Source organism: Varanus komodoensis, unplaced genomic scaffold (genome assembly GCF_004798865.1).
Source record: "Varanus komodoensis strain SLA01 unplaced genomic scaffold, ASM479886v1 scaffold1, whole genome shotgun sequence".
NCBI lineage: Eukaryota > Metazoa > Chordata > Lepidosauria > Squamata > Varanidae > Varanus > Varanus komodoensis.
The window spans coordinates 43450047-43522135 of NW_025335268.1; positions in this window are offsets into that span (position 1 = coordinate 43450047).

The window sequence follows — 72089 nt, forward strand, 5'->3', positions numbered from 1 at the left end:
AAAATGCTATGGCTTCCAGGGCTAATCCTGAGACAATTCGGTGGCCATGTAAGTTCAGTAGTTCCCAGTAGTCTCCCAGCACAGATTCTGCTGGGGAAGAAGGGCTCTGGTGGAGAGGGTGCTCTGGGATTTGACCCACACACAGCGCAATACTGGTGCTTGCTGCACAATGCAGCAGCTTGATGCAAGGCAGAGGCAGCTCCAATTGGAGGAATCATTTGGTAAGGAAGGGCTAACCCCAGGCAACTCATGGTTCAAACAGTGAACCATGTGGCTGTGCAGGGCTACTCTGTGACATCAGAGCATGGGAGGGCAAGGATCATGAGCTCTGTAAAACAACAAACAGGGATGAAGGAGCAGAGAGTGAGAGCAAGAGAGTGAGATTAGCTCTTCTGGTGTCTGTATTTGTATGGACTAGCAGGCATGAGGATATGAGCGAGCAAGCCGTGTGTGAATTTAAAGGTGGGGAGGGGGGATCGTTTCTAAAGGTTACGTGTGAGCCTGCATCTGTGCATGAGACACAGTGTGAGTGTGTAGCAGCCAGCCTGCCAGGGTTCTGTCAGATCTAAAAGTTAGGCAATGACACCCACTTTCGCTTTGGTTTTGGTTTGTGTTTTGTTTTGACCATGGGCTTACTCCCAGGCAAGTGCACAGAGAACTGTGCCCTTGATTTCTTCTCTGGTTCCTCCCAATTTCAATTCTCAGTTGTGGTTGTTCAGGCATTGCTCTCTCCTCCTTTAGAATAGTGCTGCGGGTGTGAACAGGAATGGATTTTGGATGCTCAGGCCTGTGGATATGCCTGGTGTCTCAGAAGCATGGTGAGGGGGTCATGTGTAGTAATGTTCATTGAAAGATGTACATTTTTAGAAGTTTGGAATCTGGTGATCATATTCAGCAGTATGTTAGATACTTTCCTGCATAGCTCTGGGGATATCATCAGCCTTATGTCTCCTTTGGCACTGATTTCCAAAGGAAATATTTTATACAGCTTTGAGGAGCATCATCATCATCATTTTGTCTGGCTGTGTGGATTCTCCCCACTGTTTTGCAGGCATGGGTTTAAAGATGCTTGATTTTTTGTGCAATGGAAATATGAATGCAAAAGAATAGTTATGCAAATCCCTCTTTCTTTGCATACATACTCATATTTTTCATGCACATTATTTTCCCCTTTCTGTCTTCTGGATTGATAGCTGCTGGAGATTCAAAAGACTATTCCACCACTCAAACTTATCTTTGTTTGTTCCAAACATTTGATTTGCTTAATATTAGCTTATTATTTTCAAATGCAAAAGCAAAATCAAGGCACACTGAACAGGATTGTGATACAGGGGTAGACAGCTGGTCTGATGTGCATGTTACTTTTTATTATTTTGAGTCAAATATATTAGGTTCCAATTAAGTGCCATTTGGTAGATTATAATTGACAAATGTCTATGAAATTCCAGAATATAGTGCATTGAACCTATTTCTACATCTTAGTAAGTGAGAATGACAGGATTTTTTTTGGCTCTAGCCTCTTGCTGGAAAGTTATGGAGCTGCTGGTTCTGTTTACTTAAGTGTTTCTGAATGCTCTGATGGAGACAAGAATTCTAGCAGTCTTGCCAATTTTTTTTTTTTTTTGCTTCACATTGCTAATTTTTCTAAACACTGCTGAGTCTGAACAACAGCAAATATATCAACTAAACTGAAGTTTGTTTTCACAAACTGTGGCTGTGATGTGCAAACCATTCACAACTAAAACAATCCCACCAATGTCAGGGAAATTGTCTTAGAAAATGTGAGCTGTTGGACATATTGATTAGCTTATACAGAAAATATTTAGAGATGATAAATCCTCTGTTTCTTAGCTCAGCACTTTTATATTCACTCTGTGCATATAACTGGGATTTCATGAAGGGTCTGGGTTTTTTTATTCTTATTATTACATTACGTTTGTGTCCCATCTCTTTTCCTTTGCAAAAAGAAAAAGTGGCTTACAAGAAGCCCTTTCCATTTTATCCTCACAACAACAACCCTGTAAGACAGGCTAATCTCTCAGACTATGAGTGGCCCCAAGTCATCCAGTGAGCTGCAAGGCTGAGAGAGGACTACAACCCACATATCAGTCTAACCACTATGCCACACTGGCTCATTATGGGCAGATACCATGCCACCACCACTTCAACAAGTAGCCAATATGTTGTTGTTCAACATGGACATCCAGCTTATGATGGACCTTTATGAACAAGCCAGACGTAGGAACAATCTGGATGCATCTTATCTGCAAGAAGTCATAATAAAATGGGAAAACTACTATCATTGTGATTTTTGTCCACCATGCTTACATATTTGGAACAAAATCTGTAAAACTGACCTTTGTGTCTAGCCTTAAAAACCTGGATTGCTGAAAGCTGACTTCTCTGCTCCCTTCTACTCACAGCAACCCCTCCAGTAATCCCCAATGGGCGGGGGGGGGGCGGGTTCGTCAGAGGATATTAGTGAATAGTTCATTCACACTATCCCCCTGATTCTGGGGGATCATCCACATGCACCATAGTTGTCTCCATTCATGAGGGTCCCCCAACTTCTGTCTAACATTTGTGGAAGTGGAGGGATGTGGAAGGGCTGTCATTGGCAGAGGGACAGAGAATTCTGCTTCCTCCAGACCAGCTGAGCACACCTCGGTCTGAATGCAAGCCATGGCATCTCCAGTTACAGCCCATCTTTAGCTGCACTGTTCATCAAATTTACAAAGTGGATTGTAAACAATATGACAGAAGTTTGTGTACTAAACAAAAAGTTTAGGTCCTCTTTACTGATATAGGCTTGCTGAACCTGTGCAGGTCAGAGACAATACAACTGAATCTCTTAATCTCAGCATTTGTACAAAACTCAGTGTATAGGTTTCAATTCTTATCATAAATAGCAACAAATGTAACTGGTATGGGACAATGCAGGTGAAGGCCTAGGCAGTTTCCATAAATTTCTGTGGAACTAGCACAAAATAAATTGGCTGTATTCTGAAACAAAAGGTAGAACAAAATGTACCACTGTTGTTAACTCCTTCTATCTGTGCCCCTACTTGCTTTCTTCCATATTATTGAATGGGTCCAGTTTCACCCTTAGTTTGATACAGCAAAGCCTGTGGCCAGTGAAGCTCTCAGAGTTAGGGCCCACTCTGCCTGCACGAGGGTATTCATGTTAGAACTCCTGGGCAGATCTCCTGCCTAGGAATGTACCCCTAGTGTCCCCTGAGAGAGGAATCTGCCCACTCCATTCCCCTGAAGAAGCTGTACCAGAGGGCAGGTAAGGGCAGGTGTCTGGCTTCAGACTTTATAGACTACAGAGCTATGTACCAAACAAGAAAGACAGTCTCAACTGGCCAAAATTGCAGAATTCAACTACATGGAAATATTTAAATTAATTAACATTAATTAATGTGTTTTACATACAAATAGCTCCAAGGTGCACACCTCTATGTTCTTCTTAGTATGCATACCAAGTTTCAGGTTTCCAAGATTCATGGTCTTGGAGCTGTGGCACAGACTGATGAATACACAGGCGGACAGACAGGCAAACCTCTTCTTTTATCTTACAGATCAGTCAAACTTCCCCATTGACTCATACATGACCAAGCAAAGGAGTTCCAGTTAGTGAACTGCTGGAGAGGCACAAAAACAGAATATAATTTATATCAACATTCTCAGTGTGCGTTTCAAAAGCGAGGACATCAAAAGTCAATCCTACCATTAGGCTGAGTTCAGCTCAAGCAGATGCTTGGGTACATTAAAGGACAGCAAATTGTCAAGCATTTCATCTATTATTATGTTTGACCACGCTTGTGGGGCCTCGTTTGGATTTTCTGCCTCTTGAGCCATCTCTGACGGAATAACAGGTCAAAAAGAAAATGTTTCCAGTTACCGAGCATTCTCATTTCTACTCCTGTGAAGATACAAATAAAGCTATCTGCTTTCTCATTTCATTTGAACATTTTTACATATTTTTATATTTAAACTCAGTTCATTAGGTAAACAGCAGTGTGGAATAAATATGATTTAAGATCCATGCCTTTTTTTGTCCCCAATTAACACCAGCTGTTCCAAATGTAAATCCATCTACTATACTTGTAAAGTTGTGGATGCTTCAGTTGGTTGGATTTTGAAAAACACAACCTTCATGCTCTCAATACTTAAATTTATTTTATTTTTAATTTGCCCAGTTACTGATGTTGTCTGGCTGGATCACAAATAGTTAAAAGACTGCCACACCTTTTATATCTCCTAGGGTTCTACAAATACAAGGGCTTCCAAGGGGAGCAGGGTTAACTACATACAGTTTTTCAACCTTAAATGATTCATTTTATACATAACATTATGGGATATTTAGCTCACTTCAAGCCTTTGTTACAAAATTGGAGCCTATCTACTTGTTCCATACAAACCTAGCAATTAGTCTGAATTAGAGTTGAAAGCTGTCTTTGCACAGAAAGGGTACAGGCACTTCTTCAAACAGAAATGCTGGGATTCACACATATTTTTGTTCCTTTCCCAGCCTTAAGGAAAGACCCATATTAGGAAGTCTTGTTTGACCATAAGGATTTATGCATTACTTTTTAAGGCTGCAAATGGCTCACACAGACTTTAAACCTCTCCCAGTTCAGAAGTATGGAAGATAACAAGTGACCAAGTGACATGGAAAATGGAATTGGATAGGAGGAGAAAATGTCCCCATGGTTGTTAGTGCAGGCAGGACTAGAAAGCATGCACAGTGCTGCCTATGGCCACAATCCAGAGAACTGCATGATGAGCATGGAACACGCAGCAGGTTTTGGAGCTGTGTTTTTTCTAATTGCGGTCTACCATGCATGACAAATTGCTTTTTAAGTTCAGGAGAGTTTCCAAAGCACTCTATGGAAGAGGTTGTGTGAGCCTCCTGGGCTCAATTTGCATTAGTGCAAAACAGAGTATTCTCTCCACCACCACCACCAAAATAGAAAATAATTGCGTTTATGACAAGCCAGTCCTAATAGAGTTGATCCCCATTCCATTCCCTAATGAACCCCAAACTGGTATAAGCCCTTTCCCTCTTCTCTCCACAAGTGTCCTTGACCCCTGCCAGGTGAAAAGGTAGTAGGCAGAGGGCTGGGAATACCATGGATGGGAAAAAGGAGAAGTCTTGAGGGATGAGAGTGTCTAGCATCGATTGAAATCCAGACTAGAGAAAAACACATTTGAGCTAAGAATTCCATATCCCTGCAGTTAGTATTTTTGAGGCCTACCTGGAAGTCTTACAGGTAGGTAAGCCTACCTGTCATATCCACTGCTAAAAATAACAATATTCTTTCCAGACAGTTGGGTTTCTGAGCAGCCCTGGATTGCCACAGTCAAGGTTCATGCATAGCATCTGTACAAGCACTGAAAGAGGGGATAAATCTTCTCCTGGAAACTCCTGCTGCCAGAACTCTAAACTGCTTCTTAAGCTCCACAGACAGAAGTCTAAACAGAATTTGCCTTCATGTGAAAGAGCATGAGTCAACGTTTCTGTCAGCAGACAAGCGTTCCCCCAGTTTATTATGTCAGGAGGTGCATTTGGGATTTTCAGAGTGTCCCTGAGCTCTCTGCCTGCTATCTCCCTAAATTACAAAACAAGTTTCCACACTCTCTTCCTTTTTCCTTACTGCAGCATTACAGAGCCAACTGGGTGCATGCCTAGAGAACAAGGCCTTGCCCGAGAATAACTGTGTATCCCAACTCTTTCTGTAGCATTCTTCACTATTTGGATATGCACTGGGAGTATTACTACTCTTCCTGTCCAAAGCAGTCATGGAATCAGTTGGGTTGCTGGGCCTTATGACAGCTTGCAGCCCCACCCTGCACAGTTGCTTTGGCTTAGTGTGAATATTATCCCTGTGGCTGAATTTACTATTCTTAGAAGATTATTGAGTAGCTTCGTTGCCAGAACTGGATGCTGCTTACCACACTCAAGGGCAAGAAGCAGCAGCACAAGATCAGCCATTTTCCTTGGGCCATAGGATTGATCTAACCACTTGCAGTTTGGTCAGACAAATGCAGATATACTTACCTGAACAATTCAAGAATGCCCATGTTTTCTTGCTTTCCATGATAACCTACCAAAATTAATGCTGGATTAAGAAGGAAAATTGAACCATAAGAAATGGCGTGGCATGATCAACTCACCCACCCCTGCATTCTATCGTCTATTGTTGTTATCACTAAACATTGATTTTTCTCAGAGTAACTGCAAGTCCTATACATTCCTTCGATTTAGTGTTTGGCAGTTCATTGTTCGTTCCCTTTGTGAGTCATTACTTCTATTTCAGAAGACAGCTTCTAAAGGTCATAAATGTGGAACAAGGTGTTTGGTTTTTTGTTTTGTGGAGGGGTTTTTTGTTTGTTGTGTGAGTGTATGTTATAAGCACACAGGCTTATGTATATTCAGTTTGGGAAATCAAAGTTACCATCTCATTTCAGCTCTATCAATAAGACCTCCCTCAAGAGACCCTTGTCTTGCAAATGGAGGTTCTTTGTTGAATATTTTTAATTATTTTTAAAGCCATTCCTCCTCCCATTGTTTCCTTGGCCATTCTCCTGTCTGTCTCCTTCCTCTTTTTTCCAGTGAGTTCTGTCTGGTTCTTTTCAGCCTTTTTCTCCTTTTTGCCATTCCTTTATGGTGCCTCCATCGTCCTGAAAGCTACCAATCCATAAATCATGGTTATAAACCCTGGCAGTGAACATCGATTTGGTTGGAAGCCAAAAATCTGGACAGATAAATTCAGACAGACTGTTATTTTCCCTGATCAGCTCTAAGCAAAAGAGTGCCCAGTGCTAAAGCAATTGCCAAACAATCTCAAATACATTATCAATTCAACCCAAAGCCTCTTTGAGATGTTCAGCTGAAACTGAACCAAGCGTTTATGATTCCCATCATTTTCCATATGCATATTTGAAAAGTCTCAAATGGTGCACATGTCTTCCAGTTTTTGTAGAGCAATGATAAGCTTGATATGCCTTTTATGTATGTTGCATGAATTGCACTTTTAAGAAACAGAGTAGTGTATTGTTAAACATACTATACAACAAATTCAGCAGCATGGTGTTCTATTTCTTTTGTGCAGGATGTTTTGATGAAAGATTTTCTGTGAACACCATCATACCTAATTAAACTTTATATTCCATATCCATCACTCAGTGATGAACACCAATGTGTGAACTTGCCCTATTTCTTCTTGACCTAGTTATTATTATGAGCAGTACCCACTTCTGGCATCCTATATTTTTCATCATGTGGCATTCCACCATTCAGACTGCTTTGAATTCCACATGCCTTGAAATTTCAAGAAAATGTTTTTAATAAATTTCAGATTATTGTTGTTACAGAACAAATAGTTGCCTTTATATAAGGGTTTGAAGACATTTAGTATTGAAGGGCAAGAGTCGTACTCAGACTGGGAAATATTTCATATTTCTTACTTATCAGTCCTGATCTAATATCCCTTCATTTGCTAATTAAGATGCAGTACTTTTACTGGATTTTGTTTTTTGTTTTTTTCCCAAAAAGGCATGGAAGGGTGCTGTGTTTGGCGGAATCTTATCCAGTTTGATCCTGTCGGTTTCTGGGCAGTCTGTGTAAATAAAACAGGCAGCCCTTAAAATCAATATTCCTTTCAGCTCGTGGAATCAAGCTGCTTTGGAAACAAACAGCAGGCACTTACACCTTTGAGACATCAGTGTCATCAGCCAAAGTAACAAAAGGGAATTCAAGATTTTTAAATTAGCCAAAGAAGCATAGAGGCTTAGCGATTACATACTGAAAAGCTTTACCCAGCATGGATGGAGGGCTGTGTGATACACTTAGATGTATCTGTTACTTGATAGCTTTTAGTCCTTGGGAAGGAGTAAGGTTGCCCATTTATTTTCAGCCCCCTTCTTTGCTGTTAATTGGTTTCTTTTATCATTCAGATTTAGAAGCACTATTGGTTCCCAGTAAAAGACTTTGTCTGCTGGAAGAATTAACAAAATAAATCCTTTTTCATCAATGTGTCTTTCAAGAATGTGTGAAATTTCACACCTCCATCCTGATTCCCAGTAGAAGGGGGGGGGTGTTTATGGGAAACGACTGCTACCAATTAATCAATTACTGTGAAACTATTTGACTAGGGAATCATCAGACTAGATAGCTATATATTAACCTGCTAGCTTTTTATTTCTTCTCATTATCATGCTTACGTTATCTGCACTTACAGGTTAATGTGGTTTTCAGTATTTTTAATACGATCAAGCTTTTGCTATTCTTCCCCCACTTACACTCATTTAATCTCACTCTCTCCTGTACCTTCCCTTCCTTCCATGCCTTCCAGGCAGCAACAGACCCTCCTTCTGAGAAATATCACTCCTCCTTAGTTCAGGAGATGTTGATGAGACAGTTGTTAGTCATTACACAAAAGATGCAATATTTGCACCATGCACTGACCATGCGTATGAAACATAATGTGGCCCTTTTAGGATACTTTAACAAATGAGAACAGCCGTAGGGGAGGCAAATAATTCATTAAAAGCAATTATCTTAGTTGGTAGTCAGTATCCAAATAAAATTTCTCATGATGAACCCTTGCATATCATAAGAACTGGATTTGTGCAAACAGATAAACAAAGACCCTAGTTTGAGATGAAATGAAGATACAATTTCCAGAGACATTATCGGTTGAATGGGAGGGTGTTTATTAAGGTCAACTCTTCTTAGTATCTGTTAGCACATTAATGATTTGTTAATATCTATGGTTTTCCTTAAGGCTAACAACTAAGGAAGCCATCTTGTTTTCCACATCACTGGTTTTAACGTGCTATAGCCGATTACCATGGCAACATAAGCTAGTGAGCCTGGTGTGAAGACAACAGTATAGGCCTCATTTCCTAAAAGTATGTTTCTGCTAAACTGGAATCACCAATTAAAATTCTTTCTTTTCCTCTGGGACTTCAGGGATGCAATAGAGTTGTGAAGACTGCCTGATGAGCTGCTGTAGCTAGTATCCCTTATTAATTCTCTATAATGCAGTGCTTTTAAAGGTGGAAGGGAAAGAATTTGTTTCAGGTGAATGTCCAAATGTGAAAGATTTCCTTGATAGATGTTATGCCCTCTGCTGAGATGAACATCTTACATAAGATATCAAACAATGTAACCATTTTACACTGAAACTTCTATGCTATCTAGAACAACTTGTTTGTCATTATTTTCTGACAGTGTATATGAGTCACATTGAGTGTGTAAGCAAGGATTAATTATAGCAGTGTTTAAAATAAACCTTGATACTAGTCTGTGGGATGACTCTTCCAATGTAGCTTTCATTCATCATTCATCCTTTCATAAATGCAGAACGATGACACACTTCCTCTTCTTTCTATTTTAAAATATACAGAGATAAAATTAGATACTTACAATTTGTATTTATCAAATCAGAGCTGCGAAATACTTTACAAATCCCATATTTTGAGAATTGCAATACCTTATTTTACAAATATTATCATCTGCATTTTTCTTCTTTTTTGGTTTACCAAGGACAAGACCTTTTGGCCACTGCCTGTGAAATATCTTGGCTTCAGTCCTGCACTCAGGGAGTATAAATCACAATGAAATAAATTTGATTTATGCAGCTCACAGTTGCATGTGAGATTGCAGCCCTTCACTTTAGTTTCATATTTTCATTTATTCTAGGTTAAGATGCAGGAAATGAACTTAAATGAAGTGTTCACAAGATACCATGTAAGGAAGAAACTGAACAAGTACGGAGCTAAAGAATTCAACTTTTGACAGAAACCCCTTGCTGAAAATAATCAGGCTATATTTTTAGACAACCGTCAAGTTCAAGGCCTTCTCAAAGTGGTTATATATAATAGTGAAGATTGCATAGTAGTGTTAAGTATTAGTCTGGATCATTATTTTCTAGTATATCACCTTGGAAATTGTCAGGTTGAAGATCACTGGATAAATGTACTTAGTAAACAAAGAAGTGAAAAGCCACAGAATCATAGAATAGTAGAGTTGGAAGGGTCCATGTAGGCCATCAGGTCCAACCCCCTGCTGTTGTAGGACACCAAGTTACACCATCCCATTCAGATGACTGTCCAGATGGTTTTTTAATGTCTCCAGTGAGGGAGAGCCCACAGCTTCCCAGGTAAGAGGTTCCATAGCTGCACTGCTCTGACAGTGAGGAAATTCTTCCTGGTGTCTAATCTGAATCTGGTTTCTTTTAACTTGAGTCCATTATTCTGTTTCCTGCACTCTGGAATGAACAAGAAGAGATCTTGTCCTTCTTCTCTGTGACAGCAGATAAGGTAATTGTAGAGTGTTACCATTTCAGCTCTCAGTTTTCTCTTCTTGAGACCGAACATGCCCAGCTCTCTCAGTCTTTCCTCAAAGGGCTATGGTGCCAGTCCCTGCAGACTGTTATTTTTTTGCTGAGTGGAGCCTCTTTCCAATGGTTGTATTCACATACCTAAATGTAAAAGGGGGACCCAAAAACCCCGGAAATTTATTTATTTAAAAAGTGTATTTATTTTTACATGTTCAGACTTCAGTCATCTTCAAAATACTCTGATGCATTACACCTGTCAAGATGTTTTTCCACTGCTCAAAGCAGGTTTTGAACTCACTGATTTTTATGCCTTTTTGTCCTTCTGTTTTTTGTTTCCCCTCTTCCACATTGGCAAAATGTTTCCCTTTGAGGACTTTTTTTCATCTGGCAAAACCCCAAAAAAGTCACATGGGGCAAGATTGGGTGAATAGGGAAGGTGGAGCACAAGAGTCATGCCAATTTTTGATCAAAAAGTGCTGAACAAAATTTCACTGCCACACATTGTTCATGTAAGTCAGCCTTCATGAAATAGGCAGATGTGTTGAAAGAGTCTCCAAAAAAACCACTGAAGCCAAATGCAGCCTCTCACAGCACCCGAGCTGGAGACACAGATGCTGATGGGTCCCTAGAACACTCACCTAGCTAGCGAAGCCTGTACTACAAGGGCCCACCCTCCAAAAGATAATTTCAGGGGCAGGGGGGTTCGGTCTGCACTCATATCTATCCCATTTATTGCAAATGATTGACTAATTATATTTTCACCATTACCAACTGTATAGCGAGCAAATTCAGCAGGACAACAGTGGGGCACTGGGGGATAAAAACTTTATGGGAGCATACATAGCCTATAGACTGCATGTTTACTTCCTGCTCTTAGAGGCACACTCCTGTTCAGGACTCCAGCCAGCCCTATCAAGTGCCCTTCAGCCTTGTCATGGAGGAGACTGCTTGCAGGGAAGAGGGGGAAAAAGACACCTATCTTCTTTCCACCACAGTGCCTTTTTCTTATTTATTCATTAGATTTATACCACACATTTTTCTTATGAACCCAGAGCAGCTTGAACTATTCTCTTCCTCCTGTTCTCAATCTTATCTTCACAACAAGAACCCTGTGAGTGAGGTTGGGCTGAGAGTCTGTGACTGGCCCAAAGTTGCCCAGTTGGCTTCATGGCTGAATGAGACTAGAGCACAGATCTCCTGAGTCTCCTACATCACACTGGTTCATAGTACGAAGGATGCAGAATATGAACATTTTTAACTGTATGATGGAAATGAGTTTCCAAAAACTGGGTGAGGGATTTTAACCTTTTTTTTCTTTTTCTTTTGCTAACTTTTCATGTGCCTTTCAAGGCTCATTGCCTTCACAGGCAATTCACAAGAGTAGGGAAATGTGCCCATTTCCCCCTTTTCTTTCATGTGAAACATAAGAAGACTTAAAAAAAAAACCCTTGTCAAATATCCCATCTATCCCTAATTCCCCCTGCAGGATACTCAGTATACACTCTTGGAGGTCTGTGTGGAACATTTCTTTCTCCCCTTACCCTCCATTTTCTTCTTTCCCTCAACTGACACAAACATTTCGTGTCTCCACTGCTCTCACCTTAAGGGATAGGGGCTAAAGGAATCCTACTAATTTTCCTCTGAGTTTCAACTATTTTCGGCATCACACAAGAAAAGCACATGTTGCAGGAACACTCACATCTGCTCAGTTCATACGTAGCATTCTGTATTTCCAGGAGCAATCCAGTCCCTTCCCTGTCTCCTTTTCCTCTGAGGACCAAACTAGCTGTGATGCTCAACTAGTTCCATGTGCCTTTATGCAGTTATACCTAATGGCTGGGGAAGGATATTTTTGCATGGAAGGCAGGCAGGCAAGGACAAGGGGCTAATCATCCACTGCAGTCTTGGTGGATTCTGGGCTCTGAAGCTGTTCTTCCCTGTGAAAGTATCCAAACTGTGACTGTTTGCCTCACATGGTGGGTAGAAAGGGGGCAGAGAATTCTGCAGTTTCATGGAGAATAAGGCTACCAATGTCTGCATCCAGAATTGGAGGCAGTACACTTTTCAATACCAGTTTCAGGGGAGCACTGTTTGTGGGTTTTCCACGTGCGGCTGGTTGGCCACTGCAATGCTCAGACTTGGTGGACCATTGGTCTGAAGTAAATTTACCACTTGAAGGAAATAGCAACTGGTGAACTAACAATTTTTTGAAGAGCATGGAAGACAGTTAGCCCATCTTCCCATGCTCCATGATCCTGGTGAAAACCACTCCAGCACACCATGGCTAGGAATAGTTCCAAACAGAGACAGACAAAGTGGCATGATTAGCATCATGAATCAATAATGTTTCACCCTTTGGTGCTTAAAATCTAATAAAATAAAATGGTTTGCCTTCCAGGTCAGAACTAGTAGCCACATCAATGCTGCCAGAAAAGATCTTAGAATGTAAAATGATCACACATGCACAATAAACCATCCAGCATGTTCTTCCGTTCTGGCTTTGTCTTTCTCAGGTAACCTATCCTGTTTCCATTTTTAAATAATTGCAAAGCTGTGTACTGAGAAAAGGCTGCAAGAATTTTGCATTATTCAGTATGTCTCTAAAATTCTGCTTCCCTTCAATAAATGGCTAAATTCACTCAAGACCCACCTTGTATTTGTTGTTATTTAGGAATGGATTCAGAAAGAAACATGGTAAGGCATTAAGTGGTAGTGAGTGCTACCCACAAACCAATAGTTTATCAGAGCAAAAAGCATATGGTTACTCAAAAAGTATAAACTTTTAATCCAAAACCAACTGTGTCACTATAATTAACAATATTTAATTTGCATATGAACATGATAGTCAAAGTTTGTCACCAGTAAATTGTATTGTTGAATTATGATTGCTTTTGCTATTTGGAAATGTTAATTTGTGCCTTATGAGGACTTCCAAGCTTTTATTTATTTATTTATTTATTTATTTATTTGGGATATTTACCTGTCCAATCACTACACATCTCTGGATGCAAATTTTATGATGCAAATCTTATTTAGAGGACTAAAACAATTAATATTAAAGATTACTGATGCGGTTTATTGGAATTAATCTTATTTTAAAGAATACAACTCTGCCCAACAGCATCTGTTCAATATCCTTTGAAATAGGTAGTCACAAAACTATGGACCAGACAAAAAGTCAAATCCTGACTGGTCGACAACTTTGTAAATGGTGAGTCACAATTATTTAGTTCTGAACAATTTTGCAGTATTGAAACTTGCAAGCAGTTTTTGATCCTGGTAAACATGATCACCTCATTGCCATGTGAACATACACCTCCATGTAAGAATACCTGCATGTTTTTACCTTCCTTGACATACCTGCATGTGGTGTATCAGTGAGAGTGTTGGACTGGGACTCAGGAGATCTGGGTTCTAGCCCCAACCCTGCCATGAAGCTCATTGGGTGCTTTGGAGCCAGTTGCTGACTCTCAGCCTACCCTACCTGTTGTGAGAGATGAATAGAATCTTGTAAACTGCCTTGGGGTTCCTGTAAGAGGAAGAAAGATGGAATCTAAATGTAATGTATCAATAATAATCCATTTATAAACACCAACAGACCAGCCATATTTACTGTCTGCACATGCACATAATGGATTCACACAAATATTGACTTTGGATAATTAACAATAAGATATAGAGACAGGTAAGTATATGAATAACTATCCAACCAGCTCTGCAGGCCCGAGACACTTGAAATGCTGTATGGCAAACCTATTTTGAAACTAAACAGAGATCAAAGAGTGTATGATATGGCATGAAGGTTTCCTGTTCAAAGCAGGAAAAAAATCCAATGTGCAGTTTCAGGAGTTTCTCTTTGGTTCCTCCCATATCGCCTACTTATTACAACTATTTGGAACAAAGTCGACAGAACTATTACTTTGCAATGACTAAATGAACAGTTTTGCTTTAAACTGTTTATGAAGAATTTAATCTTTTGTGTAAAGCTTTAAACATCTATAATGATAATATAATACTGTAGCAATTTACATCACATTTTGAACTTTTACCCAAAAAAAGCATTGCCATTTTTAAGCATTTTTAAAGCCTGTGCTATAATTTTATTATCAAACCATACACTTTAGAAATTAAATAGATCTTATTATGTCATGTAAAATTGCTAATACGTTGTAACAGCATGTTGAACTCTATTGCAGGTGAGTCCCATTGTTTAAAAATATATACAATAAAAGATAGGATGGCATAGGCTGCACGTGACAACTGCCAATGGATTTTTTAAGCCATGGGTAGTCATGACAGTATGGAATGAGCAAGAATACTGCCTCCCTGCTTCTCACCTGCTTCTGCATTGGGAAATAACCCAGGGATACTCCATAGTTATTTACTATGATGTCTGAACCCAGCACTCTGGACTATTGAGAGAGAAACAACTGAGCATTGTCTGTTGATGGCTTAAAACTCTGAGCTACTTCTTCCCCAGTAACCACAGTGCTGGGTTTGCGTGTCACAGTGAAAAACCAGGAATAAGATATGGTTTGTTTTGCAAAGAATCCTTGAGTAGTCTTAAGGCAAGATGCTTGCTGATTCCTGCTCAGTGATGACTACCCAAGTTTAAATGATGCTTGGGTATTCATTACCTGTAAGCTGGATCGATACATCCTGAGAAGAATTATTAAGAAAAGGTCAGAAATGCTGCAGGTATTTGGAGGTGATTCAGTGATGATGAAACAAGATTCCTGGGGAGTCAGGACTGAATCTTGTAAATTGGCATAGGGATAGTAAGACCTGAGTTTTATTAACAGTCATTTAAAAGCATATTTGCATTATTAAGTATTGTTTGAATCTCATGTTATTAAATTTTGTTTTAATCTTGAGTTTATTATTGTTAGCTCTCCTGAGCACCATTTTTGATGGAAAAATGGGCTATGAGTAGCATAAATGAAGTTATATGTATTGTTATACAATTCCCCAAGCAGTGAGAAGTTCTAGGACTAGTCTGCTATCCACATCTGGTTTCCTTTAGATGAAAGAGCACTGGAGACTTATCATGCATTACTATTATTTTCTTGATTTACACAAATACAAGGAAAGCATGACTTTAAGTAAAGGCACACCCAATGGGTTGCCCTGCATCAAACCTGAAGGGAGAAGCCCTGCACTTGGAGACCATCAGCCAACAATAATGCTTCCCACCTTTTCCAAAATTTTCAAGGGCTCTGTTTCCTCTCCCTCCTTCTCCCAGACGTACCAACAGGATCCCTGCCTTCAGGTGGGGTGTGCTGTGACACCATTTCCACACTCTGGTGGGTGATTATTACTACAATTCACAGATTTATCATTCACAAATTCCCTCTCAGGAAATCCTCTCCTTGGCCATTAATAAATCATCACTGACCATTCAGGACTAACAAGCAACTAGGGTGTACTAGCCATACAAAACTACATTAAATCAACAATGAGTACTGTGCCTAACAAAGGAACTGTCAGCCAGCAGCCTGTTTACCTTTGAAATCTTTATACAATGCACATCATTATTTCCATTTTGTAGGTTAAAGAAATGAGTATTTGTTTTCCCAGTGCATTCAAAGGCTGCAAAGAGTGAGTGATTCAACTGACATGGCTTCTTGCTGCAGGAACTATTCCCTTTACTGTAAAACTAAAGGTGTAATTGACAAGAGGTCCATTGACATGTCTTATCAATTTCATCTCTGCTGGGAAGGAGCTTCTCCTGCAATTTTCAGTCTTGTTCCTTTAGCTTTTTTACAAAATATCTAGAGCTTAAGTGAGAACCGTTCCTCACCATTACAGAGACTGCAAAGTTCAGCTAGTGAGCTTGAGCAAGAGGTGTGTTTTCACTGTAGATGTGAAACAAAGGATTTCAAACCTTTGACCAGTCCTCCTGTACAGCTACAGGACTTTTCCAGCCTTATTGCAGATGGGGAGGGGAGACAGATTCACCACTGTTCTTTGCAGCCCTCCACACATATCTACAATCTTCTGCAAGATGCTAGACATCTGAATGTATCTATTTTTTTCCTCAGAGAGAACATGTGCAGGAATTTGTACACTGAGGCAGCAGTAATGTTCCCTCATCAGGAATTAAATGAGAATCACACATAATGAAGAGGCTTTATGTGACATGGTTGATGACAAGTTTCTATGTGTAGGCACCTTTTCTTGGTGGGAGCACTTACCATCCAATGTGGGACAGCTGAAGCATGAGCTGATCACTGGCCAAGAGCGAGAGCCATGTTTTAAGCCATTTCAATGTGCAACTTAAGAAAAATATTTGCAGGCAATAATTGAACATCATTGTAAGGGAGTGCAAGGAAAATAGACAATGTGTTGAGGCAAAGTTTTGAGAAATGTATTGGCAGCTTCATTTTAACATTCAGCCCAGCTAAAGGGAAGCCTTCAGGAAAAGTGTAGCAGTGCATTTCTGTGGTCGTCCTCCAATGCTGCCTCCTCCTCTTTGTTGGACAAGCAGTCTACTCCTGTGCTGTGCAATATTGTTTATTGCATTTATTGCATTTCTGATCTGCCTGATAAGTGGTGTTCTCAGGGTCCTAATAAAAGAAAGCAGTGTGAACAACTGACTGCTTCCCTCTATTCTGAGGTCAACAAAGCCATGCATTTTATAAAAATCAGGGAACAAATACTGAGCACTGTCCCAACTACAGCAAAGCTACCTTCTTATAAAACCTCTTTTGATCTGTATCTGGTCCACTTTCAGATAAATAACAAGCATATGAAATACACAATAGACAAATATATGTTTGGGTCATGTTTTGATAGATTTTAGGGGAAATCCTGGGCATATTTCAAGGGTTTCCGCCTCAAATTAGTTGCTAGGTTTAAAATTGCATGTTGTCATGCATAAAGAGTCTGGAGAAGTTATAGGGACAGAGTTTTGGAGAATCCCTTTCTTTCCATCATCAAAGGATTGAACTATTAAACCTGAAACAGATAACACTAATGGAGCCCATGATGGGTTTCCCCACAGCCACTATGTGACAACTTTCTTTGAAGTTCCATTTTTCATGGAAGAAAGAGTTGTGCAAAAAGCTAACTTGCATTAGAGAAAATTGCTTTTGATTTTGTCATAAGTTCTTTTTATTTGTATGGATTTTCCCTTTGGAAAAGTCACACCCAGACTTCTGCCCCAAATTAATCACTAAGAGAGGCTTACAATGATTAAAAACAATACAGCATATACAAATGAATCAAAACCATTTCAAAAGTTAAGCTCAGCAGACTATTTATCTTGCAAAGCTTCAGTTAATTCAGTCTACCTAAACAGCACTATTTGTTAAAAATGTGTTTAGAACAGCATGTGCTATAGAAATGATAACTAATAAAGTTGATGGCATTTTAAAATGCCATAATCTTCCATACACATATCCATAACCATAATTAAAGTGGAGTTGCTGCAATGTTTTCAAATCATTTGAGAGCTAAACACATACATTTCAGGCCTACAAGGATAATCGTAACAGATCTGAAATGTATTCCAGCCTGGAATACTTAGCTATTTCTATATGAAATTTGTTCAGTTTATAAATAAATAGAAGTTCAAGCTAGATGCCAACTCTGCAAACAATCTGGGATTTGAAGGTCAAACAGGTTCATTATGTCTTAGACATTCCAAGAAAAAAGGAGTTCTTTATGCTAGTCCAAGGTTGTGTGTTTGTGAAACCTTCTTCCCTTCAGCTTTGGTTGTAGGTCTCTAATTAATGATGCTCTCTAAAGAAGCAAAGGGACATATGTCCTCAACCAGAATAAATGGGCAGCTTTGCATGCATAAAAAGCTATAAGCCACCCTGCCCCAATGAGCCTGAGAGACCATCAGGCTTATCATAGGTGGTGACCCCTTCCTGTCCCTTCCCTCCTCCCCCTCAATCCTCCCACAGGTATCCCATGAGTCACCACAGAAGGGAATGAGACATCTTCTCCCTCCCCTCCACTGTGAACCATGTTGTGACTGCCATGGCTCCTTTCCTTTCCCAGTGTTCATGGAAGCCAGCTGTTAAGTAGCAGCAGGTACCCATCCTGGGCATGATCTAGCAGAGGCTCAAAATCCATTTTTCCCTTCCACCAGGCCTTTTCACAAAATATGAGCTGTCAAGCTGTGAGGATCCTGCCTGAAAAGGGATGGTTTGGGATGAACACCCCATTTTCAGCAAATCCCTTATCTTTTTTTTAGTTTCCCACTTTATTCTCAAAAGAGAGCAGATTCGATACTTTGTCCTGAGACTCTGCAGGCTCAGACAAGGCTAAAGGCTTTATTTAAAAAAACAATAAAGATGTGCAGAAGAGATCTAGTTTGGCAGGTAGCTGTCAAAACTCCAGCTCCCTTCAAAAGTTAGGTCTTAAGTGGGACAGGGGAGTTTGGACTGGGATGTTCTCATTCTCAGCTACATATAGTAGTACAGATTGATCTTAAAGAACGGAACAACCACTGGTGGATCTGACTGAAATGAGAACACTTTCACTCATCTATGTAGACTTTATCTGTGAGGCTATAAGAAAGAACAAAGACGTAGACTGCACAAAACCTAGAGCTGTTGAATGAACAAGCATCTCTTTCACACTATAAGTAGCAATACCAAGGCAATACACAGGTCATACTTGGTAAGTGTGCTCAAAATAGGAAATTGCCAGAGGTGACTTCTGATTTTTTTTTCCCTAAGACTAGTGCCTCTCTATTGCTATTCTTAACATTTTTCACTGTATCTAAATGCATTCCTTTTTATGTGAAGAGTTGGATGTGCCACACTCTGATGTATTGTTGCTGCAGGGCGGCAGTTAAAATAATGAGATTCAAGCACGAAAAAGCCCAGTTCAAATCTCACACAGTCAGATTAAACAGTTCTACACCTACAGTATTGGAGTGCTAATAATACAAGTATTGTAAGGATTGGGCACTGGGAGTTTTGAAGAGAATTGTGCTAAAACCATGGTCCATCTTTTCCACTGAAATCAATAGCCCTTAACTTTGCCAGGGCCAAAGTATTTTTACAAAAGCTACTTCTTCTGCAATAATGAAGGGAAGATGTTTAGCGCTTTTCCTTTTCTTCCCCCGATGCTCCATTTATAATTTGCAAATCCATAGCAGAGAAGAAGAAATGTATTTTTAAGGCCTTGGTTGAGTAAGATCACTGGAGGGAGCAAAGTGATGGATCATCACCTCTTCCTAAGGATATAAGAAAAGCAGTACTCAAGGAGAGCAGTGGACAATTGGGCCAACATCCAGATACCCAAGGGAAACGCCAAGCAGTATATGAGCACAAGAGGATTCTCCCCAAAAGGTATCTGTAGGTAATCCCCATCCTGCTTGAGAATTGTGCAATTCATTCTTATCCAAGCTGAAAGGAACGGAAATTTTCATTGATGTCTAGTCACCACCAGCTCAGTCTTCCTCAGCAATTAGACTGCTTCAGCATGTGTGTGAAGTCAGGATGTTTTGCTCCAATGCGCATAACTTAACACTTCTTTTTACTGAACTGTACCTGCCATTTCAGTACACACATTTCCACTTTGAAAATATTCTTTTGGAGCTCTTTGCAATTCTTTGTTTGTTTCAGACCTCTAAAAATGTTTTTGTCTGGAAATTCAGCCACCTTACTGGTCACCAGTGCAGTCTAGATCTTCTAGAAATGAAATAAAAAGGGCCAAGCCCAATTAGAAATTCATAACAAATTCAAATGAGTTCAGATTTCTAAAAATCTGACCTGTGGATTCAGCTTTTCCTGAATTGCATGGATTCTGGGGGCTTGTGGAGCACTTTTAAAATTTTCTGTAATTTTATGCAAATTTAGTCATAGAAAGATATGAAAAACAAAAGGCACTGATAAAAGATGCACACTGTCCCCATAGGCTAAAGTGTGACATATGTATTTGGGGTGAATTTGCACACAAGAACAAATGAACCCAAGTTTGGGCAACAGAAAAAAAAAGCAGATTGTGTCACTGAGCAGACAAACAGAAGGAAAGGGGACATCTGAAAATCTATGAAATGCAGATGGAACAGATGGAAGTTTCTTTTGGAATCCCACTATTTACATCTCCCCATTGCAAGAACTGACCATTTATTCCTATTCCCTCCTTTCTCTTCTCTAACCACTTATCAGTCCCTAGGAGGATTTCTCTTTTTATCCCATGACTGCTATGCCTCTACTGAAATCTTTGGCAAGGGACTTTGCAAAACCCTTTTGGAAGTCCATGTAAACAATGCGTACAGCATCACCCTTGTCCACACGTTTATTGACACTCTCAAAAGAACTCTAAAATATTAGTGAGATGCCAGCCAAGATGGTAGATCATAAGGCAGCTTTCTTGGGCTTTTTAGTCCAACACTCTTTATTTCTTTTAAATTCTGCCCGCTGTGAAAATCAGTGTGGACCCACTGAGCATTTCACTTGGGCCAATGGATCCACTGGGTCTAGAGATACCCCACCCCACTTCCAAAATACCCCTTTGCCTAACAGACTTCTGGAGACAACACTACTTATGACAGATTCGTGTCTGTGGACTGTTCCACAGGCATAACTGGGACTTCTGGCATGGATACTTCAGATAGTTCAAGAAGGTTTAATAATACAGGGTGTCCCAAAAAATTGGACATTATTTGAAATGTGAATATCTGAGTACATGTCCTAGGCAAACAAAATTAAATAGGTTTTGTGCTGAACAATAAAAGATTTATTTATCAAAAATTTAACAAGAGAATCAAAGGGATGTAGACTTTATAACCGATTTCATAAAGCTTCACAAATATTCGATAGGCGCACTGCCTGCGACACAACACATGTCAGGTCGGCAGTCCACCTCCTGCCAAACATGCTGCAGCATGTCCTGTGTGACATTGTGTCACTAACATTAGTTAGTTTTTACACATGGTTAAAATCTGAGATCATTTGAGCAAGAATTGGCTATGTTATTAGACTATGAAATGATGTCAATTTTTTTAGGAGACCCTGTATTTTGAATATGTAGGAGTTATGGAAGAAGAAGACTTATCCAGTTTTCCTTTGAGGTGGGGCCAGTGATGAAAAGGAGAAATAAGAGAAAATTGTGACAGAACACAGTTCTGTGCAAGCTTCAAGCTGCCTATGAAGAAGAAATCATGTGAAAATTGATCAGTGTCGACGTATCCTAATGTAACATTTAAGGTTGCTAAGTAGGTCATTTAGTCCAATGCCATTTTCCTTTCGGGACTTCTTTTTCTTTTAACCCATCTGCCTTTCACCATGCAGTAACTTCTTGTTTTATTTTTTGACCCAGGAGAAGTTAGCAAAGCAAAAGCGGGCAACAAATCCCTCGCTACTGATAAGTTACATTTTTGCAGAGGGGCAATTTGAATGGAATGATAAGCAAAATAATTTTCCATTGGATGGTTGCAGGAAGAAATCATTGTTGCCTCATGTCCAGTGAACCATGAAAACCAACCTGACACAGGTTGATTTGACTGTGCTATACTAAAACTAATGCAGGGGGCGGGGGGGGGGGAGGCAGTGGGAGAAATGAGGCAATGCTTTCTTATTGCAAATAAACAAAGGACGATAACAAGGATATTACTTGCAGTAACAAAAATTCATTCCAAATCTGAATCATTGGGTCTTTAAAAATGCCTCCCTGATATAATAACACGCACACACAAAACACCCCAACCATAGAGGTTTTTCTACTTAATCGGAAAATATAGCAATCTAGGGACCTCGGCTTTATCCAGAAAAGAGAGCACCCTCCGCTTCCTGCAGATGCAGGCTATTGGCTTATCTCCCCCCAGTACTGGCAGCAGTTACTGGCAGCCGCTCCCCAGGGCTTCAGTTTTCCAAGCCCTAACTGGAGATGCCAAGAACTGGACCGAGGAGCTTGTGCAGGCCTAGCAGGTGCTCTTGTGCTGAGCCAGGGCTTCTCCCCAAGTGCACTGGCTCAGATCGGAAGGACTTTGTATAAGGCTGCCATCCTGAGTAAATACGTTTCACATCAAGAAATCAGGCTTTTACAGTAGCATCCTCCTAGTTTGGTGGGACTGGTGGATCATAACACCCTGCTACTCTGAGGGCCTTGCGCACTGTACCATGAAACAAGATTTAATCAAGATTAAATGTCCATGACCAGGACTGGGACCCTTTGGTTTCCTGGAAAGGAAAAGAACTGAAACAGATGTCTAGCTACTAGAAACCATGGGATACCTCCTTCCTGCACAGGGAAGCATGCCAAAAGAAGGGGACAAGAAAAGACTTGGTCACTTTTGCAACTAACTCAGTACTGATTTATCCTGACTCTGCAAATGTTTACTAATGACTTACTTTGCAAGACCAGAAATATTTCTGCAAGGACTTACCCAGAGCACCCCACTGGCATTTAGCTAGGTCCTGTATCCAGATACCTAGATCAATGAGTTTTCATCCTGGTCCTGCAGCTACTTATCTGGATCACAGACATACATTTGGCCTTCTCCTGCAGTCACTTACCTCAATCAAGTGCCCCTCACACCTGGTTCTGCATAGACTTCTGTGGACATTCTTCCTGTAACTACTTATCACCACTGATCCACACTGTGCTACTTCATGCTTTCCTAGTAAGACTAAGAAGTGGTCCTGATCCTGCAATGCTGCCTCATAAGGAACTTGTTGTCCTTTCCAGGTGAAAGCAGGAGGAAACATCAGCTTTTCCTAAGGGAGGGGATACCCCTTCTAACAAGAACCCAATAAAATATGTTACCCTTAATGCCATGTTATAAATGTTTTATTGGAGCAACATCAATAAAGTAGTATATAAATCTAAAATTAAATAAATAATCATTCCCCCCAATTGTTAGTTTGTTCAAAACGCTGGCAGTTTTGTAATGGTGTGGCAAGAAAGAGCAGCCTCGGTGATAGGCACTCATGCCGTCTCCCAAGAAATCCGGTCTAGCAGACTAGCAGAACAAATAATAATCCAGGACAAGGATAAAATTGCACTATTGGCCAGTGAATCATCCACCAAGCAGCAGTGGTTGAGCTGTAAAGTAGGGCAGGCTTCTAGGTAGCTTTGAAGGAAGAAAGCCTCCTGGAGGGGAGAAGGAGAGAGAAGGATTTACAAATGAAAGGAAACTACTGCAGTGGTGAAAAATAAATGAACAGGAAGCAGGAAGAGGGTTACTAAGTCCTAACCTTATTTGAGAGGCTGGATATCTGGAGCAGTTTTTAATTGTAGACAAATGTAGTTCTCTCTCTCTCTCTCTCTCTCTCTCTCTCTCTCTCTCTCTCTCTCTCTCTCTCTTTCAATACATAAATTTAGGCTGATCCTTTCCATCTGGTTACATTAACTGAAATTTCCAAGTAGATATTGGAAATATACCGCAGCCACATAAATGTGACACAGATTTTCAAAAGACCGATCAGAAAGGAAAACATTAACTGCATCAGATATAGAACCATGGTAGAGCTATGTAATCCCTGCCTATAAAATTCACTCAGGCATCAAGCCAGATGTAGTCTTCTCAGTTTGAAAACTGAAATAGAAGGTGGAGCGCAAACACCCGCACAGAGAGGTCACCTTGAAGACTCTGTAGCAATCTTCCTCAAGCAGGTGCTCTCTCGATATTTGGCTTCTGAGACTCCTAGGCCTTCCACAAGCTTCTGTGGTCTCTTTTGAAAAAATAGGACTGATCAGAACCTGTTAACTTCTTTTATACTCATTCTTTAGTATATTAATTACAATTCCAGCAGGCTGATTTGTATTTCCAGGTATACCTGGCCATCACTTGAAAGGTTGCAAGCAATACCTGCTCCCTTGTGCTATTTAAGGTATTTATTTCCTTCACTTGTGGGGAAAAAGGCAGCTAAAGCATCTGACAAAAATCACCAAAGGAATATTTGTGCAAGTCTGTTGCAGTGCAAAGTCCTGTGGCCGTGAGTGTTTGTGGACTGTACCATTCTGGATAATGTGAAATTCCTCCCTGGATACTCTTCTCTCTAGAAAGTCACTGGTCAGCGGTTGGCATGAGCCCTTGCCCCAGCCTCCTTCCATACCAATCCACTGGCACAGCCCTTTTTGCCCTCTCTATGGAACAGTTATGAGATCAAGGGGGCAGCCATTGTTGTTCTTTCCACACTGGCTGCAAGGGGAATGGGCTTGGGGTGGATCTTTGGAGTCCCTGCTGTGAGATTACAGCATACATGGAACTCCAAAGAATCCTATTCCCCACTCCACCACCACCCCCCAATGATGCCAATTTAGGGCCATAAAAATGTGCCCTAAATGGCATTTGCTATTTCTGATTAATAATAAATACCCCTATTCTTTGTGTATTTTTAGTTTTATGTAGTTGTTGGATTTTGTTTTTGTTCTATTTATTGTTGTTTTGATGCTGTTTATTTTCTGTGTACTGCTTTGATGAAACCTCTTTGGAAAGTGGTATAAAAATTTGAACAATAGATAAATTAAATAAATTCTTCCACATCTGGCAAAATGTGGATAAATGTAGATTGGGCAACCAGAAATGGAAGGCGAGTTCAAAAAGAAAAAGAAAAGAAGCTTAAAAATGGCAATCAATTGCATTGCCAGCTAATATAGACCCAAATAAATTATGCCTGGACACTGTATGACACAAAAGGCTAGAGAACAGAAGGTGCATTCAGATATAGACACACTTTTGACTGACTACTAAAACTGCAGAATCAAAAGCAAATGCATGAGCATTATAGGTGTTTTTCTGCATTCAGGGCTATGTCATGTCTTAATTTCTCAATGTTTAGATAGCCATTACTAAACTTACCTAGCATTATTTTTAGTATTTTCATGTCTGAATCCTACAGGAAAGATTTGTGTGCATAAACAGGCTTCCAAACACATTTTCAGCAGTGTTCAACTGCTGTCAAAAAGGCAAGTTCAAGTTAGGCACTTTACAATAATAGAACCTTGGATCATCCCATGAAGCTGATTGGTGCCAAACATACTCAGCATCAAAGAAAAGGGTAGGCTGGAGATAAGAAAAGAAACATAATACCAAAAAGGAAGTCAAAAGAGGACAGAAATTTGCATTAACATTTCAGATGCTAATTATAAATGGAAATAATTCATATAATGTAAGAAAATTACAATGCATTTCACCAGGTGATCTCTGTCCGTCCTCAGTCTGCTGTCCAGTTACTCACTGCTAATGAGCAACCTGAAGGCCTCCCTTTTTATGGTCCTGTGTCCTTAGAGTAGACTAGAAAGTCTTATGAAGAAAGGACTTTCCTCTGTAAAGCAGGACCTAAAAAGCATGAGCACTGTAAGTGGTTCAGGAAATTCTCCAAAATAGCAAAAAGAAGATTCATATTACAAAATTACCTTCTTGTAATATGAAGATTCATATTACAAAATTACCTTGCAGCTTAAAGCATGCTTTAAAATATGGTGATGAGAGAGATGCAAATGGGGTTCCACCATTTGGGTGCATGGAACAGCCAATGTGTCAGTGCGCACTGCTCATGTAACGGCTCTCCACATATACAGGAAGGTGCTTAGCATTCCAGGATCACAGGGATATGAAAAGCAGTGCCACTGATATTAGAGACCATCATCTGACACAAACACTGCATAACGTTCCTTCAAACCTGCATCCTTTAAAGGAAGAAAAGAAAAATAATTCCTTCTTGGGGCAAATATGGTTAAGATGGAACTAAATCTTTTAGCAATCATCTCTGAAAAATGACTTCTTGAGATACGGGAGATTGCATCTTCTTTGGACGGCTAAAATTCAAGTTCTCATGATCTATTGTCAGCTTACTTCATTCTTATTGTGGTGCCAGCTATTACATCAAATAATTCTAACTTTTGCCATTTGTGAAGCATTCCAATTTTTTTTCGAGAGGAGTAGCCATCTTAGTCTTTTGTAGCAAAACTAGAAAATGTCTTCAAGAGACGTCACAAAGTTTAGAATAAAAATATCTGACAAAAGTGGATGCACTAGCACCTTTCTTAATAAATTAGTTTGTCTTTAAGCTGCCTCAAGATGCTTTGCTATTTTTATCCCCACTTCTTCATTTATGTACAACACCAATTGTAATAAAGAAGTATTGACATATCTATTTAAGAGGAAGTATCTTTGTCTTTCCTAAATGATATTGCTTCCACTAAATGCCACCAGTAACATGACAGTCTGAAACTCCCTGCTATATCATTGAAATATATATATAGGATGGTTGCTTGCACATTCTATATATTCCCTCTATTTGTGTACTTTATATGCATATATTCCCAATCCAACACAACATGCTGAAACAGGGCAAGGCAAGAGAAAATATTCTTGTGTTATGAAGGCATAGTCATGAATGTTAACATAGCCCTCCAATTCTAGAAAACTCTGACAGTCTTTAATATTAATAGAGGGCCCTTAGGAAGCCAGCCAAAAATTGATGGTAGAGATAGGAGTAGGAATATTTGTGATCTTCTATGTCCTTTTGAAAGTCTCTCCTCTAAATCTGATATATTATGGCTACCTTGGAGTACCCTTATCTTGCTATTTTCATATGGTACATAGAGTCTTCTGGAATTGCACTGTAAAGTTCTCTAAAACACAGTAAATGCCAGAACCACCCACTTTTTTCAAAGTATAGAGCTGAAATTGCATTGGGAAACAGCCCATGGAGTGGTAGTGCAATTCAGCAGCCACTTATGTCCAGTGGTTTCTTATCTATCACCAAAACAAAGTCCAAAAAGCACATTGATTTACATAACATTTGCATTTTCTAATTTAGCAATCCATGCTATATTTCAAATGCAAATTCTATATATCTCACCAAAGTGTAGAAGACTGCACCAGGTAAACTGCACAGCTGCTTATCTGCCACAAAAGTACTAAGAATTGGTGGCCACCGTCAAGCCCCATGCTTTTCCTCTTTAAGCTTCCTTGAGTTTAAATCAAACTTGGACTGGAAGCCCCATCAAAGAGAGCATAGTTCTTTGTAAAGCAAGACACCTGACAGCTCTGTATTCACAAATAGTTTGCACTATAGTCTTAGTAAGACTACAATTCTCAGTTGTGATTTCTTACAATGCTTAGAGGAAGCAATAAGTTACACAGCAGCATACAAAGTAAAATGAGTTATGCTGAAGTCCTAGTCTCATTTGCTCAGTTATCAGGTTGTATCCAGTGATGTCCAGCAGAACATGAAAAACTGGTGCAATGGATTACTCTTTTCTCTGCATTCCCATGCACCCTGAATTCCATGGTAGATGTTGGGGGACCCTGCAGAACAGATCTGGAATGGTATAAATACTGTATGAGAGAAGAGAGCACTAGAAAGTCCTGTAACACAAGCAGAAGTCCACTTGCATAGTGTGAACTATAAATAGAAAAAAATGCATCATTAATTAATTAGTGACCACCCTATATTGTTTTTAGGGTGACTGGAAAGTATAGTATACATCTTACTGAGATATCCACTGTCTGCTTTTTGGACACTAATATTAAAAGATAGAGAAAAATATACTTCATTTAGATATGTTGGTGAGAATATATGTATACATGTATCAGTCACAAGAGGCTCTGGGTGTTTTATTTTTAAACAAAAAGGGAGAGAAGACTATATAATTTAGTGCATGATTCATTCAAAATTAAGCCTTTATATCCCAATTATTTTATTAGGAGTCTCTGTCATTGAAATCAATGGTCCCATTTTTAGGTCCTTGCGGTTTCACTTAGAGAACTAAGCGAATGCTAAGTTGAAACTGCTGGGATCTAAAAGTGTTTAATCTCTGACTAGATTTTGCCCTCAAAAAAGCTCAAGATAAGATGTTTTCCCCAAAGCCATTGTATAAAGTATTCTGTGCAAAGAACATTGATCTATGAAAATAAATAACAATATAGTAAGGAAAATGAGTACAAAAGGATAAACCATTAAGAAATGACTCCACTAAGAACACTGACATCAGTGGCCATCAGTACCAAGATTTATTGATCTGACAAATATTGACCAGGGCAAACCCAAAGTCCATATTTAACTTTGTGGGGGGGAGGGGGAGTCTTCATGGTGTTGATAACAAGCAGGTAGTTACAGATTTGCTGACAGGTAACACAACTTCATTTTACAAGGACTTTTAGGCTTCAAAGGCAAAAGTTTTGTTTTTCAGAAGAACTGCTTGCTTTGCCAGCCTGGATAGAATGCAAATTTGAGGCTTGCTTCATTTAATGTAGGAGTCTATCCCATTTTAAGGATTGTAAGTCCCTACATGGGACAGGAGGAGTGATGGCTGAGCTTTTATGCCTGTATAGCTAGAGCATTTTGGAGTGGTTTGGAAAGAGGCTAGAAAGGCCCCAGGGTAGCTCATCTCCTACTTCTCCTCTCTGTGTACCCAAATGCGCCATTGTCCCCTTCCCCAAGAATTCCACATATATGCTGATGGTGACTATCCAAGAAAGCAGTCTTGAAATTGTGCTGGACAACCTAGCTGCTAAGAAAAGGGTAAATTCCATGTCAGGCATTGTTAGGAAAGACATGGAAAAATGAAAATTGTCAATATCATATGCTAATCGGTAATGTGACACACTTGAAATGCTATGGACAGTTCTGGTCACTATACTTCAGAAGAGTCTTGTAGAGTAGAAAAAGTGCAGTGGAGTAGCAAAAGGTGCAGTAAAGAGCTACCAGAATTACCAGGGTCTCAAACAAGTCCCCAAAAGGAACGGTTGAAAAAATTGTGCCTTCTTATATTAGAAAACTGGCAAATAAGGACATGGATACATGAGAAAAGTGTGTGGAATTACACAAGGCATGGAAAAAGTGAATAACAATCATTTTTCATAGTGCTAGCGCTTGGCTTCAACCCATAAGGAAGAATGATGCAAGGCGGAGAATAAAATAACAAGTACATCTTCACACATGGATTATGGTATTTTTCTAACATGGAAGATGCAGTGATGGCCACCAGCGCCAAAGAAGGATAAAAAAAAATGAAGGAGAATACATACCTCCAGTGTCAGGCATAATCATACCAGTAATAAGAGAACAAAAGAGGGAGGCTCCCATCGTATTTGGGTCCTGTTGCTTCTCTTAGGCATTCAGTTGGCCATTGTAAAATTAGGATGGTGGACTTAATAGGTATTTTGGTTGATCCAGCATGGCTTTTCTTGTATTTTCATCAAATAAATAAAGACTTCTGGAACTGACAAGCTGTTCCTGTGTATAAATGTAGTACTCTGGAGATGAAAACTTAAGCTACTTAAGAGTGCAATGAGGCAACTTCAGGCACTCCAAGAAGATGCCAGGGAAGACTGGCGCTCCTCTCTATTGCAATGCTTAATTTTGAGCTTTGTGGGAGCTATCCATGGTGCTGAAACAGGTCCCCAGAATATGTTCTGCCAATTCCTTCCTTGTGCCCAGTATGATTTATACCAATATGAAACCATGAGAAGCAGACATTGAGAGATTTGGAGCCAAGTGCTAGCTGCTCCATGGCATATGAATTTTGTGAGCTTGTTCAAGTACGGAATCAGTGTCAGGACCAAGTGATGGGATGAAGGACCAATAAATTACATCTGAATCTTTGCAGGATGGAGGCTCTGAGTGATTCCCAAATCAGGAGATTTGCTTATAGTCTGTTCTGGGTGCAGCTGCAATTTTTCTAGAAGAACAAGTCCATACTCTGAGGCAACTTTTAGATTCAACTCTGTTGTTGGTACCCAAGGGCCCATGGTGGCGTGGAGTGTCTTTGGCCAGCTTAGGCCAGGATACCTTGACCACAGTAGCACTGATGCTAGTAAACACAAGATTGGATTACTGCAATATAATGGGGCTGCCTTAGGTTGTTTCAGAACATTCAACTAATGCAAAATGCAGCACCTTGGCTGTTATTGGAGGCTTCCTGTTTGCTACCAGACCAGGTTTAAGGATTGGTTAATGGTACATTAAATGTGAGAGAGAGAGAGAGAGTCACTGATATCTTTGAAGGAGTTCCAACTCCTGGAGGTTCCCCATGGACCTCAAGTCCATTTAGAGTTCGCTTGGGGTAGAGCTTTTAGTGTACTGGCTCCTTCTCTGTGGAGTGGCCTGTTTCTGGTATCTGCTAACAATTTTTTTATGTTAGCATACTTTCCTTGACTGGAAGGCCAGCCATAATTCTATTGCTCTAATTTGATTTTAAATATTTTATCCTCATGCATTTAGATGTTTTGCCATACCTTTTATCACTCAGAAATCCTTTATAAATAAAAATGATAAATAAATATATAAATGATATGCTGACATACACCAATTTCTTATACAGATATTAAGGTGCCTCTCTGTTTGCATCTGGCAGATGTGAACTATTTCCTAACTAGCTATCTAATTATTACAGTGTTAAAAAAGAAAATATCTACATTTCACTCCCACATCCCATTTCTTCACAGCTACTAATGAGAGGGAGCTGATTCGCCCAACTAAGATAGATGCACACACAGACGCACACATGCACACAGTATGTATGCGTTTTGTGTGTCCGTGTGTGTGTGCTCAAAAGCTCAAAGCTATACAGAATCTTAGACTTTCTTCAACATTAGAACAAGTTCTAATAGGCCACACAGTTCCCAGCATGCTCCAGCCATGTTGTAGGAGTTGTAGGCCTTTCTTCCCTCTAAATATATATGGAATTGTTCCTGGAGCCTGCTAAATGGAAAGGTTTTAGCTGTCATAGCTCTTTTCCCAAGTCAATGGCAAGTGTCCAACTGATTTCAACAAGAACTATAACAAGCGTTCCAGAGATTTCCGATTCTCTGCTTTCAAGCATCATGTGAAAGAAAAGGCAGCAAGTTCAATTCTTGAGTCCTTGCACAGTCCATTTTATGTGTTGCATCTACTGAAGCAGGGAATGGGAAAGAAGACTGTGGGCCTGAGCTGGTGCGAATTGGTCTCAGCCTGGCCCAGCAGTTTGATACTCTTCAGCAGTAACTATTCTGGTCATCTCTGTTTGACTGACCCAAGTGATTTTCTGCAGGCTTCTCAAATGTTAGAGAACTGCATGGAGGAAAGAGATTTGGGGAGTGAAATTGCTATTTGCAAGGTAAGCCCTTAAGCTTTTTCATCACCTAAGTGAAATAAGACTCTCGTTAATGAATTAAAATTAATTAGTCAATATAAAATATCACATATAAGCAGGGTGCGGAGACCCACATATATAACCAGAAACTCCTGATGTGTTCACTTAGCAGACTTGGAGCAAGTTTCACAAACAAGTGACATCAACACCATACACTTGTGATTTCTATCATGATGTTATAAAGTTGTTTGGGTGAGCATGTGTATTTTAATGCTGCAGATTTAAATATATGTTTTCTAATTATAAAAATAAACATGTTTATAACAAAACTAGTAAATACAGCTTGCATTCTGCAAGCACAGATTGGTTCCTGGCTCCCACCCCCTTTCAAACACTGGGATTTGTTACAGCACAGGAATTTCCAATATCTTCTGAACTACCACAGTATATCCCAGGAATTCTCCAAGGAGTTTTCATTTCAGACTGTTTCAAATTCTGTATTGTATTTTACATCTTTATATTCCTGTTAGGTTCTCCTTTAGTTTTCACTTGCCATCACAGTTTTCATTTGTGCTGAAATTCTGGCCAACTCTCTCTCTATATATACATATATATCCATATCTATATCTGTCGTGTCTGATAGCCAAGATTTTTTGAGTGAAGTCCTTCTTTATTTATTTTATATTACTTTGAGAGGAGTTTTCTCTCAGAGACACAGAGCAGATACTCACCTGCAGATCCTCAGTACATGTAAAGCTCCTGCCCAAAACCTTGGATTGCTGCTGCCAAACAGTGTCAACCATATTGAGTTCGATGAGGTGTTGCTCTGACCCAATATAAGGCAGTTCCCCATGTTCACACGGTTCAAGGGACAGGGTGCCATCTGTGATATTTGCAAGTATTTCAAGTCCAGCTGATAAAATTGTGGCTGTCTTTCTCCTGTGGAAGAACCTTAACTATCTTGAGAATCCTTTGTTTGAGTGACCCTTGCTAAATACAAATATATTGCAAAGCATATAGGAAGCATGTCCCTTCTGCTGCCTCCCAATCTACATTGTGAGTATGCAAAGAGCTAATGGAGGCCACAGAAGTGCTCCTAATTTTTCTATCTCATTTGCAATCTGCTAACAAGAAACTCCACTTTGTGCAGTTTCAAGATATCGGGATGTGAACATTGACCAAGCACTTGCCTGACTTCCCTGGGGCAGTGACTGTGCTCCTGGCTCCAGCTGGACACCATGGCTCACACTTGGCTTCAGAAGGCAGCAAATTATGAAATTTCATTGACCCTGTGTGTGTGTGTGTGTGTGTGTGTGTGTAGAGAGAGAGAGAGAGAGAGAGAGAGAGAGAATGCGAGAGAGAGAGACTGTAGCATGAAGCCAAATCAGAGAGAGGGCAGGACACATTGCCTTGCAATCTCAGTAAATGTGGATTAGGTTTCAGGGTGGTTATATACTGCATGCCCCACTTATCCACTTCAATATGTTGCCAGCTGCAATACACATGGATTCACTCAATCCACTTCGCTATATGAAGAAGCCATATTATTCCATTACTTATCATTATTAGGGCCCAGTGAACTGTGTCCTAGAGTAATAAAGGAACTGGAAGAAGAACTTTTGGAACCACTGGCTATTATCTTTGCGGAATCATGGAGGATGACTGTGCCAGATGACTGGAGAGGGGCTAATGTTGTTCCTTTCCTTCAAAAAGGGAAAAAGGAGGAATGTGGCAACTACAGGCCAGTCAGTCTGATATCAGCCCCTGCAAAAATTCTGGAGCAGATTATAAAGCAGTCAATTTGCAAACATTTTGAAAGCAATGCAGTGATTACTGGAACCCAACATGGATTTGTCATGAACAAGTCCTGCCAGAATAATCTGATCTCATTTTTTGAGTGGGCAACTTCCCTGGTGGACTGAAGAAATGTTGTGAACATAATATATCTTGACTTTAGCAATGTTTTTGGCAAAGTGCGCCATGATGTCCTGATTAGAAAACTAGCTAAAAGTGGGCTGGATGCAACAGCTATCAGGTGAATCCACTGTGGATACACAAGTGACAAAGAATGTTGTCAAAAGCACTTTGTCTAATTGGGAAAAGGAAACAATTGGAGTACTGCATGGTTCAGTCTTGGCCCAGTGATTTCAACATTTTTGTAAGTGATTCCAGTGAAGAACTACAGGCAGTGCTTATCAAATTTACAGATGATACAAAATTGGGTCAGATACTCTGGAAGACAGAAAAAAATTCAAAATAATCTTGATAAAGCAGGACCACAGGGGAGAAAAATCCAAATGAAAGTCAGTACGGACAAATGCCAAGCTCTGCACCTAGGAAAAAGAAACCAAAGGTGTAAGTACAAGATGAAAGGTACTTACACGAGAGAAGGATCATGGAATTGTTGTAGATCACAAGCTGAATATGAGTCAACAATGTGATGTTTCTGCAAAAAAGGCAAATGCTATTTTAAGCTGCATTAATAGAAGCATCACTTCCAAATCCTATGAAGTACTAGTTACCCTCTGCTCAGCACTGCTTAAGCACATGTTGAGTACTGCACCCAGGTCTGCGGACCACAGCTGAGGCAGATAAACTGGAAAGGGTTTCGAGGAAGACAACAGAGATGATCAGGAGACTGGAAACAAAACCCTATGAAGAGAAACTAGAAGAATTGATCATGTTTAGCCTTGGATCTCTTGAGAAATCTTTCCAAGTACTTCAAAGCTTATCACACAGCCTTGTCATGGGAACATAAAGATACCTGCTGAACAGAAGGAATAATGTCCCGAGCAATAGAGTGATATAACAATTGATCTAACTACCTTGGCTGGTCAGGGGTTCCCCCACACTGGAAGCCTTCAAGATGCAGCTAGACAGACATCATTAAGGGACGCTTTAACTTGGAGTCCTGCATCGATCAGAGGCTTGGACACCATTGCTTTATTGGTTCCTTTCAACTGTTCTGTTCTGGGATTTTTTAAGTGGGCAAGATCCAGATTTGGGAATAGGAAAGAGGGATGTTTCTGTGCACTTGGGATTTATGTAAATTGAAGAGGGTGGATGAATTGCGTGAGTGCTCCCAGAAGGTAATCCACATGGGAACAGAGCCATGAGAAAATGCATTCTTGCCCTTCTTTTAAAAAGAGTGTAGAAGATGAAATTTTGACAGACAAATCTGGGGTGAGGGGCAGCACTCTCAGAAATTCCCTCATCTAAATAATACAATTATGATACATTTTATTGCCAACTGCATATGAATGTAATATATTAAGTAGTATAGAATTGCCTTAATAAATACAAACATTATGTAATGCAAAGAAACCTGAAATGTCAAAAGGAAGAGCAAACTTTTTGCATAGTGATGAGGGAGACTAGCCCATGCTCATTCTGTGCATTTTTATTTGGATTACTGGGTTTTGATCCTTTTCCCCCAGATATTTGGGAAGTTGAAGAGAAGAGATAAAGACAAAGCCGTTGCATCAGATGCAAAGTATCTTAGTCTTTTTTCTTCTTCGGTGTAAACAAGAGGTTAAGTTCTATTGAAACCACAATATGGCATCATTTCTTGGCGATAAGAACACTTCCTAACAGTTGTCTTGAAAAACAGCATCCAAAGCCCATTATTTCAGCATCCTAGGGAGTCAAGTATTTTAGGCATCTGCTGTTAAAAGCAACTGTGATGATAAAAACAAATTAAATCACTTCAGAGCAGGAGAACAGTGAAAGTGCATTATGAATCAGGAAAGAGATTTTGAAGAGGGTATTATTAGCAGGGCTTTGGATGCCCAAATTCTGCCCCAGAGAAATCCACATTCCTTGCCAAGGAAAACAGAATTTGGTGTCCTGTAAAGATTGGGTTTGAGCAAGTCATGCTTAGAGCAGAGTTCAATCATGACTAAATTAAGGCTCACTGATTTCAATGGGTGTATTCTAGGCATGGCTTACCCTTGCTTGCTTATTTGTTTCCTTATTCTGACTTTGATTGTAGTGGTCAAGGAGAGAGATGCAGATCACCAAAATACAAAATATCTTATTCAGTTGAGCAAGGTCACTGAAACTCACTAGCTATGAGTGTGGGACAACTCTACTATGTTCGTCATTTGGAATAAATAATAATTCATGTTGTTACTTCTTCACTATTTCCCAACTCTTTTCCTCCTTTCCTTTCTTTCTCTTTTTTCTTTCTGCTTTTTTTTTTGCTTATAATCATGTATCTGTGAGCTAAGTTGTAAAATTTATCACCTTATATTTCTATCCAGTTCAGCTTTTGACTTCTCATCCCTTTCTGAAAAGCAGTTCTGTGAAACTACAAGCTTTGCTAGCATATCTTACCCAAGAGAAGAGCTGTGTTATCAGTGTTGAATATAATCTGCACAGCAATCATTTTTAACTGTTTAAATTGAATTATCTGATTTGATGGAGCCTTTTCTACACAGTCATAAAATATGCCATTTTCCTATGCCAGAAATGTGCAAGAGCGGTACTACTTTAAATGTGTGCCTTCTTTTGTCTGATCAAACTACTGGCTTCCACTCACAGAAAATAATTTCTGTGAACAGTATAATGAACAATGCACAGGTTAAAACTTTGATAAATTTCACAGTCTGGGATGTACATCACAGAACTTGCTGTACCTGAGATCCATGATTTCTTGGCTTGTATGTCACACTGTGTAACAAATGAAACAAAGCTCCCCAAGGTTATGCATTTAAAGTAACATGAGAACGAGTTCATAAGGGAAACTCAGATTATCACTCTCCCTAAAGTTGTAGTCCTTTACTACGTGCCAAGGAATCCATTGAACTCAATGGCACTTATATCTGAGGAAGCAGGTATGGGATTGCACTATCAGTCTTGAAAAAAGCCAAATGTGAGCACTTCTGGCTTCTATAATATTATTTTTCACAGGTGTTCAAAATTCTTTTTTCAATGAAACCCCTATGTTTTTCTTTTCAAGGAATCGAGGAGCTCTGAAGAGAACAGAAAATCCTTCCCTTATTGTCTGACTTCCTGAAAGGATCACTAAAGAGATACTGTTAAGTGTGGTAAACGCAGCAACCCCCTTCGGTGAGGTTCTTGCATCCACCCTCCACCCTGCTTTTCCTTTTAAGTCTTTAATCTGTTTTGTCTGGAGGCTTCTTCAGTGAATCTCCTGTCAATATGTGATGAACAATCTGCCTATTGACTGTCTCAGCAGTTTCTAGGCTCTCTCCCCATCCCCCATTGAGACTCTTCAGCTTGCTGCTGCTTGCTCTTTAAGTTATTTGGGAGGCGGGGGAGTGCCATGCTTTCTTCCCACCCCCTCACATGGATGGCCACCCCTTCCTGAGTTGTTCCTTCCATGCATTTTCATCTGATTCTTCACATACATCAATCATTCCAGGATCTTCAAAATGCTGCCCAATGTTGGGTTTTGCCCTTGGTCCTTCTTCCGGTGACCCAGAGTTCAGCTTGCACAGGATGATCTCTTTCCATGGATTGTCTTTTCACTTTTACTCCAAGGAAAAGCCAGATAGAATGAATGAGAGTGTTTCAAGAACAACCTGTGCCTAATGACCAATCCCCTAATTCTAGCACAGTTAACCAGGCGCAACCTTCAGCATCCTCCAGATGTGTTGCACTACAACAGCCATCATAAGCAGCCAGGATGGCCATTGACCATGGGAGCTGCCATCCTACACATCTGGGAGGCACTAGTTTGGGGAAACAAAAGGGAAGCGTGCAAATAGCAAGGGTGCAGAACCTCTTCCAGCTGAGGCGCAAGTACAATTTTGCAAAAGCCTTTGGGGGCTTTTGGTGGATCTAATATACTTACATAACACCTTGGTTAAAATAAAAAGTGAATATTTTCCTTACATTTTAGTCATCGTGCTTTATTCAGTGCATCATTCCCAAGAGACAGAAATCCTCATCAGATCCTTATGGTAGAAACATGTTCGTATTTTCTTTGGCAAGGGCAAATTATGTTGTTTTGCAGAAGAGATTTAGCAGTGCATAAACTGACAATTTTATTTTGTGCAGAGGTTTATGTTTTGAAGTTCTTCAGAACCTTGAAGAAGAGCTATTATCCGCATCATATTTTCAACAGAAGATTTTATACCTATGAAACACTTGAATAAAATACACTCATTTCATCTCCACTCATTTTCTTCTGTGAACCTCTTCCCAAAGTTTCCAGCAAACGAGAAATTTGCTAAAGTAAATTAAAATGCTCTTTATAATTAACTAAAGAATTGCTAATGAATTGGAGATGCACCACAGCTCTTTCCCTCATCGGTCTTTGTTACACTTCAGAATCTCATTCACACATTCTTAAAACGATGATTAATCAAATGCAAGGTGTTAAATAAGATGCTTTTAATTAACTTGATTTCAGAAGTTTCTGGAAGCTAAAGGAAGGCAAAAGTTGCAATTTTGTTTTGGTTTGGCTTTCTTCTTTCCCTGAAACAGTTGCAGCCTTTGGCCAGCTCAGCTACCAGATGCTACCGTTGACCGATTAGCACCCATCGCAATCCTAGATGCCTCCTCTTTTGTACTAAGCACAAGTTACCCAGGAAGAGAACCGGACCATGCAGAGTAGTCTTCCTCAATCTGGCATCTGCCAGATGGTACAGCCCTCATCATCCCCCATAATAGGAACTGCTGACCATAAGCTAATCCACCTGATAGACACTGGGAGAAGGGCGGTATACTGACAGATACACTAATTGTACCTTCACAGACTTTTACACCTAAACCAGCTTTTCAGGATGTTCTTGCTTATTAGCATCCTATTCCTCTTCTTCAAGTTCCTGTACAAAACTACCCTGGTTCAAGCCTATGCCTTCCTGGGTTTTCCCATCTGCCAAATCAGTTGTATAGTTGATATAGCTGTGGCCCAGCTCTGTAATGTCATCTCCTTCATTCATCACTCCTTGTCAGGCACCCTGGTTACCAGTGTTCTGCCCTTCAGCTTGTGCTTGGCTATTGCGCAAAAACCTGCTACTCAGAAACCATCTCTGACCCATACGTCAATGAACATCTGCCAAATGGATTCAAATCATTGTGGTTTGGCAGAGACAGTCCTTCAAGGATTGTTGGATTCCAAATCCCATCAACTCCAGTCAGCATGGCTAGTGATCAGTGATGATGGGCTTGTAGTGGGACTTCTGGAGGTCATATGTACCTCAGTCCATGCAATATCTTCACATGTGAATCTCTTCCAGAAGACCAGCCTTGGCTGGCACATCCATTTCTCATGTGGAATAGCCATCAGCCTACGAGGGGGACGAAGTGACAAAGCTGCCAAGTCTTCTGCCTTTTGGCCCCTCCACACATGGCAAAGCAGTTTACTAGCATAGGAATACACTTTAATAAGCAAGCCAGTCTAATCTAGAGAAAGACAATAGATGCAGGCAACTTAAAAAGAGGCGGCACAAAGCATAAAGTGGGAAAAGTGTATTTTTAACTATTGAACAGGTCACATGCTTGCTCAAATAATATTGATGCACTTCTAAGATATGGGGACCCACCTTGGGCTAATTCACCTGCATCAGCAATTGCATAGTGCTGGGAACCCCCACAGCCCCTGCTTGCCACATTGTGTGCACCCAGGCAGTGGGGGTTGTCTGGTGGTGACAGGACCGTAAAACAAGCCATGAGCTATTTTGAGAGCTGCCTAACCTTCAAACAACCTTCATTGCCTGGGTTTGCACAACAGAACAAGCCACAGCACACTGGATGCCCCCAGGTTGGTGGCACAACAAGAGAACTCCCATGAGTAAGTGACAGGTGAGTGACAAGTGGCTAGAGAGCAGCACTTGTGAAAGGGACCTCGGAGTACTGGTTGACTGCAGGCTAAACATGAGTCAGCAGTGTGTTGCGGTGGTCAAGAGGGCGAATGCCACCCTTGGTTGCATAGCCAGAAGCATGGCTTCTAGATTGAGAGAGGTATTACTACCACTCTACACTACTCTGGTGCGCCCACAACTGGAGTATTGTGTTCAGTTTTGGGCCCCTCATTACAGAAAGGATATAGCCAGGTTGGAGTCGGTGCAGTGTAGGGCCACAAGATTGGTGGCCGGTTTGCAGGGGATGGGGTATGAGGCGAGACTGAGGGAACTGGGTCTCTTCAGCCTGGAGAAGAGGAGACTTAGAGGGGATATGTTGGTGACATACAGGTATGTGAGGGGATGTCACATGGAGGTGGGTCGAGACCTGTTCTCCCCTGCAGAGGAAGGCAGGACACACTCCAACGGAGCAAAGCTTAGGGAGCCAAGGTTCCATTTGGATGCCAGGAAGCACTTCCTGACAGGACCCCGAGGGTGTGGAATGGGCTTCCACGAGAGGTCGTTGAGGCCCCATCGGTACGGGTGTTCAAGGATAGGCTGGACATCCACATGGTGGCCATGTCGTGAGCGGAGCCGGCTGGTGCCGGAGGTCAGACTAGATGGCCCGGGAGGCCCCTTCTGACTCGCGCTGTTTCTATGTTTCTATGAGTAAACTAACCCACAGTGAGCTGTAAACCAGCCCTTGTTTTAGCCTGGCATCGAAAGGACATAAAGAAAAGGAAGGTAAAATAAATAAGAGAGGGAAGGACTTGCAACTGTGGTGCTGAGATTATTACCTGTTAGGGTGACATACCACCAACAAAAGGGGAAATGCTTACTCAAAGACAATATATATACACATATACAGTGGTACCTTGGCTCACAAACTTAATCTGTTCCAGGGCTCTGGTTGTGACCCAAATTGGTTGTGAGCCAAGTCAACTTTCCCCATAAGATTCAATGTAAATAAGGTTAATCCGTTCTGTAACTATTTCTTTTAATCACAAAAAATTGAAGCGGACACACTCGGGGGGGGGGGGAGGCGGGCGCAATCGTGGGTGCACTCGTGGGGGAGGTGGGTGCAATCACGATCATCACCTGATGCAGAGTTTGCAACCCGAGGCAAAATTTTTCAGAAATTTCTGTTCAATTTGGTCATGAACTGAGGCATTCGTGAGCCGAGGTACCACTGTATATACATATATTGTTTGTGTATAGATGCATATCTGCAAATAATGTCTATAGTTAAAAAGTCATTATGACCATCTGATCTGCTTTGCTGCACAGCTTGCTGCACAACCTTTGCTCAGTCTTCTTAGGCTCTGTCTTTAAAATGGACTAATCTCTATCTTTAAAATGGACTAATAATGGACGGGCCAAACTGAAAACAGTCCTCTAACAACCTTTCAAAGAGAGGATTTCCTCTGTAAAGTAGGACTTCTGGTTTCATACTAGCTATATAGGCCAGTTTATAAGCCAAGAAAGAACTCCATCATCTCTAGAATTGAGTCCTCCAAGTGCACAGGAAGGCATACTTTTCATTGGCATAGCAAAAATACCGCACAGTGTTTCTTCTCTCATTTTCCCTCACAACTTCCTTTTTCTCCTCCTTTTGTTGACTTTCCTTTCTGACTGGAATCTTCTCAGGAGCATTCAGAATCACTTTCTAGAACAAAGAGGTGACAACCATGACAAGGAGATCGATCTGTGAGGCAGCACACTTGAAGTTCATACACCTGGCAGGTGGCATGAGAGACACAGTGATACCTCATAACAGGGAAAGCCAAACGTATTGACTACAATTCTGCACTCTCCCTGATAAAGTTTATACCAGGTCAATATGCTTGCTTGGGATAGGCGAGCAAAAGGTACCACAAAACTTGCAGCAGCCTATACCACTTTGATCCATGCCCTACATCAGCCTTGCCTACCTGGTGCTGTCCAAATTTGGCTATAACTCCCATCACCCCCACCCAGCTTGGCCAATGGTGTCAAGTGCAGTCCAATGCATTAGAAGGACTCTAGCATGAAGAACTTGTTCTATGGATGTAGAAAAGTACAGAGCTACACCCAATGCTATGCAAAGGGACCACTGTCCATTGCAGAGTAGCATACAGTGATACCCATTCGCTGCTGGATGGGCACCATCAAATGCAACTCACAATGCTTCAACTTCTTGGAAGAAACTTCCCAGAAAGATCCAGTTTGGGACAAGTGAGAAAGGGTGTTTCAGACAGCCAGAACTTTCCAAACATTATCTTGCCACTTGCCTTATGCCTTCAGGTAGGTGCAGATGCCTGATTCTACATCACATCTGTGATTATTCTTTTTATTCTTTATGATGTATTTTTATATTTGTATATTTGTATTTAAGAACTTATATAAAATTTATAAAAGTATTAAAATCACTGCTCACTCTGAGCAAATTGAAAATGAGCAAACCAAGCAGTGTTTGCAAGAAAGATTTCTCCAAACTTATGACAATCTCCTTAAATGTACATAAATCTCTTCCACAGAATAAAGAGGTGGTGATTTCGTTTACTCAGGAAATGTATGCAGTTTAGGAAATTTGTACAAATTGAGCTGGGGTTTGAATATGAGAAAGGCACATACCTGAAGAACCGCCTGCTCCCATATATATCTGGTCCCTAAGATCTGGTGAGGAGGCCCTTATGAGAGAGCCAACCTTTAAGGAGGTAAGGTAAAAGTAAAGGTAAAGGTAAAGGTTTCCCCTAGACATTAAAGTCCAGTCATGCCTGACTCTAGGGGGCGGTGCTCATCTCCATTTCTTAGCCAAGGGAGCCAGCGTTTGTCCTCTGACAGTCTCTGTGGTCATGTGGCCGGCATGACTAAACACCGAAGTGCACGGAATGCTGTTACCTGCCTACCGAAGTGGTACCTTTTCATCTACTTGCATTTGCATGCTTTCGAACTGCAAGGTTGGCAGGAGCTGGGACGGAGCAACAGGAACTCACCCTGTTGTGCAGATTCGAACCAGCGACCTTTTGGTCAACCAGCACAGCAGTTTAAACCACTGTACCACCTGCATCCCTTTAAGGAGGTAAAGAGGATGGCAATTAGAAGAAAGGCCTTCTCCGTGGCTGTGCCCATTTATGGAATGGCCTTCCAAAAGTAGTTCACCTTGCGCCATCCTTACAATCTTTTTGGCACCAGATGAAAACAATTCCCTTCTCCAGACCTTTTAACAATTGATTTTATATTAAGATGTTACTTATACTGCTTTTAGCCTTAATATATTTTAATTTATTGATATTTGATCCCTCGGCCGCATATTCTCCATTTTATTGTATGTTGCTTTTATGTATTCTAAAACTTGATGTTATTTTATTTAATATTGTTGCAATCCACTTAAAGAGTCTTCAGACTAGTTATAGCAGAATATAAGTTGAATGAATAAATAAATACGTGTTTGACATTTGTGACCATTTTTAGAGGACATATGTTTTTGTCTCTTTGAGAACTTTAAAACAAGTGTGCTCACATGTTTTTCAAGCAAAACCCAAACTCCTATTTATCTGTAGATTTCATGTCCCTCCTGCATGCTGCAGTAGAAATATATCTGAAGGATTTCTCTCTATATAAAAACCAGTCTGGCAGACCTTTGAGATTTAGTACTCCTATCACAGCTTCTTCCATAATGGGAGCAACCCATCAAGAAACATGTTCCCTCACATGGATTGCCCCATGACTGGATCTCTGGTGCGGTGCTGCATGGCTCATTACTCTGTAGTTTTCACAGCTCCCCACTGGGGAAAGCATTCCCCAAACTGATACAGAATCTCAGAGTGGTCCAGAGGATATCGGGGGATGTTCATGAAAGCCTTCTTGGCCTCATAATCATGGCATGTGCCCCACAACACCCAGGGAGCTGCACTATCACTTGGAGTCTAGAAAAAAACCTGGTTTACTCTAGCCCATAATATCCCGGAACATGCAGATGCAAGATAATTTAAATCTTGTAAATACCATCATCTTGTAAGTTTGCATTGAAATATTTCTAGATTGTCACCGAAATACAATTTTTCAATGTTTTCCCATGGAATTCCACCAGCTTATTTGCATCTCTAGTGAATCGTAGGATTTCATACCACGAATGGTTACCCTTGGCTCACAGAAGCTAAAAATACAATGCCCTTTTCTAGCTAGACCACGACGTTTCCAGGCTCCCAGGTATCTGCAGCAGTCAGCAGTACCATAGAAACCCTTTAGAGGATGCTCATTACTGTCTATCAGATTTTCCCACTGTGCATTTCCAGACATGTATGTTGTTAGTCAAACTGAAAAGAAAAAGAAACAAAGTTCAGGGAAAAGTTTGTCTTACAAACTAGAGGCTTCACACATTTCAAATGTAATTCATATCCGCAAGAAAAGTGCACCATCTTTAAAGTACAAAATGCAAAGGACAAACAAGGATCCTACAAAGCTGTTTAAGATATCCAAGTACAGTTTTGCTCCAGCATGACAGTTCTTTACGTTCCCTCCCAAGTTAATGCTCATTTTAGATAAGGATATGTGATACATATGGTAAAAGTTACAACAGAAAAAGTCAAGTATCCAACCAGATCTTACACTGTTAATATCACGAATGGGTTCTGGCATAGTCAGGTACTGCAGAATAATCTGGCATAAATGCCCAGCAACACACTGCATGAACATTTATTTATAAAATATTTACATTCCACTTGACAACAGGTCTCCAACAAAGCTGACAATTCAAAAAATTAACAGGCAGTAAACACAGGGCATGAGTACTTGATAAAGGCACTACGGGGAATATAATATCGAAGAAACACCCTCTGTTCTGCTCTTAGACTAGCATTACCTGCTTCTCTGAATGCTCTTGTTTAAAGGATATGGGGTGACCATAAGGGAAATTGTGGTCCAGAGGTAAAGAAAAGTTGTGGTTGGATTGTGTTGGATTGTGTTGTATTGGGATTCAGTGTACTTAAATTCCAGCTACATGTTGCTCAAGCTGCTTGGTTTCTTATTGCTTGATTTATTTGTTTGTTCAGATAAATGATAGAATTCCCTAGTGGCTTATTTTGAATTTCCAGAAGAAGACATGGGATGGAAGCATATGGGTTTCCTACTTCTCTGCATTCTCAGCATTCTTTGCTTTTGGTGGGTAGAATGGAGATCTCAGCATAAAAGGGTATTCATGTCCCCTCTTAGCAAAAGACCCAGTAATTCAGGGTGAGGGAGAACATGGGAATTGCTCCCTATTTTGCCCCTCTTCATTTCCATGTCTTGTGTGAAGGCGCTCTCCAGTGCTAGCTATTTATACAAATTTGGACTTTACTCCTTGCTGAAGTGTTCCTATTTATGGGCTTTAGAAATCAGATGTCTTGAAAGACAAACACTCTGTACAAATATTCTGCAAATGTTAGTTTAGTGCCAGAAATCTCCTTTTATAACACCTGTGGAGAATGAATATATTTCCAGTCAAGATGGCATCCTTTCAATCATGATCTATCAAAATAAGCAGAACCTCCTCACTTTCCAACAGAAAGCTTCAGTATATACTTTTACATTTATATATTTCCTTTGATGTGCTAATTCTCGGCTGACTGAATTTTCCAGCATGAGAGAAGCTTTCTGCAGCTTCACTTTTTAAAATAACTTCTGATAATGCTGCCATACTATTCCAGCAAATACCCCCATGAGCAATTACTTCATTCCATGAATAAAGTAATTACTTCTGGGGTATCTGCCCAGTAGACCCTCCTTTCTGTGAGGACAGAAATTTGAAGCTGGGGTTTGCAACAAACAGAATTGCAGCTTCTCATTTCATCCAAACAGGAGAAACTGTTGATCTCCTGGTTTGTTAACTATGATTTGAATGAGTGTTGGAAGAACTTTTGAAACTTTGGCCCACATTTAAGGAGGAATTGGGACAAATGAGGGGGTAAAATCTCTTCCCTTTTGTATTCAGATTTTGGAGTGGGGCTGAAAGTTATCAGAGACCTTGAAACTTTGTTGTGTTAGCAGCCACCATGTTACTGTTTTTCAGAAGACTCTTCGGAATGTCACACTCTGAGAATTCAGACATGGTGGCCACCACACAAAGTGCTTCAACAATTCTGAGGATTTTCTTTTCTTTCCCTCAAAGGTGTCTGTCTCTAGTGCGTAACCATGGATCTATGCAGTTTCCTGGATTCAGACACAACAAAAATGCATGCTTGTAACCAACTGTGAATGAACGTTTCAAATGACCTTCCCCCACTCACAACATGCTTCAGGGTTGATGCACTCCACCCCAAAGACTCAAACAGACTCTGTCTTTTAAACAAACCTATGTTTTATTTCAACAAAGCCTTTCCCACAGAGGTTTCTGGCCTTGGGACCACTTTCTCCTCAGGCCAAAAGTGTGGGTGTTGCCCTCAACCATACTCAGGCACAGTCCATTCAGGCTCAACCAGCACTTCTTTCACATCCTTCCATCAAGGGAGGGGAAGCAGAAGGAGAACCTGTGAGCCCAAGGAAGAGGTTGCATCTGCTATGCCGAAGTGTAAGGGTCTGGGAGTGAGGTTGCATCAGGCAAGTCCCAGTATGCTGTTTTCTTCATTCTCCTGAAATCATTCTGGAAGAGGCATGGCTGCAGAAAAAAGTATGTCATAACAGAAAAACCCCATGGCTGGTTTAGCAAGAATCAGTCCATAGGAGATTATATAATAGAATACCCACTTCATAAATTCACTCACACAAGCACTTTCACCTGGATGCAACCATGATCCGCACAGCAGTTCCTAGCATAACACAGACAATTGTAGAGTCTGCTGGAGCAACAATGACAGGGCACTAGGAAATGGCACTTTCCCCATAACAGATGCATTTGCTTGGAGCAAGTTACTCAGATTCCCAGCAACAACTGAGTAGCAATCAAGCATTTATTGCACAATAAAGCAGTTGTCTTTGCAAACCTTAGATCTCTGCCAGCTCCGGCAGGCAGAGCTTTCCTGAAAAATCCATGAGGATTCCCCCCACCCCACCTATTCCAACATGACATTTCCCATATGTGGTGGGAACAGTTTCACAAGCATTCCCATAGAAGACAATATACCAGAGGGTGTGTGTGTGTTTGCATAAGTATATATAGCACTCGCTTGTAATAACTTTGCAAGGGCAAAGGGAAATTGGCTCTTTCCCACCACCACACACACACTCCCGACAGTTGTGTGCATTTCATTATGCAGGCATAAGAAGTCTCGCTTTAAAAGGGAGCAAAGGATTTCCAAATAGTCTATAGTAAATACTTTATTCATTTCTAAAGGAGCACAAGGATAACCGGCCTTCTTTTCCCCTTCAGTAATCATTGTCTAAAAAAAGAAAACGTCCAGGAGCACTTCACTTCTGTCCCTTCCCCTGGCTGGCTGCCCAGTCTCAGTATGATGCCTTTAAAACCCTTCCCCCCACATGCTCCAAGATTTCTTCCACATTATTATCCTGTGCAGTGCAGCAGGAGACAAAGCCGGATGATATGATACCAGTGAACCACCAAAGCAGCCCCTTTCTGGCAGAGTATGAAAATACGCCATGCTGTTCACCTTCGTGTATGTCTGACAAAGATCGTTGTACATATTGACGGCATGCATATGCAGAAACAAACAAAAGGCTTATCAAGTGATCACAGTGGGTTTTTCATAGGCCTAGAGAACAGACAAAGGACTCCATTGGTTGTTCTGTTCAAATTCAGGAGTCTTTTCAAAAAGTGAGAAACAACCAGCTGATCATGATAGAAGTATTTGTTACCAAATAAACATTCTCAGTCTGATCCTGCTTGCCTTTCATAACAAAGTCACTAATGAGAAATGAAGCTGAAAGAGAAATGTAGAATTGAACTTCTTCTGTATTTTTACAGCACAGATATCAGCCCGAGATTAGAATGAGTTAGTGTGAACTGTTATGGACTCATTTTCATGCCATGTGCACAAATCTGTTTCTAGACATTAAATACAATAAATAAATACAAATGACATCTCACCTTTCAAGAATCAACCTGAAGCGCAATCAATTCTCCTTTCACAGCCAGACTTCAATGGACAACTACACAAACAGCAGCCACGGGTTCAGTTTGCCTCCTGCTATGATCCATTTCACAAAGTAAGATAACAAGGACAGTTTAGTTCTTACTGAAGTGAGAAACCTGTTTGCCCAGGTTTTACCATTTCACCTGGAGTTTCACATGACCAAATACAACTCTATGCAAAAATCTGGATGGTCTCCAATGTTGGTTCTGCTTAGAGTAGACCTATTGACAGGAATGGGACTCAGGTCAAACTAACATTAGATATTATCTCCACAGGAAAGAAGGTTGTACCTGTCCTTTTCTTTGACATACTAATTTTCTACATGAATGAAAGGTAGCCTCCACTCTGAAGTGCTTCTGGCACAGACATCTCAATGATAATTAGGCCTAAGTGGCTAAAAGGTATAACATTAACATGCAAGCAAGGTTGACCTTCAACATCAGTCACTGAGAAGGGAAAATGTGAAGGGAAGAGAAATAGGAAGTGCAGTGGCAGCCGATGGACACTGCATTGGTGGGACCGAAGCCGGAGCCAAGGAGCGGCAAGAGGCTGATCCCACACCCCCAGGCAGAGGTACAATATAATATCACATTATTGCAGAGAATTTTTAACTGGATTCTCCCACTCCCAGGCAGAGATGTGATATAAAATTTAACTTACCAAACAGCTTTGTTGCTTCCATAAAACAGAAGAGGTCTGAGAGAGGCTTTTCTTCTCTCATCCATCCATCCATCCGGCCATCCTTCTGCTGCTGCAGCCTCTGTCTCCTCCCCCTTGGCTGAGAGACTAGAGAAAGTGACAGTGCAGTGGGAGGAGAATAGAACTGAGCTATGGCAGCAGGGAGGCCTCAGTGGGGTTCTTCCAACTCATCCCTTAGGAAGGATCAAGCCAGATCCAGTTGGCTGACTGGTCCACACAGGTTGTACCTTTGCTTGATTGCAAATAATCCCCAGCTCAGGAGGAGTAAGACCTTCTAAAAGCAAGCCATTTTCTTTCTTATACTTGTGTGTGAGGGTCATGCATGCATGTACACATCCAGTTAGCAAAATGATCCTGGTGCCACCAGGCCTTCACCCATGGCAGCAGATGATGATGATTGCTGGCTGGATAGAAGAAGCTGATACAGTATGGTTTGGACTTAAAGCAATTTGGTGCGTGATGGGTTTTCCATTGCTTGTAGTCTGCTCCAGGGCAGGAAAGGGAGAATCTCCTTTTCTGAAGCAAATTGGTACTGAGGAGGAGATGGGAAACTTCAGAAATCCATTCAGCAGGTAGTTTCTGTTCTCTCAGTGAATCACTAGAGTTGGATACAGTCCTATAATTTAAGTAAAAGGCTTCTCCCTATAATGGTGAATATTGTGACCAGCTCAATCTGCAATCCAAGGGCCAGTTCCTGGTGGGCTACCCCAGTGCTCTTGGCCTCTCTTCTTATGATTCTCCTTCTTGGACTGGACAGCCCTTCAAGTAGAGGTCACCTTTAATCAGAAGACAGTCCGATGTGCCAGACACATGGCCACTGTACTTCCAGATCTATGCTGAATCATATTCTCCAGAAATAAAAAGAGAGAATAGTCATCCTGGTACAGCTGCACTGGTAAAAATCAATAGAAAATATAGAACAAAGCTTAAAAGAGCTCTTAGCTTACAAAATTGACCAGCTACTGATATTTTGGTAACAGAAAAGCAAGCTAAACTTTCTTAAGGAAGGCATGTATTGTCCCTAACCATCATTAAGACATAATTAGTTAGGGCAGTTCACGATATAGTTCCACCCTTTACAAAGTTGAAACAAAAACAACAGCTGAAAATACTACCTCGGGCTTTTTGTACCGTAATAGCAAAACCTGAATGGAAGGTGGCTGCTACATCAATAACAAGGGCATGCAACCTTTTTGTCACACCAAGCATGCAAAATCTGTCAGGAAGAATTGAAAGGGACTCACTTCTTTGACACATTTGGAGGGCTTGGTACGTCTTTGCTCTTCAGCATGACACATGCTGTGTCTTTAGGCACCACAATTGTCTTTGCCTTACTGCTCTCCTCAGGCACAAGTATCATGTGCTGGGCCACCCCGTGTCTCCCCTGGTATCAGATAACCTACTTAAATGCTCACCACCTAGATGCCGGGAAATCTGGACATGGAACAACCAGGCAGTGCTGCACGGCCCTCCTTTTAGCAGCCAAAATGTGCCATCCCTACAGCTCTGCCTTCCCCTTCCTTCTATGAGGAAGCGTTTCTGCAAAGCACACAGAAGACCATAAGGAAAAGAAAGTAGCAGGACCATTATGTGTCTGCTTTGGCACTCTCTGTGCTTGTTTTTCCCCCTTCTCCAGAGATCCACTGCCTTAATTTTTCTCCATGATTGCACTAGATTTATTGCTCCAGTAAATTCTGCAAAAGAACAACAACTAAAAGGCAGAGGTACTTGAAGACCCTGGGGAATGCCTGCATGAGGTCACCTGACTGCTCGACACTCACACTGCAACAAAAGCATTCCTGAGCCTTCCTTGTTTTGCCAGTCTTAATCCTGGGCAGAAGAGGAGCAAAGGCGATGGGGGAAGGGATATGCATGTGTTTAGAAGAGAAAAAGTAAGAGACATTGTGATGTAACAGGTCAATCCCACCCGCCTGTTCCCTTAGGAATATAATACACCAAGGAAGCACAGGTGGAAAAAAGAGTTGGAATCTGGCATGGAGTTTTTGCTTTTGGAAAAGAGCTGAGTAGAGGGCAATCATTTTCTGAAGACATAATTTGTCTCTGTTATTGGTAGTTCTAGTCCAGCTTTCCCCAACCTGTCATGTTTCAGATGTTTTGGGCTACAATTCACATCAGTCCCATCGGTGGGATAAGAGCTGTGGTCCAACAACTGGAGACTGAGCTGATGATATCTGTAGTCAGGAGGCTATCAGGTTAGTGAAGGATGCTCTACTCATATTAATCTTGCAGTACCATCCTATGCTCATGTTATGCCAAGGGTAGAATTTCTGTGATTGGTACAGTACTTTCTTGCCCATGATCCACATTGCACATGAGGGCAATCATGTGCTGAGCCATGCCATTTCTTTCAGGACCATCCATAGCTTCTCATGATACACACAGTCAAAGGCTTTGCTCTAATCTACAAGGCATAAGTGAATATTCTAAAATTCTTCGGAACCTTCCAGAAGCCAATGAATAGTTTTGATATGATCTCTAGCACCTCCTCTTCTCTTCTCTTCTCTTCTCTTCTCTTCTCTTCTCTTCTCTTCTCTTCTCTTTTTTTGGAATCCATCTTGAGTGTCAGGTATTTCTCATTCTATATAGGGCCAATTTCTTTGTTGCACTACCTCGAACATTTGTTGCACTACCTTGCATGGGAAATTAATGAAATGAGTCTATAGGAGGTGCACTCATTCGTACCTCCTTTCTTGGAAGGTATATTGAACATTCCCAGTCTGTGGGACATTGTTTTGTTTTCCATAGTCAATGATATATTCATGTTAGGATCTGAAATGATTCTATCTCTGCAGCCTAAAACACCCGATTGGTACCAATCTACTCCAGGTGCTTTATTCTTTCCAGTGTTTTTGGAGCAGCTTATACTTTATTCTCTACAGTTGCAGGTTATAGGATTCCTCTTTGAAGGAATTGGTCATCCTTTTATCTCTTCTGTATAGCTTTTCTGTACATGTCCTGCTTCAGTTCACTTTTGTTGACTCACATCATGCACTGCAATGTTTTACCATTCCATTTCTTTCTCTACAGTTTCCAGTTTGCCTTGGTTCATACTTCTCCCATTCCATGTTCCAAGTGCATGAATTATGCAGCGCCAGACTTTCCTTTCACCCCTGTGCTTGCCAGCCCCTAGGCTCCCTTTCGGCTTTGATCTAGTTGCAGCATTGGCAACAGCACTATTCTTACTTGTCCTTTGCTCTTCTCCAGTAACATGTTGAGTGCCTTCCAACCTGAGAGTCTCATCTTCTATCACTATCCCTTGCTCATTTTGGATTGTTTCATCCCAGGGTTTGCAAGGAGAGAAACATTCATGAAAGATTTACCATTGCCTTCTTCTGTATTAGCCAGGGTTGGCTTGAGGGTCACTTCCATTGTCTGGGAAAAATCCTCCATCAATGTCAGGAGATCTTTCCTCCTTTAACTACCACTGCTGCCCAACAGCTCTCCTTCAGGAGTTTCTCCATTGCCATCATCATTAGGGATGCCCATTTTCTGCTGCTGATGTGACTGCTGCTCCTGAAGAGGATAGATGCATCTTAGTCTGGTGTTTCGGCTTTGACCATTGCACCTTGGGTGGCTCTGCTAGGAAGCCAGAATAGTGAGAGAGCTGTCCTCCAGGAAGCATTATTCTTGACTCCTCTGATCCCCTCAAAATGTTAAAGTGTGCATCCAAGAGGGGGGATGTTGATTATTGCAGGTATCTAATTAAAGGAATGCTATACCTTTCTTGATAATCCAAGGCCTGCCCAGATTAGTTCTCATGTCAGTTTTATTTAATGCATTGTATTAGTCAATATTACTCACTGTTGGTTTAATTTATTGTGAACTGCCCAGAGCCTATGGGAATGGGACAGTATATAAATCTTAAGATAAATACAATAAAAATGAATAAAGCAAAGAATGATACACGACACCAGAGCATGTTAAATTGATCTAAGAAACGGAGGAGTGGCAGGGTAGCACTTTTCAAGTACCTAAAGGGGTATCATGCAACAGAGGTCTGTTGTATGTTATGTAACACTGCAGGGCACAGAATAATGGTCTTCAGTTACAGGAAGGCAGATTTTGGCTGAACATCAGGAAAAACTTCCAAGCAATCAGAGCAGTAAGACAATGAAACAAACTGTAAAGGGAGGTAGTCAGCTATCTGTCATGGAAGGTATTCAAGCAGATGCTGCATCTGTCAGGAATCCTTTCAAATGGATTCTTGCACTGAGCAGAGGATGGGACCTCATGGCCTAAATGACCCTTCCCAGTCCTACAAAATTCCAAAGTTTTCATGTTCAGCTCCAGCAGACACTCTAGACTATTGTCAAGGTACCAACCAGTGATCCACATTTTTTGTCTGGCTCTTGTAATTAACCAGTTTTTCCAGTAACTCATAACAATCAGGTTTCTCAATCAGCAGTCATTCCAGTTGTGCTTCAACAAGCACCATGTGGCCACAGACCAAGCCCTGGGAAACTAGTCAGCTTTCCCAATCTGTGGCTCTCCAGAGGGTGGGTTCAGTATTTGCCTTCTGCAAGAAAAAGAACTTAGTTTATGGAAGGATCCTCCACATGATTTATGGGAACCCTCCTTCCGCTCATACAGCACAACTCACCCCATTCAGCAGGGACTCCTGACTTTCTAATGAGGTTTGCATGATCATGATAACCCACCATGGATTATTTATAACTGCATAGGGAGGTGGTTGACTCTGTCACTGAAGGTATTCAAACCAAGACTGGACAACAATTAAACAGGCCTTGCATAACCCATGAGCTGTTTTAGGGTTATTTAATCCTCACATATCCATCTTTGCTGGATTCGCATGACGCTGTAAGCCACAGAGCCAGCTCTCCAAGGCTTGAATCTTCAAAGGGGAGATGCACATGTGTTTCAATTCATTGTGGCTTAAATAAGCCATGGAGGGCTACAGCAGATGTGTGAACCAGCCTCTTCTGTAACATTTGCTGGTGTCCTGCAACAGCAGGAGTTGGTCTCAATGACCTTCATGGCCCCTTCCAACTCTACTATTCTATGATTCTATGATTTTTCATGGGTCTGGAGGGCCTGTTCTGGGAAGACAAAGAAATCTGCTTGCATCTGTGCAGTTGATCCATCTTAACTCTGGAGACAACCCCAGTTAAGATCCATCTTAACTCTGGGGACAATGTTTTGACTATTGCTGACTGAGGCTGATGGGAGCACAAGTTCAAACCTTCCAGGAGGCACTAGATTGGGAAATGCTATGATAGTCATATTTGTAAACCTAGGAACTAACAGTCAAAACATAAGCTGTGGCATGTAAATAAGAAAGAAATGATAGAAAGAAATAAGAAAAGTCATAGCCTTTACAGACTAAACTTTTACCTTCTCTTTCAGAAGCAAAGGGGGAGATATCAGGTACAACAAGTTAATCATCATCATCACTTTTATACTCATGAACCATTTTTAATCCAGAAAATTTGGTACTTCGCTGTCTTTTCGCACATCACTTCAGAACTTCTAGTGGTACTAACACTTTAGTAGTAGTGAGGATAATAAGAGCACCTAAAACTTTGGCTCTATCCAGATAATGAGTTTAAAATGTGTTCTGATTGTATCTTAATCTCTGTGGAATAATCAAAGGCAACACTGGGTGTAGCCATGCTGCAAGAGAATGCAGTGCTTCTCCACAAGATGTCAAATGGAAGAATTAACCAAAAAAAAGAACACCATCCCTTCTGCACACAAAGGGAAAATCTATTTGCACTAACTGGAAATAAATCTGTGCCCCAGATAGCTTGATGATATCGTGCAGATAAAGCGAACAGCTCTATTCCCATGCTCAAAAAGGCATCCACGTGATTATCATATCTCTTATGATGAAACGCTCAAAGATTACCTATTTATGACCATTTACCACATTCTCCTTGCAACAGCAGAGATAAGGATAGCATGTTTTTGTTTTTGTTTTTGTGCACCTGTCTCAGAGGAGTTGTGAGGTGGGCACAGCTTAGAAAATCTGAACAGATGCAGATTCAATTTGCAGTGACAAAAATGCACACTTCAGGCATTCGGGGAGAAAATCATTGTCAGTGTGTGTGTTTTACTGGGTGAACAACCACATATCCAGAATATGGTAAAAATGTCCTTGTCTCGCTTTCTATTAAATGCTGACTTTAAACCCTGCCGCAGTTGTGAACTTCATGTATTTCAGTTTTGCATGATATGAACTGTTTGTTTTTGTACCTGATTCAAGGGAAAGAAAAGATCTAAGACTATAAATGTCAATCCAGAATTTCATGCATGTACTACATAACAAACCTTAACTATCTCATCACATCTGCACAACATCAAGCTGAACAAAATGTCTCAGAAAGTGGCTGTCTTGGCTGTTTGGCTGTCACAGATAGCTTTTCTTTCAGTTGTGTTTTGTTTAGTTTTTTATCATGGAGAGAGTGTAATAGAGGGATGAGGGGAGAAGCTCAGCATAACCTGCTGCTTAGCATTTCCATGAACACCAAAGTAAAGACACAACCTTTGTTGTTGGCCTTGTGCTATTGTTTGAAATAAAGATCTGAAGAACTTAGCTTCCATTCTCCTTGCTACTGAATCAGAGAATTAAATTTAAGGACCCTAGAGTTTCTTGATCAATGATGGGTAAATTTCCCTGGCAATTAAAGGAAGCATAGAGGATCTTACAGGTAACATCTCCTGGGCATATTTGTGTTCCTGTCTTCATCTTTCATTTGCAATGCGGCTGGAATGCTTGAGCATCTGCTGAGGGCCCACATGCTAGCCAGGCCTACCAAGAAGAGCCTCTTGGAGCTGCTTCTCCTCCACATCACTGCATCCTGCTTGTTCACCTGCCTTTCACTCTGACTCAGACAGCAGAGGTGCTGAGAAGGACGAGCAGTAAAGATGCTGTAGAGAACAACGGGGATGAGAAGGCAGAATGAATGAGGGAGGGGGTCCACTGAGGAAAGGGTGGCCACAGAATTTTCCTCTATCTGAAGACCCGTCCAGTCTCAGATCAAGATAAAGAACTGCCAGAAAGAAGAGCTGGGTCCTGAAGTCACCCATCAACAACTTCTGGACACCAGACACACAGGCCTCCTACTCACAGTCTTTTACATGATGGCAAGATGTGTTTCTATTTAAATTATAGTCATTATTTCTAATGATGTATGTATGCATATGTACAAATACATCAGCCTGTGCACATTGGATGCAAAACAGCATCCCTTTTTGTGCTTTTTTTTTTTTTGGATGATGCATGTCTACCTTTTTAGCAAATCACAAATAGCCACCCAAATCGAGGTTATCTTGCTCAAGGACCTCAAAAATCTGAGTCCAGCTTTGTTTGTGCCTAAGCATGTTTATACATTTGACTGTCATTTGAGATATCTAAGTAACCACCTGTAGTCATGAAGACTTCGTCTTTGAATGTGAAATGAGAGGAGGGGGAGGTGGGGAGAAAGGTAGGAGATAGAGACAGTGTTCTCTGTACTAGGAGAACTTAGTATACTTCTCTAAACTAAGCCTATACTATACTTCTCTATCCTATACTACATACTAACTTCTCTATATTAACAGAACTTACTTGATACTGTTACTCTATAGTAAGATGCATAGACCTTATTATTCCAGATAATGTTGTGCAGAAGCTGGGGAGTGGCTTCTTCCTACCTTCCAATTAAGCGTGGGTAAACTTGATTATGATCCTACCTTATTTATAAGCCAGGCATACCCTGCACATTCATTGGACAGTAATGTAAATTTATTCATAGGCACCCGGACATGCAGGCACACAAATGATTAATTTGCTTTTAGGTCACCTTTAAGGGCAAGTGGGAAGCTTCCATGCTACTGTTGCTTGGATTCATCCATAGTAAGTTGTTCTTCTCACACTGATCTCTTTTGCCTTTGTTGGGGTTTCTTCTTTTTTCTATGTGGTATAGCCCACATCTTCACTTACTTGTTGAATTATTTCTATTAAAGATTAACTAAAAGAGGTCTTCTAGGCTCATTTCAAATATGATGATCCTAAGCAGAGTATTACTGAAAAGATAAATGTTGTCTTCTCCATTCTCTATCAGGTTACATTTTAAAATTCACTTGAATGATTCAAATGAGTGATTTCCCCCCATAATATTCAGGCAACATATATGTGAGCACACCTCAAAATAATCAAGACAATCAGTGCCATTCACACTGAACAGGAAACCTCTTCCTCCATGATGTTAAGGAGGTCATTCAGTTCGACCCTCTGCCTGTATCTATACCTATCCATTTTACAATTATAATTTATGCATCATGTTATTCATCCAGTCAGCATACATCAGGTGGGCAACCCATTTCAGCCTGAGGACCAACATCAATTTTGAGGGCGTTCTCTGGGGAACATTCTGGTGGTGAGTGGCTGCAGACAACAGGGACAGGGACAAAGACAAAAGAGGTGAGGATGCAAACAGAAGTATGTTTTAGCTTACAACTTATACTGCTAATTAAACCCTAGAAGAGGCATTTCAACCCTTCCGAGTAGGGGAGGAGAGAAAACCATGGAAAAGCCAGGAAACCACCAAGAGAAAGTTGGTGGGTCCAGGTGAAGGGTTTTTTTCTGGACAACCCATTCTGAGGCCCTGAGCATAGAGGATGTGGCACATAGGACTGTCAAGGAAAGCCTCAATAGACTCAAATGTGTCCAGATTTCTCAGACTCCACCTTAAGGATTCTACAGTGGAACAGCAGTGGAACGGCAGACCAATTTCTTAATTTTGCCTATTTTGGCACAAATCTATCAACAGAAAAATACACAAAATAAAAATCACTAATAAAAAATAAACAAATCTTCCCACAGAATAAAGCATAAAAATATAGGCTATGGGCTTTGTGCCTTCTGCCCGATGCACACATTTTGGGGAGCATGGATTTGTGCAAAAACAAATTTGTGCAAAAGCAAACAAATGCAGCTGTGCAAATTCTGCATCTTGAAATTAGCAGATGGAGCAGAAGTCACGGAAGGATTCAACACTCACCAGCAGCATGACTTTCTCTCTGTTCATACTTCCCTAGGTACACACAGGCCAAGTTATACATTAATAGTATAAATAAGTCTCTTCAATCCTAGGTGGGTGTATCATTGTCTATTTCACCAGTAGAATAAACAAAACACCCTGTGGTATTTTATTGTTCCTATGAAGAGTATTTCACAAGGAGAGAAGCAAGACAATCTATGAGCAGATCATTTCCAAAATACAGCTTTTTGCCCTGGTAAATGTTTTGTTTCCTTCCGCACAGTTCCTTAGCCCTTTCAAGGCAAGCCTTGATGAATCCAGGGGGCAAAATCATTACTTCCCAATTATCTTAAGCCACAGAAGATAACCTCCCTCACTCTGTCTCTGATGTTAAAATATGCACTTGGTTCTGATGTCTAGACACTTGTGAAATATAGGTAGAAGAGCTCCACAAATGCTGAGCAGAAATGCATCCCAAATGAAGTGCTTTTATTAAAGAAGTATAATCGCTAGGATAACTAATCACATCAATACCACATAGCTAATTAAACCCATTATAGTTACAATTCCCATGGAGGGGAGGTCAGACAAAGCAGCCATCCCCTTGACTCTGCTATGCTAACAAAAGCTGCAGAAATTAAATAAAGTACATTGCATTTCATTCAGGTTCAAAAGAGAAAACTTTAACAACTACACAGTAGTTAAACAAAGAAACCCCACGAAGGTGGGTTGTGGCTATACAATCGTCTGTGAGATGTTCAAAGGCTGCCTCATAATTCACCTAAGCTGTTGTTAAGGTAAAAGAAATGATCTGGAGAAAATATTGCCCGAACCCATTGTGGTGGGGTGGGTACGTGGAAAGAACCCCAAACAAAGGCTTGTTGTAAGAAAACAGCCAACAAAGAGCATCCACCAGCTGATGGCCTTCACAAAAGAAGTATTGATAATGAAGTTTAAAAGACTGGGAAATTAAGGAGGGCATGATTCAGTTTGCTTGCATGTGTGTGAGGGAATGAATATGAACTAGGCCTCAGGTAGCCATCAAAGTGCCTCCGATACTCTTTTGCCCTGTTCTTCTGCTATAAGGTTTTTAAATGATAGTGGAGGCAGCCCTGTGGGTGCCGGAATTAGAGCTGAGCTGAAACAGAAAGTCTTTTTTGCAAACCTCTGCATTCTCTGGGTTGTTTGATTGCAAAGCCGCCAGTCTGTGCTCTTTGTCCCTTTCCTTCACTGGGGTCTGCCACTACAGCAAACTCTCAGTTTTGACACCTGGATTTCCTTTATGCCAGCTTTCCTATGGCCCACCCATACCTATGACAGGGTGGAAAACCTGCAGTCCTTGGTTGCTCTCCGAGCAGCCTCCAAAGCTGGAAGGTCCCTATCCACTTTTCCCCATCGTTCCCTAGTATTTGTAGTCATTGCTTTGCCGCAGCTAATAGGGGCAAAGAAGCAACAACCTTGGTGGGGATTGCTATAAAATGGAAGGGAATTTAGCTTGAAGTGCCTGATCCTGCCTATTCTTGGAAGCTAAGCAGGCTCAGATCTGGTTGAGATCTGGATGGGTGACCTGAATGTTGTGAACTGCCCAGAGAGTTTCAGCTATGGGTGGTATAGAAAATGTAATTCATCATCATCATCATCATCCCTAGATTTTATAGAGCTGGGAGCAGAGCTTAATCTGTGTGTTAATATCCTGAACCACAACTGATACAATATATAAAAAGAGAGAACAAGTCACAGTAAGCATATTCATCTGTCAAGCATACCATAGGTTGCTCAGTGAACAACCTACCCATGATGGCTTATTTGCAGAGTGGCTTATGATGCACACATGCCCAATTAGTCAGGATCTAGATGGAAGGGGATCAGATTTCCTCAGTAATTAAAATTTCCTAGATTGAACTCTTCGTTCACTCAACCACGATCAATCTTTTTTATATGCACAAACTAGTTCCAGTATTTAATATACACTATGAGGATATAAAGGTTTCCTTTTGAAGGCAAAACAAAATACATTCTGGGCAATAAAATACTTTCTGGACTACCAGAAGTAGAAAGAAACTATACAATACAGTATGTACATTGACAAAGATGGAGATAATTTTAAATTATCTATATTTAAAGAGAAGTCAATGGGGTAGCATTACCTAGCAGTTCATGAGGACAAGCTTCCAGAGAATAATGCCTCAAGGCCAAACTAAACTTAGTAAATATTCTGATTCCAACAGAGAGGCAGTTTTTAAATCCCTGAGGAGGGGGATAGAATTATAGAACATCAACAACAAAATTCAGAGAAACCTAACTTCCAATTCCCATATCACCATGGTCCCAATCCAAATCAGTGCCACACATGCTTACTCACAGCTATGCTTCTGTGTGATAGCTGGACATTTAGTTTTGCCCCACGCATTCCAAGCGGTATAAGGAGATCTTCCCACAGTGTAGGATACGCTACCGATATGTATTGTATTCTCCATGTCACATAAAAAGTGAACACAGCATTGTTGGCCAAAGAAAAATTCCAAAATCCATATCATAGGTGCAGTCTACAAGTATTCCCATTGTTGTTAATGTAACAACATCCAGGTTACTTATTTACTTATCTATTATATTTATATCCCTCCTTTCTCCCATTGAGGAATTCCAGGTGTCTACATGTGGTCCCAGGTGGTCCACCATCCAAGCTTAGGCAACCCCAGACGGGCTTAGTTTCATCATGGTGCATGCCTCTAGATGGAGAGATTTTGAAGAACAGTTGAATGTTTGAGGAACAGCTGGACTTTTGTATCTACTGTTGATTTGTTGGTTCTTCATCCTCGTAATCCTAGGGAGGGCTGCCAGTACAATTTGAAACTATCTCCATGTCTGCTAGAGCCTAATTGGAATGTCACCAACCTCCATCTTAACTTTCCATCTTAAGATTGCAAGTATATGCAGAGTCCATTCCATCAACCATACTTTTGCCCCCTGTCCCTCCCCTCCCTGTCAGTTTGTTTACTGTCTTCTCTGAGGAAGAATTTTGGAGAACTCAAAAGTTTGCACAATATTTGTGTTCTTTGGGTTTGATATTATGGTGATACAGAGTTTGGAAAGTCAGATTTTAAGAAGGAGTTATAGGGAGTTTCAGCCCTTTCATCTCTACCAAGTAAGAAAGCTAAGCCATTTTGAAAACAAGATCTGACAGTCTGCTACCACCTCATTTCTGGAAAAGGACCTGAAATTACTCTTTGTGATGCAAAAAATTGCACACGAAGGGCCATATTTCTTTTCTGAGGGTGGCTCTGGAGGAAGGTAGACATGAAGCAGGAGAAAGCAAGAAATGTACTTTTCTCCTTCTACATAAATGCTGCAAGCAACTCCAACTCCATCTTCACAGCAGCTTTGAGTGATTTTTGCTGCAGAGAAACAGTTTATTCTATTACGCACACAGCATTCTAGAAAGCCATGTACATGGGAAAAATGCCAATTTTTTCTGCCCTGTTTGGAAAAGCTATTTTGGCAGGCAGTTCCGAAAAGTTAAAAACAGGGAAAAACAAAAATAAATGAGCACACACTCTTCCTGAACAATGACCGGAAGATGGATGTATCATCCTTGAAAACTCACAATTAAGGGAAATATAAAATAATTAAAAATACCAAAAACAAAACAGAATATCAAGGACAGGATACTCATATAAAGTCTTAGCTTCAACCATTGGACTTCTTCTGTAGAACAAATAGGTATCTCTAATATAATATTTTGAAATGTCTAGCATTTTCCAGATCATCTGGTAAAGCAATTTAATCTATTAAAGCTACAGTTCAAGTTCTATTTTGATTAATATACTGTTGTATCTTATTTCATACCATAAATTTCAGATTGAGGGAGCCTTTCGGATCAACAGCCAGGATCTATTTTGACTGAGTTTCCTCACATCTGATCCAAAAAACACATTTGGGAAGGTTAATTCACTTGATCACATTTCTAGAGTAACAAAGTGGGTACAGTCTAGCTAGGCTGATCATGGTCATGGAGATGCTCTGGTGCAACTTAACTATGATGTGTCTCTAACTTTTTGGCAAGCCAGATGTCTAACCAAATATAACCATTTATCAAATGGTAATTTAACAAGGGGGCAAGTTGGTCACTTGTAATATCCTGCCAAGGTAGCTGGATTTTATCATAGATCTGTACCTGACCAGAAATGTCAGGAAGCTAGAAATTGTGAAATCATCTTCATTATTTACCAGAACATTACAGCTGATTAGCACTGGGTAAGTTACCACTGGGTGAATTATTGCCTGTAGTTTGGTCAGGTCCCGCATTAACCAGGATGCCCTTTTTGAATCATGGCATGGACATGATGAGAAAAGAGGAAGCTGGCATGGTTGAAGGCCGATGTCAATGGCTCCGGGAATGCATTGGTAGAGTCCCAGTCTCACAGTTCCCATCTTCCTCAGCAAGGCCAGCAGGGCTGATTGGGTTTGGGGGAAGGGTACACTCCTCAGAGTGCCTTTCCTAGGACAGTGACCATTCAGTGGTCAGGGAACAAGCCACCATGATGGCCTCAACACAAATTCAGGACTCAGTGCAACCTGGTTGATATTCGCTGTGTTTAAAAAATTGAGCATATATGCCATACTGAAATATTGTACATATTTGCCATGCTCAACCAGCAGATTTGCACAAGTCTGGGATTTATAGGTCTCTATGCTATACATTAAATCTGTGTGGCTGTTTGATCAGCTCAACATGCATTAGAGCTGTCCGTGCTATGAAGTGATCAACTGACAATTGCTTTGTCATGAGACCAGACGGATACTCAACATATGATGAGGTATGTGTACATGAGTGAGGAGAGAGTTACTTGTCTCATTGTGTGCTGAAAATCGTCTTTGCTGTACAATGAAGCAATCAGCTACCATTTCATTCCAAACTAGTCATGCATATTGAATTCACCGTGTGAGACCACAGACAAGTTTGGTTCACATGAATTGTTCCTCACACACAGTGCATTTTGTATGCACATAAAAATGAATCAATGGAATGAGCATATGAGCATTTTTGCACACCAGTATCTTTTATTAAGCCTATATACCAACCACAGGATTGGGTTGAGACCCCAATTTAGTAATCTGGAAAACAGCCCATTTAAACTTGGGTCACTTTGGAGGCTGCCTGACTCTATTTGGCAATGAATCAGAATCTTATTTCAGTATTCCAACGCTTTGTAACTCTCCATCAGGTATCAGTAAATCAACAAGCAGGTATAATTTTTATGCTTTTTTGGAAGAACTGGATGAAATATATAGGCATTGTAGGCCCTTCTGAGGGGACAAAGTGTGTCAGATTTCAGAAAAAATGGGTGCAGATTTTCTGTGCTAGACATCATTGGATGGATGGATGGATGGATGGATGGATGGATGACAGAGAGGTAGGTAGACAGGCAGGAAGACAAACAGACTGGATCTACAGATAACTTTATTTCTTGGCATACTGGATTGAATTTCCAGGTTTAGTTGAACTTCCGGTGGAATTAAACATGCAAGATTTCAAGCAGATAGGTGCATGAGTGTGTGGAAGAAAAGACATTTTAGTTCGGGTTTCAAAAACGGATTTGCTTGTCTTGGTTCTCAGTGGGTGAGGCAATCGAGTAACATACATTGCACAGGTGTTTCAAGAGAAGAAACCTGCAAATTTCAGAAGGATAAGTTTGGGGGAGTTGTGCAAGGTACCTTTACAATGGTTTTGTTGATAGACTAAAAGGACATTCACTTCATTCTCCTGTGTTTTTGTGAACAATTTGTCTGGTTACATTGTAAAGGTGTTCTGTATAAGAAACCTGCAAAATTCCAGACAGAGGGGTTGTGGAGGCATTAGGATGTTATTCTGAATGAAAAACAGTGCTGGTTGTTTGGTTTCAGGGCCAGGCTTAGAATTAGTTAGGACTTTATCTGACTCCATTCTCAGAAACTATGCATTTTATTCTTAAATGGACAACCCTCTTCTGGGAAACTATATTGACATTTTGATTTTAACTTACACTCTGGTTTCCAGGAGAAGCCTTTAAAATGTGTGTTGTTTTTAAAAGGAACTCCCTCCCTCTCCCCTTTTGTTGGCAATTTCCTATCTTCTTTGTCCTAGGACTCTGTTACTTACTTACTTACACACACGCACACGCACACGCACACACACACACACACACCCCGAGTGTTAAAGCTAGTGAAGCAGCACAAGTTTTCAAGAAACCTTCATCAAGATGAAATTCATTCGACAGCTACCCATTCCGCCCAATCAACAGGTAAAATGTCAACCATTTCCACAGTATCGTATTCCTGCAGAGGAAGGGGATTTAGATACTTGCTCGAATTTCTTCTAGTTCATACATGAAGCACAGAGCAGCGGGACTGACTGATACAAGCCAACTCCAGGCATTTAAAGGCCAAACTTTCTTCCATAACTGAAGAAAGAGAAAGAAGGAAACTGTTCTAGAGTAGCCATTACTGAATGAACTGACTACCCTTGTTTTGGCATATTTAATGATCTCCCTAGAGGCATATAGCCATGGTTTGCCCAATGGTATTTTCAGTACAAATAACCACTGAAGGGCTGTATAATAAACTCCTTTTTACATGAATACTAGTTCATAACTCAGGGATCAAAGGAGATATGCAGGGGGCAGAATATTTTGCTCAAGCAGTGCTAGGAAATACAGGAGTTTTTATGTTTTGTGCATGGACTCCTAAGTAAGAGAAGAGGAATGGATGTAAAATGGGGAAGAAAGAGGCAAGATAAGGCCAACAGTGGACAGTGTCCATGCAAATTTACACCAGAAGAAATGTGTCAGGGTGAAATCCTATGCATGTTTAGACCCCTACCACCCCTCTCAAAAAAGGCCTATAATTCTGGCTGGAGAATTCTGGGAGTTCTAGGTCTATTTTCTTTTTGAAACTTAAGCTTGTGCCCTCAGTCTTTAAAGTGCCGCAAGACTCTGTTGATTTGCAGGGTGAAGGCTCCCTCCAGGTTTTGGTTTTAATTTCATATTTCAATTTGCTTTCTGTATGTTTTTTAACCTGTTTAAAGCTAGAGCTTTCCTAATGTTTATAACAGGGCCTGTATCTCCCATCCAACATAATGGTTGCTAATCCTTAGTTTCCCCCAAAACATGTGTTGTTGTTTTATTTTGTTTTGCTTTTGTAATGCATTAAATAGCAGACTGATTGGTTTCAAAAACTTCCCTTTGTAACCATACCTAATCCATTCATCACTGTGGTTGTTTGTCCTGATACACAGTTTTGAACTGATAGTGATGTTGAATGGATTGGAATGGAGATCAAATGTCTCCAGGCTTTACCTTTAGGAATGCCATTTGCTGTGTATTTGTAGCATTTAGTCTTCTTCAGAAGTTAATCCCAATATCTGCAGCAGTACTGAATATGTAGGAAGCATGACAATCAATTTTTTAAAGCTCTGACATTACTGCTGCTGCTGTCAAATGTTTCAATTATGTACAGCAAAGGTTCATACTGAGCTTGGCAACCCCAAATTTGAAGGGTTCAAAAATGATACTCCTGCGTTACCCTAGCTCCAAAAATGATTCTTTATGAAAGACAAAATGGGTCCAACCCTGGCACATTTCGCCCAATTAAACACAGGATTGAGAGAGAAAAAACTCTATTTTTACTCCTAATAATACGTTCAATCACAAGAAAAATGGCAACCTACCCGAAGGAAGGGATTAGTCCCCTTTTATACCCTGGATGACCAGCTTGCAATGAAAGACACTCATTGGATTAAAATTCCCACCGTGAGCACTGATTGGCACGTTTGAATTCAGGTGGTTTCTGCACTTACCTGGGAGGCTGGGCTACCTGGCGGTTGGGCTGAGGGCTTTTGGTAGGAGATTGCTCAATCTCTGGCCATTTGTGATGACCTGTTAAAGTTGAAGATGCTTGGGATGTGACTCGGCTGGTCCTGCTTAATGCCAGGCAGCCAGGGATGTCCTACAATTATGTGTCCTGAACTTTTAGACCTATAAACCTGTTGTGAGCCATGCGTCCCTTCCCAATAAAGGCAATCACTCCAATAGTTGCAAAAGAGTCTTTATTCTATACAGCTACAAAGTATTCACAAACTCCAAAAATACACTCAAGGTAGAAAATTGATCTCTCACTCTGACTGACGTCACCCCAAACTTTGTTTATGAACCCTTTGGGGCCGGTCTCTGGAGGGAGGTGCACGCTGGATGCGCGCTTGCTGCTGCTCCTCCAATCAAGGCTCTAATAGCCCCAGCCGACGAGGGCGCCTGCGCAACCGAGCATCCCAAACTCCTGAGAAACTCTCCCCAGTCTGTTTTGTTCTCTATTGGCTTCTTTCTCACAATCAGGAGTGAGGGGGGGCTCAGTGCTTGTCCTTGAAGTGCTTTAATCCTGCGCTGTCTCAGGCTGGCCCTCTGGAGGTAGTTTGCCACCTGGAAGCTCGCTAGTCCCAACAAAACCTTAGTAGCCATAAGGAGAGCTGAGCAGGATCAGACCAAAGGTTTGGCTAGTGCAGTGTTATGTTCCCACAGCAGCTCCACCAACTGTGTGGGGCCCACCTTTAAGTGCTGGCAAGCAGGCAGCGATGGAAAAACCGAGCAGGCACGCGTCTGCTCCTTTGAACTAGAAGAGACTTGCCTGCTCCTGCCTGTCCGTGTTTCTAGCAAAGAAATGAAGCCTAAGCTGTGATGTCTTTGCGAAGCAGACATCTGGCAGAGCGGTGGTAGCTGCCTCAGATGGCCGCTTATGGATTACCGAAGAAGAAGACAAAATAGATTTGCATAAACTTTACATATGCTACTTGAAATGCATAGGTACAAATTTAGAAATACTTTTTTTTAACTGAAATAGAAATATGCTTCATCTCACCTATGGTGGAATACTGCCTATGCGTACCTGCTTGTTCCATTTGTGGTCCGGGAGCACACTAGTCATGACTCGCATTTCTTGGGGTTCTTCTTCGTCAAAGTCCAGTTCAGTGGGAGGGCTGTTCCTTAGAAGCCATTCATGCAGAGGACTCTTCTCTCCAAAAAAGCCACCTTATGGACTATCACGTGGATTTTCACGGAAGAGGACCTAGACTATGGAGCAGTATCTGGAAATGGCGGTGCAAGAGCACAGTGGCACATGAAAGATGTGGAGTGTGGACATTTCGAGGATTCTTAAAAGAGAATATGAGCGGAAAGGTAAGAACCATGGCAAATATTGGGCAGGTTCTCCACGCATCCTCAGCTGGATGGAGCTTACCTGTTATTAACTGGATTACAAATGCAATCCCTTGCCACCCCAGCCAAAGTATGACGACTGCAGTAGCTGTCAGCCTGGAGTGTGCTAAAATAAAACATTTCTATGTGTTCTACAAAACCTTTGAATCTTTAATCCTCTGGGGATTAGAAACAAGAAAGTAGTCTTTTTGAAGTATTTAGGTGAATAAAAATGAAAGCAATGCATTTGAAGGAACTGCTGATTTTTGCTGATGGCCTATCAATTTTGTTCTTATTATAGCTGAATTCATTTTATGCGCATTATATATCTGTCCAGCAAATTCCGTACCAAATGATATCTTCCTTTTCTTCCAGCTGCTTCAGGTGGACAAAGATTCTTCTAATCCCTGACTTCATTACCTCACATCCAGCTATCTGGATAGCAGATCGCACGGTGTCCAAAGCAATACCAGGCACCAAGGAATTCCTTCTGGAGCATCCATGATAAAGGACATTGCATTGCTGCAGCAGAAATCAAAGGGCAAATATTCCTGGGAATTACCCTGACATGGGAGAAATTTTGGACTAGCACAAAACTGCTGGATGTGTGGCAAGAGTGCAACTCTCTCCGATTTGTCCCTTTTGTCCTCCTTACTTCCCTGTATCAACCCACCATGGGGCAAATCCAGCATTTTAAAGACAACATCACAAAAACACAGTGAGGCTTTAGGATTGTTCACAAAGGTATAGCCCAGGTACCCTGCGATGGAGTGTTCAGGTGGAATTTAGAAACATAGAAACTGAGCGAATCAGAAGGGATCCCCTGGGCCATCTAGACTGACCCCCTGCTCCAGACGGCTCTGCTCAAGACCCGCAATGAATTTTGCTCATGAATTTGCAAGCAATCCCATCTCCCCGAAGACTGCGCTTGTACAAGTCATACATTCATGAGCTTTCAGCCTCATACGTAACCTTTTTAAGGCCTATGAGTAAGATGTGTGCTTGCTTAACTAAGTAGTGGGTGAAGAAGCCCTCGTATAAACGGGTAAGGACAATTACAATCAGAGCGGACATTCTGAAAGACAACCATGCCTATTTTGTTCTCGAAGGAACTTCCCTAATATCTTCACTTTACAATTAGATCAAAGAGAAAGTGGCGAGACACTCGTCAAGGCAATGTAATACTATCTGCAGATAATGGGAAGGCAGAGTGCATAACCTCGGTATCAAGTGCCAATGGACTTGTCTCAATTGAGTTTTGAAGCAGTATATTCAGCATAATGCAGTATATTTCAGGATGACAACCATTTATAGTCTATCCTTAGAAGGCCCTTCACTAGTATACCTTCATCTTTGCTTTACAGTTACACAAAAGAGGAAATGGTGAGGTAATATTCAGGGCAATTTAATAATTGCAGATAACACTGTAGAAGGAAGGAAGGAAGGTCACATGCATTCAGTGTCAAGTGCCCAGTGGCCTTCACTCAATGGAGTTTCGAAGCTGTTGTTGAGAAGAACAAAATATTGGCTATGGAGAGAGGTACTTAGCAGACATTTGTCAACTGTCAGAACATATAAGGATGGCATAAGTTAAACCATCTCCATTGTGATGAACGGAGAGTCTAAGCTGCAGTGAGACTTCACTGGTCTCTCTCTTGCCTCATCCTCCTCACAGCGCAGTGGAGGACCAGGTTCCCAGTAATTCATCAGCCAATTGTAGCACTACACCAGGAGCATGTAAGGACCACACAAAGAACAAAGATGCTGGAAATTAAGGAAGATGGACGGGACAGGGCTGCATCAAGACACCCTCCTGTCCATAGAGCTGGAAGCACACAAATGGCTGCTTACTTGTGAAGAACTTTGATGAAAGAGCAGATTGTACAAGCAACAAGGTCTCACACCAAAGTAGAGTGGATGCATATTGCTAACACTTCTTGCTCAGATCCAGTAGAAGTACCTTCCCCAAGAGGCAAACATCTGCCAGGAATCCTGTTCCAGTACTGGAACAGGGATACAAAGAGAAGCCATCACACAGGGGTAAGCCAATAACAGGAAGATTATATCTCAAAAGCCATCCCACACCGTTTGCATCCTGCATACCTTCCATCCCTCTCTTTAAATGGCACTTCTTTCTTTTCTCTTGCTTTGCATGGCAACAGGAAGGATTCCACAAAGGCTCTGCTGAAGGAATCCAAGAAGGTTCCACTGATCACAGGACAGATGGGCCACCTCCATGGGCATAAGTAAGTCTGTAGATCAGTACTTGCCCTCTTTTGGTAAATGAAAAGGGGCACTCCCTCCCAAGGGAAGACCTGCAGATTAAAAGTCAGGCTTATTGGTCTATGGATATGATACTCATGCAAGCGGCCCTCCATTCACATCCCAAGCAAGCAAGTGGCAGCACAGAAAAGGAGGATGAAGAGTAGGGATGGTTTTGGGGGGCAGCCTGCTAGGGTTGGAGCCCTGAATCTCGGAGCTGAAACACTGCGAGCTCCAAATCTCTGAAAGGCCATCTGTCCCACCACCTACTGGACATGGGCACTTGCTGAGATAAAGGTAGTGGAGCCTTGATGAGATCTAATGCATCTTTATCCCCCTGGATTAGCTGGTCTTTGGCTGCATGGGCTTCACTTCTGCTCCCCTTTGAATTGCTCTGTTGGAGATGACTTTTTTTCCTGAAATCAAAAGACCTCCTCTCCTCTGAATAGCATGTGCTGAGTTCTGGGTGGGCGGTGGGTGGGTTTTTGTCTTGTGGACCTAAACCTCAGAACTTTTCGATACCTAGACCTACGCCCAGTGAGGAACAGTAGGAGCTGGCAGCAGTGGAAGTGAGAAGGCAGACTTACCACGGGAGGGTGTTCATGGAATGTGTTTGGCAATGGACTTCAGGAACCCGGAACAAGCCTGGCGCCCTGCAACCCTCATGCTTGTCAGCAGAGATTTGTTTGCCTGACAGTAGGCAAGATTTGTGGCTGTTTGGCCCTAATCCACACCTGTTGCTCGGCCTATCACAAGACTGGATGATCAGGCCCAAAGCTTCACGTAACACTAAGTGACATTGGTAGCCAGTCCGCCTTTCATTTCCACCTCCCTCTCAAGAAAGTTTTCTACTTAAAATTGTCCCTACAATTATGAACAAGTGGCAACCATGGCTGAGATTCGATAGGAAGAGGCCCATTTTTACTGAGAGAAAAGATTACTTTCTATGAACAGTGATTAGAACTTGCAAAATTACTTTGCCCTTGAAAATAGTGTTATAAACCCAAATTGCACTGGGGATTTAAAAAAAAGAAAGAAAACAAATGCTTTAAGGCCACATGAGTGGGTACTGAAACAAATACTTTATACTTCACTTACAGCTATCTATGAACAGCCATCTATTGGTAAAACTGTGATTTCTTTTCAATAAAAAGACAAAGATGGCAAAATTCTCACTTGGTATGCCAGTAATTTGCATAATTAACTTCCCACTCCCGTCCCAGTTTCTTTCCACAGAAACTCTGAAATTTCATGGAAAAGATTTAAGCTCAGCCACATGAGAGGCTGCACAGAGAGAGATGGGCTGATGGGGGAAGATACGGCAGTCGTGGCTGGGTCCATTCCTGCTGCTGTCTTCCCCTGCGACGGTTCTTGTATCTTTGAAAACACAAAAAGCTGGTGCCATGCGAGATACGGAAAAACAGCAGAGATACCAATGGCAGCGCCACAGTGCCCTTCTCTACTCTCCAATTAAAATGCAAGTTCTGAGTCAGCATATCCAGTTAGGCAGGGCAAAGGCTAATATAAATTATACCAGCCAGGGCTCACATGTCAGTTATTGCTTTAGGCAACGTGGGCTGTAGAAGAAATGCAACTTCTAACAGTCAAATCTGTCCTTCTACATTCAGCGGGATCCATTGTCTTGTAAACATGGGTTGGGCTTCCAGCCTTAGTTAATTTAACAAAACGCGGCACAGGGATAAGACTCACCATCATTCCAGCAGATGCTCTGATCCTCACAAAGGCTGTTATGGAACCAGGCCGTCCTCTGCATGCTTCCCTGGGAAGAAACCCCATTGAAATCAATGTGATCTGCATTCAGTTTAGCATGCATACAGGTGAGCTTTAAATGCATGTAGGAGTGGCTTCATTTGAGTATTGACATTCTTCTTTGGGGAACAGAATTAGATTCTGGGTTTTCCATGTGGCAGTGGAATTGAAGCTAACGCACAGCTTAGAAGGCAGCGCACCAAAGAAATATTTAATCAAAACCAGAGTAGCTGAAACATCCCTACGAGACGAGTGCAGATTTCCAAGGGCTGAGTTCCATTTGGCCTCCCTGTTCCAGTGGTGGGTGGGGCCAGGCAAAGGGGGTGGGGCCAAAAGCAAAAGTGCCATATTGTGATGCCAGTATCTTTTAGCTTAAACTCTCATGGCTAATAACGAAGCCTTAGGAAAGGCATTTCAGCCTTTTAGAATGAGGCAAGGGAACTAAACAAAATCCAAGAAACCACCCAGTGGCCCGTGTTTGGACAGAAAGGGGTGGAGCCAAGGGAACGCTTCTTCTGGGAACCCACAGGGGTGCTTGAGGTCCCTATTTTGCTTTTAAAATTTGCATAATTGCTAATGGAGGAAGGAATTGCTAGTGCAGGCATTCATTTCTTCCTCTCTCAACTTCTCCTAGCTGATCAGTGTTCTAAGGCAGTGGATTTCAACCTTTTTACAGTTGGGGACCGGCAAAAATAAGAAAATTATTTCCACTGAGGCAGAAATAAAAAGCATTATATAAATAATATAGTATTTTGTGCATTATTTTTTAAATATAATAGCAAAAAAGAGAAAATTCTTTAGAATAACCAGAAACTGAGCAATAAAAATGCTAGTACCAGAATAAATATTGAAATTAAATGTAATCGAATACAACTGAAATTTTTAGAGAGCAATATGTAATTCAAATAAGGCTACTGCGAAATCTGTTGTTGCTTCTTTTCAAGAATCCTTGATCAAAATTTACAATAGCAAAATACAAAATCAATATAAATGCAATACTATACTCATAGGAACTGCAGGTGGCACAGTGGTTTAAACCGCTGTGCTGCTGGGCTGGTAGATTGAAAATCTGCACAATGGGGTGAGTTCCCGTTGCTCCGTCCCAGCTCCTGCCAACCTTGCAGTTCGAAAGCATGCAAATGCAAGTAGATGAAAAGGTACCACTTCGGTGGGCAGGTAACAGCGTTCCGTGCACTTCGGTGTTTAGTCACATGACCACGGAGACTGTCTGCGGACAAACGCTGGCTCCCTCGGCCAGGAAACGGAGATGAGCACCGCCCCCTAGAGTCAGGCATGACTGGACTTCACGTCAAGGGGAAACCTTTACCTTTACCTTTACTATACTCATAGCAAATACAAATTCAAAAGCAATATTAACAACAGAGCAGTACAAAAGCAAACAACGTTACTTAATACAATAATATTTATTTATTTATTTATTTATTTATTTATTTATTTATTTATTTATTTATTTAGAGTTTTTGTGTGCCGTCCCCTTTCTATATAGCCTTGGGACGGCTCACAAGCCTCTGGATGGCTCATATATGAAACATTATATTCATAACATTAAATAATGAAATACAGCGAACCAGCTCCACTCAAACTTCCATGCACACCAGCACAGATTTGCAGCGAAAACACACTCAGCGCAACTCTGCCTCGGCAATTCCATTCCCAGAAAGGAAAACGCCAGGTCATTGGGGCCTCCAGAGGGTGGGCCCGGCACAGCACAGGTCCCAGCTGGCTCCCATTGAGCTGCCTCTCCCCTCCACAACCTCCTTGGCTGAGGAAGAGATGGGAAATCTGCAGGGACAGCATAGCCAGCCCCAGCACTGGTATGTAGCAAGCGGGATGCAGTTATGGTGCGCATACACGACAGCAGCTCTTTCACGGACCAGCGGGAAATGCTGGGGGACCAGTGGAGGCCCATGGA